The sequence below is a fragment of the Camarhynchus parvulus genome, chromosome 9 (assembly GCF_901933205.1).
Source record: "Camarhynchus parvulus chromosome 9, STF_HiC, whole genome shotgun sequence".
Classification (NCBI taxonomy): Eukaryota; Metazoa; Chordata; class Aves; order Passeriformes; family Thraupidae; genus Camarhynchus; species Camarhynchus parvulus.
Window position 1 is genome coordinate 8,311,971 of NC_044579.1, and position 60,948 is coordinate 8,372,918.

A 60,948-nucleotide genomic window follows, 5' to 3' on the forward strand; every position below is an offset into this window, starting at 1 on the left:
TTTAAATCAGCTGGAAGTGCAGGCGCTGAACCGTATCATTGCTGGGGCAGGAATCTTGCTCCCCAGGCCCTCCCCCATTCCCAGATGAGAGGGACCAACATGACAGCAGTGTCCCCAAGAGCACCCAGCACCTCTGGGTCTGAGAGGACTGTGGTGGTCGTGGCAGGGAGGTGGCCCCTGCACCCCGTTCATCCTGCTGGCTGGGAAAGCATTAACCAATTTACTGCTAATCGTGTTATCACCAGCACATCTGAGCAGCTGCTGGGGCAGCGCAGGCCAAAGCAAACACAGCCCAGTGCCCTGAGGACACGAGCAGTCAGAGGCAGCTGCGCCTACTCTCGGGTTTCCAGGTCCCACATCTCCCACCACAGTGGTCCAGTTGGCCTCTGGAAGGAAGGAGGCTGCACAGGACAAACCCAGAACTGCAGTGGGCAGCAGGGATGCTGCAGCAGGGAGGGTGGGAGCTGTCCTGGTCGAATTTTGGGCTGGTGCCCTGACACCAGTGCCTGGGTGACCTGGGGTGTGCCGCACAGTGGGTACCATGTCTGCAAAACATCTGCCTTCCTTCACCGAGAGGTCAGATGTAAGATGTGAAGGAGCAGGATGGGTGTCAGGCTGCACGTGGCACTGGGTCTGCCATGCCAACACACCATCTTCTCCATCCTCCCTCCCTGGGGACAGCCCTCTCCAGGGGAAGAAATTACAGGGCAGAGCAAGCAATGCCACTACAACACAGCTCCTCTCAGTTGCCCATCCATCCTCTGGGGAATCATCAGTCCTGAGTTGTTTTTAGTTCCTCAGCCCTGCACATGTCTTGGTTTCTCCGTCCTCCTCCACAGCACAGCACCCAGCAGACAGGGCATACATGTGTCCCTAGGTCAACAGCATCCTGTCATTGTGTTGTCCCAAAGTGATGGGCTGTGCCCACAGCAGAGTGTCTCTGGCATGTGTGGGTGCAGGTGCTGAAGCCTGGGGAAAGGTTTTCCCTGCTCTAAAGCAGGGGCTGCTCACCTGCCCGGCCTGGTGGTTTGACAGCCAGCTGCCAAGCAGCCGGGAATTGCCTTTGCCTTTGCTGGTGTGCTTAAAAATAACCCGCCAGCTTGTCAAGGTTATAAAGAGAGAGAGAACAAATTGCTTTCTGAGTTGATTAAACTGCTCAGCGTGGCTGCGCACGCGGCGCTCTCCGTACGGCTGGGACAGAGTCTGGCGCGTTAATTTGCGCTCGGCAGTTCCTGTGCTAATAAGGGCTTGATGAGCTGCCTCCTCATACCCTCATCACCGGCCCCTCTGAGCAATGAGCAATGCTTGACTGGGCCCCGAGGCAGTTGGGGCACTTTGTCTATTCAAAATGCCCTTTTTTTTGTTGCCTTTCTGTTGCTTTTGAGCAGTGCCATGTCCGGAGCTGCCCTGGAGCCACTGGACCAAATCTCCGGAGGATTTCAGCAGGTCCCTGCTTCATCCCAGGGCAGCTGAGGGAGTACAGGCAGAAGAAGAATCCAGCCCTCAGCTGCAAGGAGAAAACCCCACCTGTGGCCACAAATTGCTGCCAGATATTTCTCCATGCCAGTGCAACAGCCGCTCTCACCACCGCGCCGCTCAGCATCACCCCACGACGCTGCCGCCACAACGGGGTCTCCGTGCTTGAAAGAGGTTTCCAAATATAACCAGCCCCTCGCTACCCCCACCCTCCCCCTGCAACTTTCTGGGAAAATCCCTTTCTGCCTAAAATTATCCAGATGTGCTTTACAGCTCGAGGGGAGTTTGTGGGAAAAATACGAGGTTCAGTGGATGAGATGCTTCCTGAAGTGTGGGGCTGGGAGCTGGTTCCACTTTGGAGCAGACCCGCGCCGCTCACGCGCCGCCACTGCCAGAGCTTGGCTTAGTTAGTTAAACCAGATTGACTTTATCTCTTAATAAGAACTAGGGAATGAAAGCGCTTTTTCTTTTTTCTAACCTTTTTTTAATTCATGCTCCGTGTTGGGGAAAAGCAGAAAAGGATTTACTGAGCAGAGTAGTGCTTCTGAGCACTCTGGCTCTCGTGTTCTTCTGGGAGGTGTCCTTTGTGGTTTATGAAGTTCATCAGCTCTGTGGGCTCCTAGTGATGCCCTGCACCCCAAAGGGCATCCCAAGGAGCAGACATCAGGGATCCATCCAGGGCCCAAACTGGGGACCAAATTGTGCAAAGCAATCCAGGGGCTGCCTCCTTCAACTGATGAAGGAATTTTCAGTGACGACAAAGCAGCGGTGGGTGCAGACCCTGGGGTAGGGGCTTCACATAAATCGTAGCAATTTGCTGGCTCTGCCACTCTAAATCCTGTCTAATTATACCAAGTGCAGCATCTGACATTAATTTGTTACAGTGTGTGTGTATAGAGCACCAGACATTTTGGGGACGGATTTAAGAGCAGCCTTCAGATCTTTGCCCTTGCAATCCACTGCCAGTCACAAACGATTGCATTTGGCCTCCTAGTTACCTGCCTACACTGGAAAATTGGTTATTTTGAAGTCTCAAATATTATTATTACTTTCATCTACAATCGATTTAAAGATGCTAAATTCAAGGCTGCATTCAGGCATCTTGGGGGGGGAATAAAAAATAAAAATAAATATTGGCCCTCATTGCTCCTAGCTGCCCTTTTCAGTCTCTGAACTGTAAAATAAGATTGACAGTGACTTCGAGACACCAGCAGCAAAGCACAGCCCAGGTCACAAGCCTGCAGAGCACTCTGGAGGGGAGGATGCCTGGGAGCCAGGCTGAGGAGTAGCTGGTGTGGACTGAGCCGTGCGATGTCAGGTTTTTAACCAGCTTGCTGGAGCTCTTTGAGGATATTACTGCTTTGCTAGATAAGAGAAATTCAAGGGATGTGCTATACTTAGAGTTTCAAAACACACTTGGCATCAGTGCAGATCAAAGCCGAATGGTACAGGCAGGATCCCGGAATAGAAGGTGAAAGAGGGAAAAGATTTGGAATTTACTGGGAGGAAAAAAAAATATGCTGAAACGAACAGCACAAGGCTGCTGATCTAAAAATAGCAAAGAAGGTATTAGCAGTGGCTCCACACACAAACTGACACTCGGCTCCTCTTCCCAGCTTGGGAAGAAACCTTCCCTCCAGGTGGGAGATGCTCGAGGACAGCACAGCAGTCCCTGCAGAGTGCCCCAGCCCAGCTCCCAGCTGAAACCAGAGGGACCAGTAAGGTTTGGCATGCTCTGTGTCAGTCTGTCCCCTCAGCAGCCCATCATGTCCCTGCCATGTCAGGTTATCTGTGCCCCACCAGCAGCTGTTTCCAATCCCATAAACCGGAACAGTGCTGCTTTGTCAGCTCCCACGCTGGTGGCCAGCCATGGCCAGGGGCCTTTATACAACAACCCTGCCCTGCCCTGGCCTGTGGTGCTGCCACCACTGCAGCAGGGCTGGGGTGCTCATGCCCTCCCCACAACGTCACACACCGAGCACTTCTTCAGCCCTTCCTCTTCCTCACTGCCACTTGCTGCTCGTGGCAGCAGTGACAAGTCTGCCCCTTGCCACCCAGGCTGGCTAGGGGAGTCCAGGGAGAGCAAGGTGATCACATCCCCCACATCCCTGTGTGTTACCCCTGGTCAGGGCTGTGCCTCAAGACAAGCTTTCCCTACAATGTCCAGCCAGCAAGGGGGAATAACATTCTTCAAACCTACTCTTGAAGCACCACAGTTGCATCACAAACCTGCAGCAGAGCCAGGAGCACTGGGGGAATCCCTCTAAAGCATCAGCTGCTGGGTGACAGAGTTCAGCTGGGGGAGATCAGAGCCAGGGAAAGTCCCATGGAGGGACACCTGTGAGTGATGGATCGAGGGGCTCCTATAAACAGCCCACATGGCCCTGGCTGCGTGATGGGGTGTTCCTTGTAGAACAGAACGATTTGGGCTTTAAATTATGGAGGGATTTGTCTCCCGTGTGCTGTTCCTGCCCCTCTTCTGCTTGTGGATTCAAAGATGAAAGTCATTCTGCCCTCTCTGGGAGGGAGGAGTATTTCTGGAGCACCTCAAGCCATGGAGCCCCTCTTCTAGGTTAATGCAACTGGGCTAATTGCAGCTCTGCAGGAGGCAGGCAGTCCCTGCCCCACAGGACCCTCTAACTCCTGCTAGGCTGAAAGGGACAAGTTTGCTAGAGCAGAGGGGTCTGGGGCTGATGACACATTCCCCACGGGTCCTGGCAGCTCCTCTGGTGGCTGGGAAAGGACTTAATCCTGTACCCCTGCAGCAACATCTCCCCAAAAAGGGCAGAATCCCAGGGTGATGCTGTGTACCATTTCTGAGCATGGACATCCTTAATCCCAGGGCACCCCTGAGCCAGACCCCCCCCAGGGGTGACAGTTCACCCTGCCCCGTGCCTGGCACTGGGGCCTGGAGCTCAGGGGCAGCTCCCTGGGCTGGGGGTGGGTGCTGGAGCAGAGCCAGCCATCCCAGCCCCGCTGCGCTTCCTCTCAGCCGTGCCAGGCTCCTGCCAGCTGAGCCTGAGGTGAGGCATTCACACTGGTATCTCTGTTAATATTGCCATAAAGCAATAAAGGTAACTTGATTGCGGAAAGGCAGGGAGACCAGTGGGTTTGGAGCCGTTCCACAGCACCGCTATTAGAAAGCTCGAAATGAGAGTTATTAAATTACTGCCAGGTACTGCAGGTTTTTCCTAACAGGGAGACTTCGGCTTGGCTCGGAAACTTAAGCTCTGGCTTGTTCAGGTTAATTAAAAGAGAGCTGGACATCTTCCAGGGCCTTGCTTCTCATTCCTGATGGCCACCCCCTCCCCTCCAAGGCATGGGCAGAGTGTGCCACGAGCACCCATGAGCGTTAGCCCACTGCGGGAGCACTGGGCAGGGCTGACAGCCCAGGGAAGCCAGGCTGGATGTCCTGTAGGATGCTGACCTGAGTGTCACTTGCAGACCCCTGGTGCTTTTGTGCCATGTGTCCTGGGATGCTGCTTCTGGGCCCACGGAGCATGGCAGGTGCTGGGGCTGAGATCCCTGCCCTCTGTCCCAGGTAGGGGCCTCAGGAACCCAACACAAGTTGCAGCCAGAGGTGTCTGTGATGCTCTGCATTTGCCTGTTGCCCCTGGTCCCCAGCAAATTCCTGATTCCTTTATAGGGAAACAAGGGGCAAGCACAGTACAGTGAGAGAATGGCTGGTGGGAGGCAGGGGGCAGGCAGGTAAAAAATGCCCATGCTGTCCCTCTTCCCACTCTTTTCATTGCATTGCTCTTGGCATCTGACATGTTCGTGCTGCTGCACAACTGGCATTTAGGGATTCATGTGGCCTCTTATCACAGAGAGCAGGAAACACAGTGCAAACAGGAAAGAGAGGGCAATTTGGGCTAGGTTTGGAGAGGATTGCCTTCTCTGACCGGGAGCAATTTTCCTTTCACCTGCATTTAGTCATCCCCACTGCTGCTTTGACTCCTGCCTCAGCCTCTGCAGGTATTTTCCTGCTGCCTCATGGGGTGATGGAAAGTTTTCGGCAGCCCCCTCTCCTTCCCCTGGAGCAGATCACCTGCAGAGTGGCCTTTGTAGGGCTGGGGGTGCAGGCAGGTGGCTGTTCTGCCTGGCCCCCTCTGGCTGGGACTACAGACAGAGGGGATGGGGAATCAGGGCTGTGCTGACCCTCCCTCCCCCTGCCTGTCTTTGATTCCCTGGTGCTGGGGAGAGAGAAGAGGGTTTACCCAGCCATTCAGGCCCCAAAAAGCTCCCATTGTGTTCTTCCAGCATGGCTCTCCCTTGCTGTGCCTGACCTCCAAGCAGAGGGGGACAAAGGCAGTGGCACACCTGAGAGGGGCTGAGCTGGGTCCCTGCAGTTTGTCCTGCTGTCCCTGGGGAAATGAAAAGCAGCCAGGGATGCGTGGTGCAAGGAAGGTGCATCCCACTGCCAATCGAGCACTCCAGACAGGAGGGTGTGGGGTGACCCCAAAGTAAGGCTCCCATGGTGGGGAAGGATCCTGTCTCCATCTCCTCCCCAAAAACACCTTTGGAAGAGCAGGGAACACTCCCAACTCTGACTCCTCCACCCACCCCAAAATTTCCAGGTGACAGGGGGTGCCTGGACTTGGGACCAATACCCTGGAAGGGCTGGGGCCAGGTGCCCTGTGTGTGAGCACTCCCAGATCCCCAGAGGACAGCGGGAGGGGGGTGAAGAGGGGTGCTGTAGCTGCTTGCCACCCCCCAGCAGCCCCCACCCCTCTCCTGGCCTGGCCAGGCAGCCGGAGGTGAGGATAAATGCTGCTCACAGCTCCGTTAGTGACTCAAGCCCCCAAAACACTTCTTGGACTCATTTTCCCAGAGAGAGTTTAATGGGGTTTGTCGTGCCAAAACCCCAAGCTATGCCTCACTTTCATCCCCTAATGCAAGCCATATATCAAGAGACACTAACAGAGCAGGGAGGGTTTCTGACAAGGGGATCCTGGGAACAATCAGCCAATACCCCCCTCCCCAGCCCGCGCCCCCCTGTTTTGTGCATTCCTGGTAATGTAAATAGAGAGGCGAGCGCTCGCAGCTCTCTCGGACCCGAGGAGCCCGTCTGGGGACGGCGCCAGCAGCTCTGCTGTCAGTCTGCTCTCGGGGGCTTTGCCTGGTACCGTTTGAAGTGTCTCAAGTATCAGCGTCAGCGTTGTGTCCCTAGAGAGAGCATCCCCGGGGCCGGCAGTGCCCCCGCGCTTCCCCGCTGCAAACACTCCGCACTTAGGAGGTGGGAGGATCCAGCTCAGCCTAAATAGTCCCTTTTCCCCCCTGAAAAGCTGCCCATCCTGCCAAAATAGCCTTCCTGCTAGCAGGCCATGAGAGGAGGATGGAGGATGCAGCCCCAGCACTGAGAGCATCCTGAGGAGCCCCTGGGGCCCTGAGGCCCTTCAGGGTAGCAGCTGCTGGGTCTGCCTCCTTCCACGAGCACCCTGGGGTGCCTCCATGCCCTGGCTCTCGTGAAGGGAGAGATGCAGCTTCCTTGCTCCAGCGAGGTGGGGGTGGTTGATGCAGCAGGTCAGGGCTCTCACACCCCATTTAGCACAGCACTGGGTCCTGGGGAGCAGGTGGTGGTTTGACACTGGGCACCATCTCCAGGGTGGGTGGGTGCCCCCTGTGTGGTGTTTTATGAGGCATGAGAAAATCCAGAAGAATAATTTTCTTAATTTAAACACCCATGTGTTTAAATTGCTTGCTGTGCATGTCAGCAGTGTGGGATTAAGCTCTCCTGAAGGATGCTGGTCGTGTATGGCATTGTGTCACTTGGAGGGGACCTGCATGCCAGCCTGGACATGCATTTTTGTTCCCATAAACTTCACTCACCATCCCAGCAGAAACCCAAAGCTTCTTCAGGCAGGGCCAGGGAACCCAACCAGGCACACTTCATCCTTCTAAGGGAAAAAAAAATTCAAGCCAAAAAGCCTCCCCTGGGAGAGTTTCCAAAACAAATCTCAAGCCTTGGCTCACCACACAAAAGCAGGAAACCTCCTGAAGGTTTTCCTTCAGCTTGTCTGGATGAGAATCCCCAACAGCCTTGCAGCCAGGACAAGGGACATCGGACCCAAGGTGTCACCTTGACCCTGACCCTCAGGGCAGGAGGAGCAGACACAGCTGGGCGTATCAGGGTGCAGAGGAGGATCGTGTGCTCAGAGCAGGGTGGGCTCTGGCTGGGATACACTCACAAAGTCCCAGGCCAGCAGGAGAAATCCCTGAGCTGAGGGCCTTGGTGAGCACAGGCAGCCCATGGGACCATGTGTGCCTGGGAGAAGCTCCAAGGAGAGAAGGAGCTGGGTTGATGGCATGCAAGTGGGCTCACCACGAGGAGGAGAGACCCCAGCGGGGATAGGGATCCCTCAGGGCCACCTTCCTGTTCTCCAGCCTGCCAGGCAATGGGGACGGAGACTCAATGGAATGGAGCTGCTCCCCTCCACCATCCAGCAAGGAGCTCCCCTTGTCCCCAGCAAGGCTGCAAGGAGGTCTCCCAAAGCAGAGAAGTGACACCCCTGAGCTCCCTCCTGACTGTGTTGGGTGTCAGTAATTCAACCAAGGCTAGGGAGAACAGGAGGAGAAGGGCTGCAAACTCCTCATGCAGTGATTGCTCAGGAAACATAGGAGAGGTTGTCCCTGGCTGCAGTCGAAGCACTCGTGGGGCAGGAATGGCACTGTAGCAACTCATGGCTGAGCCAAAGGTGTTCTGAGGAGAGGCCACTCAGCTCCAAGCCATGAGGGGTGTCCCCATGTGGGTACCTTGTCTCTGAGGGACCCTTCCCCAGGTACCAGCCCCCAGATCAGAGCACCCCTGCCCTGGCTGTCCCTGGCCTTGCCCTCTCCCACGCACCACAGGGAATCCTGCCATGGGGCCGGTGATGCTGGGTGGCCCTGGGGGACCCCAGGGAGTGCAGGGGGGAGGGGATCTGTGAGGGGTTTATTTGGCAGGACCAGCCCTCGTCGGCCCCGAGCTTTACGAGGCAGCCGATGCGGCTGCTTCCTTGCGAGCTGCAGCAATAAAGCCTGCCGGGGGGTCAGAGGTGATACCGACTGCTCTTAAGTGGCCAAAACCGGTGGTCTGTGATGGAAACTGAACTTCTAGAGCCATAATCACAACCAGAGGGGTTAAATTCCGATGGCTAAATACCAAGGACTTAGCCTAAACATCTCTCCCATCTTGCTCAGTCTGTCCCAAACAGGATCCTGCAGCGTGCGGTTGTTTGGGCAAGGTCAGGCTGCTGGCAGGCGAGGTGTGTGTGCCACATCTCCCTGCTGCCTTGGGATCACACATCACCAGTTCCTCCATCTCGGTGTGCTGTTGCTCTGGGTAAACACCTCTGCAGTGCTTGGGAAATTTGGAGCGACCTGCAAATGGATGCAGAGTGAAGCATTTGCTGGTTTCAGAGGTCTCCAAAGCGCCAGGATGAGGCTGATGCTGGAAACCTGAGCCCTGTAATTGTATTGTTCTGCCTGAGTGATATCTGAAGGGCTGGCTGGTTTGTTTGTGTGTTTGTTTGTAGTGTAACTATCAAAGGAGGTCTCAGCCCTGATGAACGCTGCTTCTAAAAAAGGGCCTGCCCCGGAGCCAGCACCAGCCCTTCTCCAGTCGAGCCACTACATGTCCCCATAAGCATAACCCGTCCTACCAGTGGCTGCTCCAGAGGCATACCAGCATTCCTGTAGGAGTGGGGGATTGCCTGCCATGCCTGAAAACAGGTTCCAACATCGCTGAGCACTTCCAGGAGAACCCTGGGAAGGGCTCTCCATGGGGGCCAAGCAATGGGCGAGAAAGGATATTGCCAAAATGTGGCTGTGAAGCAGCAGAGGGAGTGGGGAAGTTGACAGAAGCAGGGCTGAGCAGATGCACCATTGTATTTGTTCACTTGTGGAAAGCTGACAGACACTTCCCTCCCCCATAGAAAAAAACCACCAAAGAAATGCAAACATGACCATACATCCCAAGGTCTATGTGCCAGCTAGGGCACAATCCTCAGAGGAGACCTGGCTGGACCTCTCATGGGCTGATTTTCCTGTTGGCCAACCCAGTGGGGAGGAGGGAAAGCCCTCAGCAGCATCCACTGCACAAAGTCACCCCCAACCCCAGCGCCTGTCCAGGAATCCAGGTACCTCCACCTCGGCAGGCCCTGGTTTCTACCCCCAGGCTGTGTGAACAGCCACTGCTCCCTGTGGCAGGAGGTGAGCAGAGGGCCAGGCAGGCTGCTGAGTGTTAGCATCAGTGTGGTTTATTACGCTCATTAATGATGTGGAGAAGGCAGCATGTTAGCAAAAACGTGACATATTTAGGTTAGTTAAGGCTGAAGGACTTTGCTGCTGTGGGAAAGGATTGCACGAAGATATACGACATTCACCATGGGCCTGTGCGAGATGATGCATCTTGGATAGACTAATCAAGATAATTCACATATATTGTCCTAAATTAATTATAGCCACTAAGTACAAGCCCAACATGTCAATGCAGACAGCTCAATTAACAGCTCTTATTCAATATATGCTGATGGTCAAAAGAGCAAAGAAAAGATTACAATGGGCAGAGAGCATGGAGCAAAGCACTGGAAATATTGCAGTACCACTGCTTAAATAAATGGCTTTGCCAGCACGTGAGGGAGCAGAGGGTGAGGGTGATGGGCACAGGGCAGTGTGGAGAGAGGCTAAAAGGGGACAACAAGGGACCTTCTTTAGCCCTCTCTTCCTGATAACCTCTTAAAAACAGAATAGATCAAGTATATGAAGCAGATTTTTAAACAGCAAGGGAGAGGGGTGGGAAGAAAAGAGCTATTTTAGAAAGCAAGTGCTGTTTGGGTGGAGCAGGAGCAGAGGTTCCCGTTCGTGCAGAGCAGTGACCCCAGGGCTCAGTGCCCGTGTGCTGGCCAGGGTGTGACTGTTCAAGGAGAAAAGGTGGAAAGAGGAAAAAGATGAGTCCAGCTCTGTGTAAGCGGGTGAGACAAGGACTGACTGCTGCATCCTGGCTTGATAAAGGACATGGAAAAGTTGGAGAGGGCTCAGAAATATGGGAAAATGCCTCTGAGTGGGAGGTTGAGGCAGGCCCCTGCCCATTTTTTTATCACAGCAGAGGTTAGGATGTGACTCCATTGCAGTCAGCACATGCTGAAGGGTAGGGATTTCTTTCAGTCAAAAACACATAATGAAACCCGGTGACAAGCATTGGTGCAGGTCTTGCACCACGGCAGGAGCTCACCAGGGCTGGGAGACCTCTCTGTCACCCAACCCATGCAGCTGAGGGGCTCCCTGCAGCCTCACTTCAGTCAGGCTCCCTTTCCCTGGATTCTCATCAGGAAACCCCAAACACCAGGTACCCTGTGCCAAGGCAAAGGGTTTCACGCCTGAGCCCAGCAGTGGCTGTGGGAAATCTTTGGGCTGATTTCCCTCCTACAAGACTCCAGCCAGCATCATGCAATCTCTTTTCATTCCTATTTCATGAGATGTGAATAATTAATGAGAACCACAATGCAGGGAGAATAAAATGAATATATAGATGTATACATATACTCATACACATGCATATATAGTGTTAGAAATAATCAAGGCTCAAATATATAGGGAATGTTGTGGTACAGCAGCCGTGAAAATGTGGGCTAAAGAGCAGGAGCACAACAGAGAGTCATAAAAGGCAGATGGAGGGGTTTGAGGGGCGTAGAGGATGGGATACAGGTGCTGTCTCCTATGGCAGCAGGAACCTCCAGCCTTCCCAAACAGCCCAGGAGCTCGTCACAGGCAGAGACATCTCTCCCAGCTCTTCCCCAGAGTTGTGCAGGGCTGTGCAATGCCACAGGGAGGGTGATGCCAAGGGCTACTCCTGCATTGCCCTGGGGAAGGGGTGAGATCTTGGTGGGTGCCTGTGCTGCAGTGGGAGGTGAAGCCCAAAGAAGGCTGAGAAGCAGCATCCCTGGGAGCTGGGATTCTGCATCCCTGACCAACCACCCTCCACAGCCTCTCGGCAGCCATCCAAGCCCTTTGCTGTTTCTGTGTGCAGTTGAGCCTCTCACCAGCCACAGCCAGCAAACAGGCAACTGAATTGTATGTGTGAAACCCAGAGACTCTCCCTTCAACTGCACAGAAAATCCCATCACCTGCTGCATCCGGCTCCCAGCCTCCAGCCAGCTCTGACCAGCGCTAATTGGCAGTCATTAATTAGCCTTCCTGCAGGCTCTCACCCTGTGGACTTGCTGACAGAGCCCATTGCAACCTGCTGATGCAAGAAGAGAGCTGGTGTCCCCCTGCCCCATATGGACTGCTGGAGCCTGCCCTGAGGAGGGGAGAACCCCCCAGCCTCCCCCCAGCCTGGGGGGTGGGGACAGGGAAAGGGATGGGGACAGGGAAAGGGATGGGGACAGGGAAAGGGATGGCTCCTGCTGCCCACCCACAGCCCCACTCTCTGGGGTTAGGCACCAGAGTCATGGAAAACCAGCTGCCTTCCATGAAGCTTCTCTGAGCTAACCTGGAATGATCCTGTGGTGCAGTTCCCTGGCTGCTGTTCCAGCTCGGAGTTGAGCCATGGCAGAATGGAGGTGGGGCAGACACAGGGGACAGGGAGAACTCAGAAATTGTATGATGGTGTAGCTGTGGGTGACAGATCCTGAACTCAGTCATCAGCATGGTCACAACTTCACTTGCCCAGGACATGGAGTGCTTGGGCCACCCCCGCAGCCCTGGCCCGTGTTGCACAAAGCAGATTTGTAGGGCCTTTGCACCCCAGGAATTGACCCTCATGGCCCCCCTAACCCAAGGCCCCTTGTAACAGGAGGGTCTATTGGCAGGGTGTGTGGATCCCCACACAGGGACAGCAGGGATGCATGGCCACATTGTCACTGTCACCTGCACCCCAGCCAGGCCTTGTGTCCTGGTGGCACTTGGAGCAATGGACACAGGGACTCCATAGCCCTCATGACTGCATATTCCCCAGGCAAAGCATATGGGGCCATGCCTCAGCCCCAGCCACGAGCTGGCTTCGTGGTGGGACACCAACTGCATTTGCTCCAGCCTGAGAGCTGAGTGTTTTCCTCTTTGTCCCTGCCCTGGATTTCCAGCTTTTGAATTTGCTTCACCCCAAAAATACCCTATTATAAATAAACCCCCAGGAGTCCTCCTCTGCACAGTGTCCTGCCCAGTGCCAGCTCTCTTTTCCACTAGCTCATGCTCCCACCACAACAGGGACAACATGTCAGGTCGGCATCACCAGCAGGACAAGGTTTGTCACCCTTGGGCTGGCCCCAGCCTGGCTGTACCTGCACCGGGGCTGGGGACAGGCAGGGGCAGCCCACGGCCAGTCCTGCCCATCCTGCCTTTTATCCACAATTGGTGGCTCCCATTTCCCAGGTCTAATTTATCACCCCACGTTTTATAAATGGGTCATTTCCCATCCCCAGCCCGAGAGACAATTGTGATGGGCCCTGGCACAGCGCCACAAGCTCCTTTCAACTTCATAGCGAGTTCATCAAAGGCCCGGGACACCATTTCCCCAAACAGTAAAAGTGTCAGGGAAAGAGGCGTGTTGGGAAGCCTCGGTGACAGCCAAGTGCTTAATTAGTGGTAATGCAGAGTTTACAGCCCCCCTCACCGCCCCCCCTGGCCCCTTGTTTCTGGGAAGGGTGTGAAGGGTTAGACAGGTCTCTCTGCTGCTCGGTGACCCGTGATGTCCCTGCAGCGATACGGCGCTGGCAGAGGGGATGGGGACATCCCAGCCTGGCTGCTGGGACAAGGAGGAAGACAGGGAGAGATTTGTTCATGTGGCACTCACTCAAGAGCATCCCCATCCCCTAGGTCCCACTTGTGCTACAGCCCACCCAGCACCCATGGGTGCCCTGCATCTGCAGGCATTCTCTTTTCCCTGGCTGCTGGGTGACTGGGGAATACGTGGGAAAGACCCACTGCAGGCTCAGCAGTGGAAACGCTGCGTCCCACCCAGCCATCCTCATCCCAGCCACAGTCTCCTGGCTCCTGTGATGCCTTGCAGTCCCATGAGACCCAGTGGCAGAGCACTGGGCTGGTGCAGGAGGCTGTGTACCACTGTCACATCCCTTTCATTCCTCTCTTTCCTCTCTTTTTTCCCAGAAATCACCTTCCTGCCTGTCACACTCCCTGCCTCTCTCTGGGCTGTTTTTAATGTATCCTTTTGGCAACAGAGCAGAGGGAGCTGAGCATGGTGACTGGCACTCAGAGCAGAGCATAAGTATTAACAGAGCTGAGGGCATTTCAGTGTTGGCACTCACTCTCTCACAGCTTCCCTAATAAAGCTAAACATCAGCCAGGACTTTTAGCCCTGATGGGGAATTTAGCAGGGACTAGTCTCTGACTCCCACAGCCACCAGACCCATCCTCTCATTGTTGATATTTCTGGGGGTCAAATTTTCCATCAGAAGTTGCCGAATACAGGTCAGGATCAGAAAGAAAACCAAGAGGTTTGGCAATACGAGGCTTTATCCATTCCATTACATGGGTGCCCAAGGCTCCCAGGGGAGTGGGTCACCATGGGGAGTGGGTCACCTGGGGAGCACTGCTATCACTGCAAAGCTGGTGGTACAGGGAGCGAGCAGAGAGGCCTCTATGGTCACTTGGTCAGCGAAGTGCCATGTCCTGCACTAGGATGAAGCTGGCCCCAGCCAAAGCAGCACCTCTGTGACTTGGTTTTGTGCCTGTGAAGGTGCCACATTACCCTCTGAGGACATGCATGTGGCCAATGGGGATGAACAAGGTGATGGGCTGTACCATGGCTGTACCATGGCACTGCTTGCTCTCCAGGTTCTTCATCGCCCCAGAGCTGGAGCAATGCTGTGCTGATATAAAGCAGATATAAAGCTGATTTTCATTAGGGAGGAGCACCAGGTTTCATGGTGGGGCCCTGCCTGCACCCAGCAGGATTCTGATGCCAGCAGCTCTGCCCACTCCCCAGGCATGTTCCCCATGCTGGGTGACAGTGGCATCTTCCCACCACCACCCACAGCACACAGCACCCAGATCCACGCTGGGATGGGATGAGATCTGGGATGGGATGAGATCTGTGCTGGACCTCATCCCCACACACAGGGCTGTACCACCCTCTGCACGGAACATTCCTGCCTGGATGAGCCCGCAAATGGAGCTGGTAGCACCCTGGCACATCCCACCAGGCCAGGGTTCCCTGCTTTGCCTCCCTGAGTTCCTGAGTGCTGGGCTCTCCCCCCACCACCCTCCTCGGCACGGCTGGGGCCTTGCAGCTACAACCAGGAAACTATAAAACTTTACAGAGTGCGGCTGGAGAGAAACAGGAATTGCTGCAGTGACTGCCAGAAGGGCCAGCGTTAGATTCACAAGATTTTCCAGGGCTTGGACTCGCCAGGAAGGGATTTATCCACCTAGGAGGAGCTGTAAAAACTAAAATTAAATTCTTCATCTTGGAAAGGGAGGGGGGAGAGAATGAAGAAATTGCTTGACCTCCCCCCAAAATGCTCTCCTGGAGGCCAGGAACCTGAGGGGATGTGGAGCACCCATGGCTGCACCTGCCCAGCCCCTGGCTGAGGGGTCCTGGCACCACAGGGGTCCCTGACACTGCTCTTCCTGGGGGCCACATTCAGCACCCCTCCAGTATGACCATCCTTTAGGGCACGATCTGGACGTCTGTGTGGGTGCCACAGGGGAGGGTTGAGGTCAGTGTCCCCTCCCTGGCCCCATTCCCCACTAGTCCACCCCATGTGCTGCCATACCTGCTGCAAGTGGGAATGGTGCTGGGCATGATGTGGGAGCAGTTTGGGACTCCAGCAAAGAGCAAGCAGGGATGTTCCACCTGGCGTCCCATCAACTTCACTGGGGTAGTTTTCCATGGTGTTCTGGCAGTCATTAAGCAGTTGGAAGGGAAAAAACCATACTGCCTGTGGACTAGAGAGATGTGCCACAGCATCATGGGTAGCCATTGCAGGGCACAAAGCAATACCTGGCTGGGTCAGGAACTGCTGCTTTCTGAGGTGGTGCAGCTGATTTGGGGACCTCATCTGGCCCCCTGCTGCCAAAGGACAGCAGATCCCTTCCTGTGCCAGAACCACCAGCTCTCAGCCTGGGGGTATTTTGGGACTCAGCACAGTCCCATCTGCACCTTTCTGCCTGTCAGCCTTCCCTGACTTCTCCTCCAGGCAGGTGTGGGATAGGCAGATCCTCCCTCAGCACCCTTCTCCTCCCCATCCCACCAGGCTCACATGGAGATGGTGGGTAGGGGCACACCAGGGTCACCCAGCCACAGGCCTGCTGAACAGGCCCTGTCACCCACGGGCTGCTGGAGCAACACAGCTCACATTCCTCCACACCTCCTCACTGGGTTTTCCCCAGTATAATGGTGCACACTAATGCTTTTAGGAAAAGCCCACACTGATGCAGGCTTTGAAGGCCATTTCCTATGTCAGGGGAGCCAGGATGGCCAGGACAGCACCCTGCTCAGTGTGCTGCAGAAAGGGCTGTGCTGTGACAGGCTCTTTTCAGGAATCTTGCACTCTTAGGTGATGAATCTTATGCCACTGATCTCTTTACAACCAGCTGAATCCTTGGAGCCTCACTGCTGAGCAGCATGGGAAAGCATCCCAACACAGGGAGAAGTCAGGCTGCTCCTCCAGACATGTGGAGGCAAAGATCAAACAAGGCTCACTTGGAAACCTCAGCAGAACTGTGCCAGAGGACACAAAGGATGTCCGGGTCATGCCAAAGCTGCAGCTCTGCCACTGCTGGCTCCCAGGGAGAGCCAGGCTGTGCTGGGGCCCCAGCAGGTCCATCTGCCTGGCTGGTGGAGTGAAGCATGGCATGCCAGCAATTTGTTTTGTACTCAATCTTTCAGGCTGGAAAGCCAAGGGAGCCCCGAAGATGTGAAGTTTATCTGCAAAATCCCATCAGCTGAGTGCCTGGCTGTTCACAGTGCCGCGTCCTGGCGTCCTGCCCCACTGGGACACCCAGGTGCTGTTCTGCAGATGGGCTTTGAGGCAATTTTCCTTTTATTCCAATTTTTTTGCCCAGAATAAATTTTACACCAAAAGCATGGAAGCACTGCTGAGAAAGTATGTATCAGGGAATGCTCTTTCATTGCTTATTCTGGTTTTCTTTCTATTTTCCGCTTGTCACTGCCAGTGCAGGCTCTTAAAATAACTGGCTACTTTAAACCATGCTCCTTTGTTCCCTGGCTGAGCACCGCTGGCTGCCAGCTGGAGAGAGAGGGAGGTGAAGTGTCAGGGCCCTGCAGAGAGTTTTAAAGGAGGTTTGTGATGATGGGGACAGTGTGTTACACCCCGAGTCCGAGCTGCTCTCTCTCTTGTTACCAGCAGGGCCCTGTGTTGTGGGATTTCCCACGGAAGCACTGAGTTTGCAGGTTCTCAGCTGGTCCCTTCTCTGCCACCACCCAAACTTCATCCAGGCTCCAAGGGGGCCACTGTAGGTCTGTACCCCAGCTTTGCAGCCTGCAGACACCCCCTGTGGACTCCTCACAGTGCTGCCCAGCTTCAGACCCCTGCCCTCAGGGCTGCCCCCTTCCCACCCTCGCACCGCCTGCTTTGCAGCAAATTGTTTAAACCATGAAAGCTCCTGAGCGCTGGAGGGAAGAGGTGGGATGGAGGCCACACAGCTCCCTTGACCCCAGTTAGTGTGGGAAAGGGCTACAGCAAAACTGGTTGGGAACTGGCAGCCAGCCCCAGGGGAAGCAACAGCTAAGCCTGGGCTTATCCCTCCCAAGCCAAGCGCCAGGGCAGAGGATGCAAATCCCAGGCAGGCCAGGAATTGCCTGGCACCTCTCCCAGGGTGTTTGCACCTTCATCCTCGGGCACCCCAGGAATGTGGTGTGACGGGGAGAGGGGATTCCTGCAGCCAGGGGGGAAACTGGGCTGGGGGTGCGGCCGGCCAGGGCGCTGCCAGCAGGCCGGGCTCCACCACCTGCAGGCACCAGGGCTGGGGCACAGCCCGGCTTGGAAGTGCTACGTCGGAGGCTTGTGCCATGCCTGGGCACGTCCCCACTTTGTTTATTCCTTTGACTTATTATTTTATTTGACTATTTTTTCCTGGCTGCCTTTTTCTCACGGTGGCTGTGTTTATTTAGCACGCCAGGCCCGGAGCCTGCCGGGCTCGTGCTGCTGCCAAGCTCAGCCATAACCCGGGCACAGCAAGTGCACGACAGCAACCCCGGGCTGAGGTTTCTCCCAAGGGCCTGGTGGGGTGTTTGCAATTGGTGGGACCATGTTTTGAGGGGACAGTGGGCAGTGGACAAGAGCATGATCACGCGTGCTTGCCACCGCTGATGTTGCCGGCACGCAGCCACACCAAAGGGCTCGAGCGCCTGTGTGCCTGCCCACCAACACAACCCCGGGGGCTGTGGCAGCTGCACCAAGCAGAGCAACTCTAGGTTGGAAGGAGGCAGGTTTGGAAAGTACCAGGCTGGTCAGCAAAGTGGTGCCATCCCCATGTCATCAGTGATTCTCCTTGGGGACCCTGTCCTCACCAGCCTCCCAAGGTCCCAGGTGGTCCCAGAGCCTGAACCTCAGTGTGATGCGGAGATGCCAGCAATCCATCAGCCCTCCTCCCTCCCAGGTCCTGTGTGGCATCTCCCACGGTGACAGCCCCCAAGGACCCAAATCACTGGGTCCTCTTGATGCCGAGGATGCGGCTGCAGCTGGGGGCCGGGGAGCCATGGCAACCCGGCAAGAATGGGGGTTGCCATGGCAATGAGAGGCGCAGCATCCGGAGCAGGCTTTGGGCAGGGGATGCTCCAGGTGGGATGGGAAGCAGGACCAGGCTACTGCCCCAAGGTCAGGGAAGGCCAAAGCCTCACATTACAGTCCAGGAAAGCAGCCCTGCTCTGAGGCTGCCCCTGGCCGACAGTGCTTGGTGGGGATGGGCAGGTGGAGGCTGCTGGGGCTCAGGCTCTGTGCTTGGCCCTGCTTTGGTCCCATTGTGCCCACTGCCACCATCACCTCTGGCTGTTCCCAGGCAGCCCCAGCAGGACACAGTGCTGGTTCCTGTTCAGTCCTGAGGAGCAACCATCTTTGCAGAGCTTGCAGGGCCAGGAGAGGCCTTGTGGATTTTTGCAGCCAAGAAGTCTGCCAGCATCTCTTGTTATGAGCATGAACCCCAAATATCTTGTCGCCCCATTTGGGGGTCACTACCCCCCACCTGGGAATGCCTCTCCAGGCTGTGGCACAATGCAAGTTTCAGCCCCCAAATCTCTGGGTTTGGAGATTATCTGCTTCCTGTGACTAAGGCAGGCACCCAGGTGACCCCAGCTTAGGGCTGAGCATGCAAAGGGCCTCTGCAGTGGCATTTCAGCTGCAGCCGCCTAAAATGTCCCTAATGGGGCCAGGCTGCTAATCGCCTGGTTAGCAAAGGTGCCTGAGAGAGCAGTGGGCTGGGTGAGGGCAATGCATCAGCAGCTGATGACCCTGCCTTTGTCCCCTCGGTCCCATGGCCACCCACTCACCAGCGCGCCCCCGTCCTGCCGCAGGGCTGGGAGGCAGCGAGGGGAAGGGGGCGATGGGAGGAGGAAACGGACCTCCCAGATGGGAAGCACGCAGGAGAGTGACATTTGCCAGACACTGATGCTGCTTTTGATAAAGAGCAGGGGGTAGTTTGCTGCCCACAGGCACCCATGTTTCCCACACCTCCCAGCAGCTGGGGGACAAACCTCGTCCCCCAGCGCTGGAGCCTTTGCCTCCCACAGAGCCGGAATCACGCGAGGCTGGATGCCTTCCTTTCCCTTTCAGCCCCATTGGACTGCAGAGCAGGGAGAGAACAGGCAAAAATCCTGATTTTTATTTATTTTTTGAGTGGCATTTGTCATCACCTGAGGACAAAGGACTGGTGCAGAACTGGACAGTGTCACCTGGACAGCATCAGCACGGTTGCAACATGCACCCTGCAGCATATGGACAGGGCTTGTTCTGCAAACACACAAGCCTCATCAGATTTTCCCAAGGGCACATCCCCAGTGCAGGAATGAGCCCAGAAGCCAGGATGGCAGCCACCCTTCCTTCTCATGCTGCCCTCCCGGGCTCGAGCACCAAGCAGGCCCTTTCTCCCTGCAGACATCGTGGCTGAGCTCTGCTGCAAGTGCGCGCCAGCAAAAGGGGCTGGTGGCCGCTGGCAGCCGCTTCCAGCGATTCCACCCTGGAGCTTGTGGCTGGGCTTTAGATCTGCTAAGCCTGCTTCAAACTTTGCACTGGGAGAAGTGATTTGTCTGCAAATGTTATGTGGTTAAAATAAATGCAGAGAATTTTAATCCTGGGAATTTGGAAAGTAGGAGATTTAAAATAACAAAACCCTTTCATATGGCACTTAATCCAAAATTAGCTGGGTTTTAAGTTTTACAGCAGTAGCTGATCATTCCTCGGCCACCTCCTGCTCGGCGTGGGAAGGGGGGGCTCCCCAGATTCCCGGAGCAGGGGGCAGTGGGGGCTGCAGGATGGGCTCTCCAGGCCCTGTGAGCCTCGCCGTGCCACGGCGGTGCCGGGATAGTGACGGCACTCTTTTTTTTGTTGACGTGGAATGGATCTCCCACAGCTACTTAAGGTTTTAATTGCCCTGTGATTAAAGTTTTCATTACTAAGCAATTAGCAGCTGAAATTTTAAGTGCTGAAGTGTTTAACTGCATCCTGAAGCTGCCAGAGGTGAGGGGTGGTGGATGTGGGTGGGATGGGAGAAGGTTTTGAAGTAGGGACCAGGAGCAGCAGAAGGTGGCTTCTCTGCTGGGCCCAACCGGGCTGGCACGGGTGCTGCGGCTGCCCCGACCCGCTGGCAGCGCCGAGCTCCTGGCAGCACAGGGAGGAGCTCCCGGAGGGGCAAGCACCCAGGAAGCCTGGGAAGGAGACAGGCTGGAGCCAGCGCTGGTCTGGCGAGGAACACACCGGCTGGGCAAGCTGGCACCCGGCAGAGCTCCCTGCCCTGAGAACGGGGACCCACGGGGCTCCTCTTGCACTGGGGGTGGCACAAGGGGACCCCCAGCAGCCGCATGGCTGACCCAGGTGCCTGCTCAGATATCGCCCCTCCAGTGCAGCCCTTTGGACAAAGGACTTGGAGATGTCACTGATGCCGTGATGGCCCCTACTACAATGGTATCCGGCCCAGAAATGTGGGGAAATCCCCACCCAGCTTCCCCCATCCCCAGCACAGCTGTGCTCCAGGTGAGCACAAAACGGAGGCCTCTTGCAGGGCTTTTTCTTGCATTCATCCAGTTCCACCCCTCAAACACACATCCCCATACTTACCTTGTGGCAATGAACTCCTGGGACTGGCTGCTTTGTGAAGAATATACTCCCTTCTGTTTGTTTTTAGACTCTTGCTGGGTAATTTCATTTGATGCCCCTTAGATCTTCTGAGAAAACAGGAATAATTGTTCCCTAATCACCTTTCCTTGTGGAACCACAGCTGAGGTTGCTGCATGCAGAGGAGGTGAGGGGCGGCGGCTGGCGGTGCGTGGGTGCCCCGTGTGCGGGGCCGTGTGTGACACACACCGTGCGTGTGCCCGTGTGACAGGGACCCGGCACCCGGGCACAGCAGGGCTGTGTTTGGAAATGGACACTGAGAGTCAGGCTTGCTCCAGCAGGATGGAGTCTCTGGGCGAGAAATTTCTTACAGAGAGAGGTCTGGGCTAGGAGATTTGTCCTCTGAACCTTCCATGGCCGTTGCTGCTTTCCGAGGTTTTCCTTTCATGTCTGCCGCTCCCTGTCTGCACAGGAATGCCTCTCAGGGACACCGTGGGCACCGCAGCTCTGCCGTGCAGGCTGGAGGCTATTCTAAGGCAGAGCATCACTAACTCAGGTCAGTGCTGCAGACAAGCTCCCTTGCCTATCCCACAGCCTCACGTTTCATCTCTCGGCCCATCCCTGTCCACGTCTTGCCAACGCTGTGCTCGTTGCAGCCCTATTGAGCTCCAGCCATCAGCCCAAGGTGCCAGGGATAGGAACAGGGCTGAGTGTATGTGCAGGGACATTGTGTGGCTGGGATCTGTCCGTGTTTACACAGGAATGCCTATCCCCAGCCACACCATCACCCTGTCCCTCGGGGGCCACAGCAGCGCCATCCTCAGCACGGAGTCCGTGCCTAAGCAGGCGGGCTGGCACCAAACACCCAGCCCGTGCCAGCAAATACCACGCAGTTACCACAGTTATTTGGTATTGTGCAGGCGCCGGAGCCCTGCCAGCGCTGCTCCCCAGGCTGCCCACCAGCTGCAGCACACAGGCAGCCACCAGGGCTCCCTGGCCGGCGAGCTGCCCTGAAATCCTGAGCCCCGCAGCCGCCGGCACCGGGGAGAGGCCGGCTGGCAGCACCAGCCCGGAGGGAGCGAGAGGGGGCTCATTAATTACAGCACGTGGGGAGCGACGCGATTGTATGGAGCATCCTCCCCCAGCCCGTGCACCCCTGCTGCCTGCTCCAATTTCTCATCCTATTCTGAAATAAATTCCTTTCGGGCTGAAATTTGCCAGGCATGGCTTGGCTCCAAGGGGAATTCTTGGAGAAAGTTTAAGTAAAATTGGTTCAGCCATTTTTGAGTTATTCAAGTGTGAATAAGCAATTTCCCCATGTGCTCCGTTCAGAAATTTTGTGCTTGGGTAACTCAGACCTCTGGAATTGCAGAATAAACGAGGTTTCTGCATCTCACTAAGCCGGCAGGGAGGGGATTTCCCGAGAGTGACTTAGCAGGGAGACAGCAAATCTTCCCACCCTAAGCCTGGCCTTTGGTTAAGATTCTCAGCATCTCCATCAGCCTCTAGCCCTCTCCTTCCCTACTGATGCTGGATTATACCCCCATGAATGTGTTAACGATGCCAGCTTCATCACTCGCATCTCTGCTGCTTTTCTGCTTGAGTGACAGCATGTCCAAACCAACAACTTCTTTGCTCAAACTTTGGCCTTTTCCACGAGTGCAATCCCCTTGCTGGTGCTTTGCTCCCCAGCCACTTCCCTTGACCTGGAGAGAGCAATGCCCCACTTGCTGCATCTCCTGTCCCTCACAGAGATTAATCACAGTCATATGTCCTGTCTTTAATCAGCACTCCGGCTCTCTTGGGCATGACATTTCCTTCAGGAACCGTGCCCAGTGGTGCTGGGGCACTGTGGCAATCCTCAGGGCACAGCATTCTGGTGAGACTCCCTGCAGCTCCCAGAGGATGCCAGCATTCCTGCAGTAGGAGTCAGTCATCTCCAAATTTTCAGCTGCCCAGGCAGAGCTCAGATCTGTGCCAGCCTCTCTGGCCAGGACTTGGGAAGCCAAATCCTTCCAGGATGTGGAAGGAAAATGCCAGTCCACAGCCCTGGTGGGAGTGTGCAGCAGAAGGCAGAGGGGATATGGAAGTGCTCTGTGTCTGTCCTCACAGAGGAGAGGTCAACCATAGCCAGCCCTGATAACCTCCCAGATTCCTGCTCCTGCCAGCAGCCACGGGGAGCGTGGCCAGGACTGTGGTCCTGCAGCCTCCCCGCTGTGCCAGCGTGGGGCCAGGGCTGGGGCTGCACGCAAGGGAGTTTCTGGGGCAGGTTTCTGGGGCAGGAGCACTGTGAGGAGGTGCCACTTGCAGATGGCAGGTGTCTGCAGGGACAGCCCAGATGGCTCTGCCAGGGAGACAAGGCTGCCCATGGTGAAGCAACCAACCATGCACCCCACTGCCTCTGGACCTGCTGGAGTTCCAGCCACTCCCAGGGACCAGGGCATCAGCATTCCCCAGCATTAGGGATTTTGCTAAACCCAAGTGAGCCTCCCCAGGTATCTGAGGGGCAGATGCAGCACAGAGGGCCAGGAAAGGTGGCAGCCCATGTCCCACACCCAACATGGCAGATATGTGTCTGTCCTGAAGAACATGGAAGTGCCAGCTCCAGCCACCAGGACAGTGTGTGTGGATACACCATCCCGAGGGAGCAGAGTTTGTCCCAGACAGGGCCCCAAAACCTTCCCATAGCAAAGTCAGGACAGAGGGGAAAGAAGACTGAGGGACCCCCAGGTTTGTAAGCTGTGCCTGCATGCATGGTAACCAGCACCTTCTCCCACCAGGAATAAGATGGGCAAGGCACCCTGTGGGTACGGGTAGGGGTCCTGGGAGAAGTCACTTCAGAGCGCTGTCTGTATGGTTTCAGCTTAGCCAGGATCACAGCATTCATCCCTCTTTGTGTGGTGGGAATCGTGGTGCGGATGAGGTAGGGAGGCCTATGGTACAATGAGATGGAATGAGTGAAGCAGGATGGGATGTATGGGATGAGCTGAGGGAGAATCGGGTGAGATGGGTTGGCCGAGGGTGGGATGCATGAGAGTGAGAGACGGGATGGGACAGTAGAGAGTGGAATGGCAGTGGGTGGCACAGGTAAACCAGGCTGCCAGTGGTGTGGCACAGAGCGGCCCACATTCCCCTCATCACACACTCTACCAGGCTCACGCACTCACCCGCACCCGGAGGGGCGAGGGACGGGGCAGCGCGGGCCGAGGCAGTGCGGGGCAGGCGGGAGCGCGGTCCCTTTAAGAGCCCAGTTCCGCGGGCGGCCGCTGGGTGGGGCGCGCTCCCCGCCCTGCGCCTCCCGCGCCAGGGGGCGGGGCCACGGGGGGCGCGCCGGGCAGTGCCCGCCCCCTCCGATTCATCTTTCCGCGGAGGCCCCGCCCCCCTCCGCAGCACGGCCCAATCGGCGCCGCGCTCGCCGTCGCCAGGGGCGCCGGGTTGCCAGGGGCGGGGTGATTGGCGGGCGGGCCCCGCCCCGCTCGGCTCAGCGGCGGCGGCGGCGGCGGCGGCGCCAGAGCGCGAGCGTGGCGCGGCGGCGGAGGAGCCGCGCGTGGCGCCGAGCTCGGGACTGCCCGGCGGGGCCGCCCGCACCGCCCCCGCTATGGCCGCGGCCCGCCCGGGGGCCCCCCCGCCGCCGCCGCCGCTGCTCCCCCTTCTGCTGCTCCTGCTGCTCCCCGGTGGCCGCCGCGCTCTGGAGGGTGAGTACCGGGCAGGCGTGCCCGTCCGCCGCACCGGGGCCCGAGCGACCGCGCACGGGTGCACGCATCCTCCGGGATGTCCCAGGCCCGTCGTGGCTCAGCGCGACTCGCCGTCGCGCCGCGGATGCCCGGTTGTAGCTGCGGAGCGCTCGCCGCCGCAGCCCCGCTCCCAGCGCTTAGCCGCCCTCAGTGGGTTTCAGAGTCAACGCCCCGTGGAACCGAGCCCGGCGCGGCAGAGCCGCGGCATCCGCGGCCGGCGGCTGCTGGCAGGGAACGGCGCCTCTTTGGATACTCGGTTCACGTTTCGAGGCTTTTCGCCACGACCGAGAGGGCTGGAAAATTAATATTTCTTTCAGTGGAAGCTCTTGGCGTGCCAGAACTGGTGGGGCCGCGGAAGGAGTGTCCGTGTGCCGTGTCCGGCTCCATCGCTTCCCCGGCAGGGCTCGCCGCGCCCGCTGCCTTAACCCCCGAGGCTCCAGCGTGGGATCTCCGGGGCGAGTGGCCACGCGTGCCGCATCTACCCCCGAGCGGGTCTGCGCTCCGCGGCTCGCCCACCCTCGAGCTCCAGTGGAGTTGGGAATAGAACGGGCAGTAATTCTCTCCCCCTTGGAAAGTGAACCCCGGTCCGCGGGGCAGCGCCGCTGCGCCCGCAGCTTTGAGCGAGGAAAGAGGCGTTTGGCCCCGCTGGGTACCGGGGGTTCCCGAGCGGGCAAGGCGAGTCGCACCGGAGAGAAGGAGGAGAAGAGGGCCCGGACGGGTTTTTGTCTCGGCACAAAGTGTGCGAGGCTCCAGCCGGAGTGCCGGGGCGGCGGCGTTCCGGTGTCCGGTAACCGAACCCGCTGCCGGAGCGGCGGGAGGGGGCTGGCGAGGGAGGGACGGAAGGGAAGGGAGATCCCCCGGTCGGAGCGGAGCTGTGGGTGCCCCCGCCCGGGCAGGGGGCGGCGGGGGCTGCTCGGAGGCGGTGTCGTGCTTCGGGCTCCCGCTGCCGTCGCCCGGCGTTGCGAGGTTCGGGCCGCGGCACCGGGGGTGGCCGTGGGCAGGAGCCCTCCCCCGCTGCGGTGGCTGGGGGATGTCTTTCCTCAAGCTTTGGGCTTTGTAGAAAGTTTGGGGGCTGCTTATTGTCCGCGTTCCTTTTGCTCCTCTCTCCGTGGGATTTTTTCGTTTTTTCTTTAAAAGGAAAAAAAATTTAAAACCCCTCGTCCTTTGTACGCTGTAGGAATCAGAGCTGTGGGCCTGCCGGGTCCGTGAGCTCCCGGCTAAGCGGGAACCCCGCGGCAGGAGGGGAAGGGAGAAGCCACCGGCACTCAGCCCTCGCGGGATGGGGAGCACCCGCCCGGGCATCCCTGCCTTCTGGAGAGGTGCCGGGGGATGAAGTTGTGGGCAGGGAGCCCGGCGGGGCCCCACGCTTGCAGCTAGCCTCTCGCAACCTGCTTCCCATCACCGGTTTAGGAATTTAGGAAGGATAGCTGGTGTGGGGGCTGGCAGCACCGGTGTGTATCACCTGGGGACAGTCCCTCCAGCCTCTCCCCCGCTGCCGTCTGGGGATGGAGCAGTGCAAAGAATTGGATGGAGAGAAAATAAACAGGCCCTGCTGAGGAGTCACTGGGTTTTTTCAGCTTCCCGAATGTGTGGAGGGGTCAGGGGCTGAACACACCGTCTGAGAGGTCAGGGCCCAGCTGGGTGCCAGCCTGGTGGGACCACTTCAGGGCTGGCTGGCAGCTGCCCAGCAGTTTTTGGGCTGGCCCCGATTCCCCGTGGGATTTTCTCTTTTTTTTTTTTTAATTAATTTTTTTTCCCTTTGCTCTTGTTCGAGCTGGAGGGAAAGTTGCAGCTGGCATGGAGAGGCTCCTGCCTCTGCAGCTTAGGGAAGCCGCTGCTCGCATCAGGGTCAGCGAGCTCCCGCTCCCGCTCTTCTGCTACGTTTGGCATTTCTGTCCACGCTCACCGCTGCTTCCTGATGGGGACTGGCGCGTTCCAGAGGTTACTGTAAATCTCATGTGCACGTTTGTTTGGATATTTTAGTGCTGATCATAAATCTGGCATGGCCATAAATCTGTACGCACGTCCTGCAGACAACAGCAGCGAGCAGTCCCCAGACCCAGCCACTTTACCGTCCCCTCCGAGGTGCAAAGGGCTGGGCTTGCGGCTGGTGCCGGGCTGGAAGGGCAGGGGGCTTTGGGGCTCAATGGCGCTCCCCATTCCCCAGGGGATGGCGGGGAGTTGGGTTTCTTTACAAGGCCCCACGGGGGTGGAGGAGAAAAGCCGCGCTCGGCAGCAGCTCAGTGAGGGCTTTGTGCTGCCGAGGAGAAAATGGTTTCTCTCCAGATCCTGTAAGTGCGCTGGGTCTGTTTGAAGCCACAATGTGTTTTTCTTCTCTGGTTCAGCAGTCCCCAGGCCGGCTGCAGATGGAATGCTCTATCCAGGGGCAACAGCGGATCCTTTCTCCAGCACAGGGGTTTGAGCCGAGAAGTTTGTCCCAGCGGGGCTGTGGGAGCAGAGGCCCTGTGGGGAGCGGACGCGGTGGAACAGCACAGGGAATGTGCCGCGTTCCGGGCCCTTGCCGACCATCCAGGGCTAAAACCCCAGGCTTCAAAACACCCTGGCCCAAGGGAGCATGGACAGCCACAGACTGGATCTGCCTGTCGCCCTGGGGCTGCGGGTAGGCTGGGACAGGGACCTGCTCTCCCTAGGAGCCACTCTCCCAGGCTGTTCCTGTTCTGAGCAGCCTCTCTGGATTCAGGACTCCATTTAAACTTGGAGTTTCCCACGTGCTTCCCTGTGAACTCCCATGCAGAAGCACTGTAGTTTGCTGCACGTAGTCCTGAGCAGATTTGGGCTCTAGTGAAATAGCCGAACCCCGCAAGGCAGCAAGATTTCTAGGGGGGATTTTCTTCACCAGCTCTGCCCAGTGACGCCCCCCAGACCCCAGCTGGGTGTCACACAGATTGACCACGCTCCTCTCTGCGCTGGCAAACTCCTGCCTAATTGACCGCTTTGCTGGAGCTCCCAGGTATTTTCTTGGCAGAGAGATTTGCTTTCTGTTTAATTACTTTTCACAGAAATGGCATGTTTCTTGGTGGGGCACTCGGTGAAGTTGGCCCTGCTGTTTTATGGGTGTTTGGGGTAGGGCTGTGAGGGAAAGCGGATCGTGGGGCTCTGCAACACTCGCTGGATTCATTAAATCTCCTGTTCCTCGGTAAAAGCTGCGCTCGAGGAAGCCTTTCCATCCGTGCTGCCGAGGAGGGGAGGAGAAGGGCTTTCCTTTGTGTCAGGCGGAGCATGCGGAGAGCTGGGAAGAGGGAAAACTTGGAGCACCAGGATCTGTTTGCAGCCCCACATTTCTCCCTCAGTGTACAGCAAGGCTGTGGCTGCCAGGCCATGCCTGCCCAGCCCTTGCAATTGGGAATAGCGGCCTCTGGTTTTTAAGGAATGAACCGAAACTCCTTGTTTTGTTATGATGACTTACTGCAAGAGATATTTGGGGAAACCAGTTTGTTGCATTTTCTTTCCGTGAGCCGTTTGCTGCTGCCGCTGGAGCAGAGGAGCTTGGCGTTTAATTAAAACAGCCCCAGCAATCTGAATCACAGACTTGCATGTTTTTAAAATTGTAGCTGTTCCTGTTGTGCTGAGTCAAACTGGTTTGTCGGGATTAAGCGTCTCCGCCTGGGAGCCGCTCTGGGGGAAGGGTGCTGGGGTGGCCCCGGGGTCGGAATCCCCATTCCCAGCTGGTGCAGACCACAGGGTGGGTGTCAGCCTCCCCCGGAGGAGAACCCTGGGAAAGGGGGACTCTACCCAAGGGCTGCGGTGGAGCTGGTGGTTGCCGTTGCCACAGGCTTCTCAGTGGTTGAAACCATAATGAGCTGCTGTTGTTTCTGGGTCCAGCATGTTCCCATGAAGCGTTTGGGGGATGGTGGTGCCCCTCCATGGGCAGGAATCTCCTTGCAGAGCCAGGCAGAGCCCCATGCCCCAAGGGATGGGCTGCCATCTTGAAGGCCGGGCAGCCTGTTGCAGTGACACTCCCACCCGACTGGGACCGTCCCATTTGAAGTCATGTTTTGGTTTTTTTTATTGCATTTTTGTTGTTGTTGTTGTTGCTCCAAACCCAGCCCTGTGCTCTGGCTGGGCGGTGCTGGCTGTGGGGCATGGGCTGTTCCCTCGCAGAGCTGAGCCTCAAGTGGGAGCCATTTTGTAGGGAAGGTGGGTGGGCATCCTGCCTGTGATGGGACAGGCTTGGCACTGTTGGTGAAGCCTCATCCTCCTGTGCTTGGGGACCATTATCACCCACTCTCAGCATCGCCACAGAGGAGGCATGGAGCTGAGCTTGGGAGTGGGGCAACATTCCCTTTCTGCAGGGCCACGTCCCTTTCCCACAGTGCCACCACCACTCCCAGAGGGGCTGCATCCCTCCCCTGGTGCCCACTTTCCCCTCGGCGCAGCTCAGCCCTCCAGCCTGTGCTGCCTGAGCTGGGAGGTAGCGAGCCCAGTGCTGTCTTCGCATGGCCGCCCCGCTGAAGAGGAGCGGGAGCCATCTTGAGAAGAGGCTGGAGCGCAGCGCAGGGCCGAGCACCGGCCCCATGGCCGCTCTCCACGCACGTGCCAGCGTGTGCTGGCTGAGGGTCCCCGGCTGGGACCAGGGGGAGGATTTTGCTGGGGGGTTTTCTTTATTTTATTTTTGCCCATTGCTAAGCCCCATTGCTGCGCTGCGGGGCCTGGCGTTTCTCATGCATGTGGCAGGAGCTGTTGACAAACACCTGTTTCTGGGCCCCCTCCCCAGGAATGCCCCGGGGGCCCTGCGGGGGCTGCAGGGGTGGGCAGCAGGGATGTCCCCTCCCAGGGGAGCCCTCCCCCAGGATTCTCCTGCCCAGCAGCAGCTGCAGGGGCATTTGAGCCTCCCTGTTCCTCTGTGAGGTGTGGCTGTTGCGCAGGGCTGCCGAAATCCATCCCTGTCCCAGGGAAAGGACACTGCTGTCCCCATGTCCCCTGCGCCCAGTCCTGCATCTCTCAGGTGCTCAGTGCCTGCCCAGCAAGGGCTGGGGCGCAGGGGGACCCCGCAGGGAGGGGGGGCACGCACACGCGGCGTGCTATCCAAGGCCTTTTTTTATTAATGAGAAAAATGTGCAGGGCTTGAACGATCGCCAGGAACAGATTTATTCTAGTTCCCCAGAAATTAAACCGAAATGAAGGAGCGAGTCAGCCCGGCCCGGCACCCCCTCCTGACTCTGTGCTTGTTTTAACTTTGGAAGAATCTGACTTTGGGGGTGGGGGAGGTGGAGGAGGGAGGGGGGGGCAGTATTTGGGTTTAAGCAGTTCCAGATGGGCTTGGTGCTCTCAGAGAGCTGAGGAAGTGAGCAGAGAGCAGCGCGGAGATTTGGGTAACTGCCCCAGGCAGTAGAGAGGAGGGAGATCTTGGCAGAAACTCCCACTCTGCGCTGCCGGGATGGGATGGAGCTTGGCAGCCAAGCTACCCGTCTGTGGGGCGAGCCTTTGGATGTGCACAGAGTAACCTTTTTTGGGGAAGGGGTGGTTGTTTTTTTTCTTTTAAATATCATTACTCTTTCTCTGGGCACTTTCCAAAAGTACAACCTGGAAAAAAAAATGGAACTGGAGGGAGAGAGGGGCCTTTTGGATCTCAGCCTGACGCAAGCAGTTGCCCTGTGGAGGCAGGTCTGCAGTACTGACTGCCTTTTCTTCCGTCCCCTGGGGACTTTGGGGCTCTTCACCCACCCGTACCAGCCCAGCTCAGCTTGGTGGCCCCGTGGGAACACCTGTCCCATGAAACCATGGCCACAGGGCAGTGGGGTCACAGAGAGAGGTGGCAGGAGTGTCCCCATCATAACATGTCCTGGAAACAAGGGTGGCTTTGCAGGCTGATTTGCTGCCCGAGTCCTAGTCAATGGCATTTGTGGCTCGAACAGGTCTGGCATCTCCTGATCAGATGAGTTATTTCTGTGGCAGCAGAGGACGGCGGCATGGCCATTCCTGCTGGGGACGACGACCTATAAATCTGTCCTGCCTGCTGGCCCTAGAGCTCCTGCCTGCCTGGCACAGCTGGTCACATTGTCTGTGTAGCAGAGAGCTGCAGAGGGCAGCCCCTTCCCCTGGGCCAGGCAGGGGCATTCCTGTCCCAGGTGAGCAGTCTGGCAGCAGACAAGAATGAGAGGCTGTCTGTGGGATCTGTCCATTCCCCTTTGCACACAGCCTGGCACAGCAAAACCATCTTTTCCCCCTAGGCGAGCTGAAGCAGCAAGTACCAGGGCACATCCACATCCACCACGTGGGCAGGGATGGCAGCTCTTCCTTGGCCAGGCTGACCCTGGCGTAGCACGCTGGGCTCTGACATCCGAAATCCCCGTGGTATTAATAGAACAGTAATTGCAGTGCAGGGCTGGGCTCGGGCAGCTGGCTCCCGTTTTCTCCCAGTGTTGGTACAGCCTTTCTGCAGGACCAGGGCCTGGCAGCGGGACCTGGCAGGCTTTGGGCAGCGGGCTGCACGTGTCCTTGGCGTGCAGCTGGAGGGCAGAAGCTGCCGTCCTGCAAAAGTCCGAGGCTCCAAGTGCTGTGGTTTAGAAGGGGATGCACACAGTGTGATGCTGGAGTGTGCTGGAGCCCAGCTTGGCATGGCTCTGCTCATAAAACAGCAGAAATCCGTTCTTCCTGCCTTGATCCAGTGCGTGACCATGTGGAAAGGAGCACCCATCCCTCCCTGCATCCCAGCCGCTGCCACTTGATCTGCCTTTTGCAGAGCTGGCACCTGTCCTCTCTCACATGCTTCAGTCTGTCTCGCAGCCATCAGGAAACAGATCCTGGTGAGGAGCACGTGGCCGGAAAACCCTCTCCAGCCAGTTAGCGGGTGGTGGGTTGGTGACAGGGCAGGGCTGGATGGAGGGAGCATTCCTGTCCCCCTCCACCCCATGTGCCAGGCAGCTCCCAGTCATATGGGGTCTGGATCTGGCCAATGCAGAAGATGCAGGACATTGGGATCGGATGGGGAGCACTGTGAGAGAGATGCAGTAGGCCAGTGGCTCAGAGCCATGGGACCGTCTCCTGGCTTGAGGTTAATACCCCAATGTAGGTGTGGGATTGGGAAATGAAGGATGCATCCTTGGAGCATTGTTGGAATTGGAGTCTTGGGCCCTGCTGTGAGTTTACCATGGTTCTGGCAGGGCTGGACCTGGCAGTGGTGAATGATGCCAGGACTGGCAGTGCTGCCCACCCCTGGCTGGGCTCTCTGGGCAGGAACTGCCTGGCTTGGTATGTGCATGTGCCCTGTGTGCGCAGAGGGCCCTTAATCTCAGTTTGGGCCTCTGGGCCCTGCCATAATGCAGAAATAATGAGTCTATTATTAAGTGCCCACAGTACTTCTTCACTCCGATGGCTCGCCTCCAGCAGCAGGCAGAACCTGCCCCGCTTGAAGTGGATGTGTCATCATTTGCCTCAGCAAATCCAATCCCCTTTGATGATGGGCCAAACGCCCTTGGCATGAAGGGCCACAGCTGTGATACAGGCCCCTTTTCTTCTTTCTTCCCCTTCTCTCTTCCCTTTGTTCCCAGCTCATTGACAAGTCGCTGGCTTGCCTTGGACCTGGGACAAGTGGACGTTGGTGGGCATGTGGGGTCAGAGCCCCTGTGGCCCCTGAAGAGGGCTGGGGTGGGGGGCCAGCTCCCACGGCAGCCTCGCGTCTTCCCCCTCGGCGCTGGGGAGCAGCAGGCGCCCTGCTTGTCATAAGGACAGGTTCCCAGCGTGGGCGGTGATAGGGAGTGCTCCAGCCCTTCCCTTGGGCTGAACCGCACTGCCTGGCCTGCCCGGCCTGACAGTCGGGGAGGGCAAGGGTGGGACCAGCACAGCCCCCTGGCCTTGCGCTGGGCACTAGGGGGGGTGCAGGGGGTCCCTGGAAGAGATGGGATTCCTGGGGGAGAATGAGGGCATGTGAGTCGTACAGCATGCTGGCAGTGCTGCCAGCCCCATTCCTGCAGAGACAACTAGCAAATAGTGCCTGCCAGAACCTTCCCCAGGCTCACAAACCCCATGCCTGGCACCTCCATCACGGGTACCCCCTGACCACTGAGGGTGCCTGCTGGTTCCCTGCCTGATGCCTCCCACGCTGGCTGCAGCCTTCCTCCCTGCTCTCCTGGCTCTTGACTGCATCAGCAAGAGCCTCTCCTCCCTGCAGTGCAGCTCAGGCACAAGGGGCTGCCAAGTGCCGAAACCTCCCAGCACGCCACCTCCTGTGCTCCAGAGCTGCTGTCTGTGCTGTGCTCCATCCACGGAGCACGTGGGCTGAGGGGCACTGGAGAGCTTCCCAAATGCAGGCAGCATGGGGAGTCCCCTGGCCTTGGAGCAGGGACATCCCCTGCCTGGGAGGAGGACGGCTACAGGGTTTAGCTGGGGTCAGAGGGGGAAGAGCCCTCCTGGAGGAGGAGGAGGAGGGATCTGGGTGAGCCACATGCTTCAAGAAAACGTGTTGCGGGGTCTCCCAGACCTGACGCGCTCACAGGGCGCTCCTGTGGCTCAGCTTTTGTGTACAGAACGCTTGTCAGCGGGAAAAGTGCAACCTCAGGTTCTCTCCCACAGGCAGCTCTTTGTTCCCAGATAAAGGACCTTACACCAAAGGGCCTTTGTGCCGCTGCTCAGAACAGTGCTGGGATTAATTGTACTGATAGGTGCTTGAATGGGGAGCACGCAAGGCCACTCACTCCTGGTGTAATTATCTTCAAAACTGAGAAAGAAATTAAAATATGCAGAGATGCCCCTTTTGGTGGCTTTTTGAATAGCAGGTAGTGTCGAGGATTAAAAGTGCATCTCTAAACAAGCTAGCTTTCCTTCCAGAGGAAAAAAGCTTGGCAGTGAGGGGGAAAAGAGGCACCTGGCACCACTGTTAGCAGCCACCATGGTGGAAGCCAAGCCATGTCCTGGGGCAAATGGCCCAGCCATTGGTGGTGTCTGCAGGAGCTCAGTGTGGGGCAAGGGGCCACATAAGGCTGGTCTGGGCCACTTGCCCCATGCTGAGCTCCTGCAGACATGGTGCCATGGTGTGCATAGCTCACAGAGAGCATGGGCACGTTGCAGAACAGGTTCCTCTGTTTGCAGCAAGGCTGCGTGGGTGTCTTTACTAACTCTTCTCCCTTGCCTTCTTCCAGGATGCTCTGGACTTGCATGAGCTGCCTTCTCCTCATCGGGCCAAAGAGCTGGCGTCCTATATTGCCGGTGTATCCTGATAAAAGCCATCAGTCCACGTATTCTAAGGGGAGAGCATTCAAAGTGGAGCTTATTGGTGGAGAGGATTGAGTCTTCCCCAGTGGCTTCATCTTGAAAGAATTTTGATATTTCCCCCCCTTTTCTGGCTCAGCCATCGCTGCCGCGCGCGTCTGCCGCTCAACAGCGCGAGACGGGCTCTCTGGGCCTCTTAAGGGGGGAGTTCAAACGTTTTCACTGGCCTCAGACCATGCATGCCGCATTCCTGAGCCTCAGCACCAGGAGAGAGAGGTCCCCGGCTCCAGATGGGTCCTTGCCAGGGCTTCAAACACCTAGTGAACTGCTGGGACTCTGTGGAGGTGATGGGAGGGCTGCTGGTAGGGGACCGTTCGTCTTTGCAGCTCAGGGTGTGCTTGGGAGGAGACGTGCAGGGCAGGGAGGAGGCAGCCAGAATGATGCTCACAGCCCTGTCCAAGGAGTAAGAATCTTTCCCTGTCTTGGGATCCCACTCTGCCATGGAACTTCTGCTTCTGTGTGGAGTCAAGCCTGGCTGGCTGCACTTGCTGAGCATAGTTGGGCTCCTGCTCCATGCCTTGATTTTGCCCAGATGAAGGTAAGGAGAGGACAACTCCCAGCACTGCAGACAGTGATAAAACAGGCCTTAGGGTGACTTCCCAAGCTGGCAAAATTGGGAGCCAATTTCCCGTTGACTAATGGGACCAGGCTCTTGCTGTGGTGTGCGGGATTGAAGTGGCTTTGACTCACTGTTCAGCCAGCCCTGACGCCATTCACGTCCCTCCACAGCACCTGCAAACCTGAACTGTGCTGGGAGATCACCGGTGACACCTCTCAACCCCCCTCTGGCACCATGGGCCAGAGGAGGAGAGCAGTTGCTTGATCCTGAACCTCTGAAGTCCAGTGCTTGGGCTCCCCAGCCCCAAGCGTGCTCTCTCACATGCCCTTTCAAGGGGGGCCAGTGCTTGGTGTGCCCCAGTGTTTTTGGGAGAGAGGACCAGGTTCAGGGCCAGGCCACTGTGAGAGCTCTGCAGCACCTTTAAGGGCTCAGAGCAGTTTCTGCAGCTCAGCTCAGCGTGTGCAACAGCCCCTGGACCATGCAGCACAGAAGCCTATAGGGCCTTCCACCCATGACCTTCACAATGGCGGGCTGCAGGGGTCTGAGAGGCTCCACTGACCCCACCTGGGTCACTCCTGTGGCTGCAGGAAACCCCCTCTGCCCTCTGTGCTCAGCCTGTTTCCTTTAGCTGAGTTGCTCAGTGAATTTTTTTTTTTTTTTTATTATTTCCCCTCCCCGCTCTCTCTGTGTGGTTTACGTGGCTCTCACACCAACAGCCGGCTTGGGTCTGTCAGTTTTTCTCTCCTCTGCTGGTCAGATGGCAGATGCTGCCAAATTAGGATGCAGGCAGCGAGCCTCCTGTCCAAGCTGAGGTTCAGCCCACGGCCAACACTCAAGGGGAAGGACGCTGCCGGAGGGGACAGCTGCCATGGCAAAGGCTTCCTACATGGGGCCTGCTGCTGTGCAGGAGAGTTCCCGCATCCCCTGGACAGGTTTGGGAAGCAAACACCCACCATGGTCTGGTCAGTCCATGCTATGCTGTGGCTTGCCACAGCATCCTTGTGTCACTCTATTTGTGGGCACACCCTGCCACCCAGATCCCCATCTCCCTGGCCTGACTCACCGCCACAGCCGCTCATCCATCAGCAGCCCCAGCCCTGAGAACACAGGGCATCCTTTCCCCACTCCTCCTGCAGAAACACCCCCAGCTGGCCCTGCACTGGCTGGACCCGCAGAGTCTCTGCCCCGGGAGTTGGCAGCCCCGCACTGTGAGCGCTGAGCACACGCTTGGCTCTGCTCACCGCCAGCGCGGCGTGTCTGGGCCCTCAGCACCGCTGTGCCCTTATTAGGGCAGCCAGCACAGGGCCTGTCCCTCACAGAGGTGTGGGCAGCCCCCTCCTGGAACCTGCTCCCCCATCATCTGGCACTGCCTGCCCGCCCTGGCAGCCGCCCCATGCAGGGGTCTGGGAAGCGCAGCAGTGTCTCCTGTGGTCTTGTGGTCGTGCAAAGCCACACTTGGGATCCTGCCGGGGTTCAGTAACTAATGGTGTGGGATATGGGAAGGGAGAGAGATGGTGCCTTGCTGTGTCCCCTGGGCAGGTAGTGCTTTGAGACTGAGCAGAAGCTGCCTTATTGGGTGCACAGAGCCATTCTGCCCATCCTGTGTCCCACCCTTCCTGCATTACCTGCTTGACAGAGGGCTTCTTCCTTCCCTCTGTTTTTGCCAGATGCCCCTAGTTTGTGTTCTTGAGAAACAGCAAATAACCCTGCCCAGCAACCGTCTCTGCATTGGAGTCTGATGTAGATGCTGCCCTTCTGCACCTCTGCCAGTGGGGAGTTGGCACCACAAAAGGTTTTCCTCCCTCTGTCCCCAGTGCCATGCCCACTGCTAGTGCCACCAGGCCACAATGGCACTGTGTTTGTGTTTGCTCTGGGCAAACAGCCTGGGCGAGAAGCAAGTTCGCTGGCCCAGCTGGGAACCTGGCAAACCACAAGGCAGGTCAGAGAGCCCACGTATCCCCAGACATGCTTGTTTATCTGTGCCGTGGTGGCACCCACAGCCTGTGCTCCCAGCCTGCCTGTGGGTGCTGGCCTGGGAGCTGCTGGCGGGTCTCGCTGGGGTGGGACACGGGAAGAAGGTGTTTACCTCCAGTCGGGCTTCATCCGAAACCCTGCGATGCGTGAATGCTTCCTTCCTCCTCCACACTTCCTCCCTGCCTAGGTCAGCCTGGGGTTTTCCTGGGCTGGAAGGAAAGAAGCTGAAACTGCCTCTTGCTGTGGGGCTGAGCCGTGGTGCTGGCACAGCTGAGCTGCCCTGGCATGTCCTTGTGCCCCAGCTGGCAAGAGTGAGCGGTTCCCAGCCCGCTGCTGGGTCTAGGACAGCCGTGGCTCCCTGCCCTTCCTCTCGAGCCCGGGTGGGCTGAGAAGTGGACAGATGGATGGGCAGCCCTTGGGGAGCTGCAGAGGGTTTCACATGGGGCCATGCTTGTGGCTGGGGAGGAGGATGCCCTTGTCAGGGAGGTGTTTTGGCCCTGGTCCTGGGTCCTGCTCGGTGCAAGCAGCAAAGCCCCCCTGAGCACACCAGGGTCTCCAGGCATTTGCACCCCCCTTCCACCAAACCCCCGCTAGGCAAAGGAAGGTCCAGAGGACCCCAGGGTGCCGGGGTGCCTGCTCCCCTCCAAACAGCCTAAGGGCCATCCCTGGAGCAGAACTCACAGGGCCAGCAGCTCACAGAGGGGCCGTTGGCCCCTGAGCATGCCAGTGTGCTCTCATGCTTGTGTTTCGCTGCTGGTTTTTGCGCGTGGTGCTCGCGCGGAGCCACGCGGCTCTGCCTGGGATTAGCGACAGCTGCCTGCAATTGCAGCTCTTCCCAGACAAGCGTCTCGCTCCCCCAAGGCTGGGGCTGGGGCTGTTTGGGGAATGCTGCCGGGGTGGTTTGTCTTGTAGTCTGCTCCAGGAATGTTGGCCAGACGGTCAAATTCTTCTCCCCTCTTGTAAAATGAGTGATGTGGGGCGTCTCTGGGAGAGCAGCCTGCCAGTCCCTCCTCCTCTGGATAAACCTGCCTGGCCCGCACCACCCTGTCATGGGAACAGGCCCTTTCAACCCCAGCCACATTAAATACGCGCCCTGCCAAAGCAGAGGGGGAGGGTGCGGACAGGGGCGCCCGGTCTTCCTCCTTTGGCACCCCTGCACTGCCTGGGGGACACGTTTGGCTGTGCTGGTGGCTGGGGATGGCAGCTTGTCCCCATCTCCCCCTTGCCACCTGGCCAGCTCCTCGTCCTGCCGCTTGCCTCCTCCAGCACAGCTCTCCAGGGACGCCTCGCTCTTCCTGTTCTCTTGACAGGAGAAGAGAAATCTGGAGTCTGTCTGCGCCACTCCCCCCTCCTCCCACCACGTCTCACCCCCCAAGTTGCTGTTTTCCACAGAAATGTCAGGCTCAGCTCTCCTCTCCCCCACTCCTCCTGGTTTTTTTCCCCTCTAATCTTGGCCTTCATCTCCAATTATTTCTTTTTCTCCTTCCTTTCTCTCCAGAGACCCTGATGGACACAAAGTGGGTGACCTCTGAGTTGGCATGGACAACTCATCCGGAGACAGGGGTAAGTTTAGAACCAGCCCTGGTCCTGACTTCCAAAGGGCAGAGCTGGCCCTGGCCCCATGGGAATCAAGGGCAGAGCTGGCCCTGGCCCCATGGGAATCGAGGGCAGAGCTGGCCCTGGCCCCATGGGAATCATGGTTGCTCACCACTGCCTTTGTGAAGCTGGCTGCACCTTTCTCCTTTCCTCCTGTGCATATCCTCGCCTTGTGAAACCATCTCCTCTTGACTCAGTGCCAGTGGAGTGGGAGTGTCATGGTCCCTGGCCTGGGTTGCTCTTAGTCAACTTGATGACCAAGAGGGTTGTGACAGGTGAAGGTGTAGCTGCTGCTCTTCCCTGTTGACTGTTGCCTGTTCCCCCCCACCCTGTGCCATTCACGATGTGTCTGTAGCACTGCTGTCCCTGGCTGGGGATCTAACCTTTTCCCTTTCAATCACAGTGGGAAGAAGTCAGTGGTTATGACGAGGCCATGAACCCTATCCGCACGTACCAGGTCTGCAACGTACGGGAGGCCAACCAGAACAACTGGCTTCGTACCAAATTCATCCAGCGCCAGGACGTCCAGCGCGTCTATGTGGAGCTGAAGTTCACTGTGCGGGACTGCAACAGCATCCCCAACATCCCTGGCTCCTGCAAAGAGACCTTCAACCTCTTCTATTATGAGTCAGATACGGATTCTGCCTCTGCAAACAGCCCTTTCTGGATGGAGAACCCCTATATCAAAGTGGATACAATTGCCCCAGATGAGAGCTTCTCCAAGCTGGAGTCTGGCCGCGTGAACACCAAGGTGCGCAGCTTTGGCCCTCTCTCCAAGAATGGTTTTTATCTTGCCTTCCAAGACCTGGGAGCCTGCATGTCCCTCATCTCCGTCCGGGCTTTCTACAAGAAATGCTCCAACACCATTGCGGGCTTTGCTATCTTCCCGGAGACTTTAACGGGGGCCGAGCCCACTTCCCTGGTCATCGCCCCGGGCACCTGCATCCCCAATGCAGTGGAGGTGTCTGTGCCCCTCAAGCTGTACTGCAACGGCGACGGCGAGTGGATGGTACCCGTGGGAGCATGTACGTGTGCTGCTGGATATGAGCCCACCATGAAGGATACCCAGTGCCAAGGTATGTGCATGGCAGAGTGATCATGGCTTTTGTCCTCATGAGTGCATTGGTGTGAAGGAGGTGATTTTGCATTGAGCTCAGTCTGGTCTTGGAGGCTTTTCCCTGATGAGGGAGCAGGGTGGTATCTCAGAGGACTGGTCTGCAGTTTGACTCCGAAGCCTTAAAACCTTTGTGGTCTGGACTCATGCAGTGTCTGCTGGGACACACTGGTGAGCAACCAGCAGTGCTACCCTCTGTGGGATGCATCTCCCTGCACAGAGCTGCAGCTCAAGGCATGGTCCTCAGCAGGGATCCAGCACATTTAAGCCCTTGAGCATTACCAAAACCTCTCTCTCATCGCTGCTGCCGTATCCAGCATCTTCTGTCTCTCCCTCCTGCAGTGCTCGTGGCTGGGGCGAGCGATTGTTCTTGGCAAGTGTGATTTCACACTGCTTGTGCGGAGGCTTGTTCAGAAGCCCTGGTGGTGAGCAGGGCTCCCCTGTGGGAGAAGCCATGCTGATGCCTGCTCCCCCTGCCAATGCTGAAAGCTTGCCGCAGGGATGGTAGGGACCAGCACGAAGGCAGGGGATCTGAAGCTCCTTGTTCTTGCTGGAAGGGAACATATCCTGCACGTGGAGATGTTGGGGATGGAGACCCGCCCCAGCAGCAGGATAGCTCTCTGTGGGTCCTGCAGCTGCCATGCTCTCCCACAGTAGCTTTGGTGTTGCTGTTTAAACCCAGTTGGGGTGTGTTGGTAAGAAAAAATCTGTCTGGATGAACGTTGCATTCCCTTGGGGTGATTTTTTTTCCTGTGAGCTGTCTCTGGCAGGGAGGACCCTGCCCTGGGGTGCCTGGGGTTTAGGGCAGAAAGGTTGCCATTCCCCTTGGCTGCAGGCATTGTACAGGGAGCGGGATGCTGGCGGGGCCCCCAGCCCTGGATGCCTTGTGCTGGCCGATGACGGGATGCTTGGCGCCAGCCCTTTGCTCTTGGCAGGGGCCGTGTGATTTGGGATGGCCTGTGACGTGGGGCTCGGGCCAGGCTGGCCTCCCCGCTGCCTTTGGGAGCAGTGTGGCTGACAGCTGTGCTGCTGTGGCTGGGTAGGGAGAGGTCAGCCTGCACAGGGCCACAGCTCTGCCGGGGATCCAGAGCCTCCAGCACCATCAGTGCCAGCACAGCTCTGACTTCAGAGCCACAGCCCCCTGCATCAGTCTTGTGAGCACCAGTCTGGCTCTCCTGAGCTGATGGACACCAGCGCCAGGCATCTGTCCACACTTTAAACTGCACTGAGGTCCATCCCCCTGGGTAGCTGCTTTCCTTCTTGCTTGGACTGGGAGATCTTAGACCATACACAGTGTTGGCTCTTTCCCAGCAGAGAGTGAGGTTTGGGCACAAGATGACAGTTTCCAGCCAGGACTGGGGATGTGCTGAGAGGGGCCATCCCAAGGCAGGACAGAGCTCCTCAGATTAGGCTCAGGAGCCTGGGGCAAGATCCCATCTCCGCATCCCCAAACTGGGCAGACCCCCATGTGGCAGCTTTCCCAGCGCCTTTGATTTCCCACCAAGCCCCAGCTTCTGCTGCAGCAGGCAGGGAAGCCACGCTGGGCCCCGGGCATGTCTCCATCCGGCAGCCTGCCTCCTCGCTGGGCAGCAGCGGCGCTGTCCTCACGTTTCTCTGGGAAAGTTGCACTGCGCTTGTAGGATCAGATTTTCCGCCATATGATCGCGTGTTTTAAGTGGAAACAGCTGAAGAGGGGCTGGGAGAAGCTGGAGCTGCAGCTCCTTTTCTCCTCTTGGCTGGATGTTCCCTTACCCCATTTCCACAGTCCAGCACCCCAAGAAGTCTCAGAGCCTGTGTTGTGGGCAGAGGTGTGGATGCAGCCCCCCAAAGCTGGGGTTTCATCACTCCTGCCCCAGGGAGCCCGGAGGGGCTTCACCGTGCAGGCGAGCAGCGCTCCAGAGTGCCAGATGGCATTTTAATAAATAACAATACCCAGTTACTGCTTAGATGGGATAAGCCCTGTTGTAAATCTCCCCCTTTTCCCAGACTTTCAGTGGCCTTTGAAGACCTCCTCCTCCTCCTCCTCCTCTTTATCTCCATCCAAGCCAAGATTAGAGCTCACATTCAGACCTGTTACAATGCAGCTTGTATCCCAGTCCCTCGGGAGCAGAGGGCTCATCGTGCCCGACTGAAGACAGTTTCTTTGGCATGCTTTGTAAGGCAATACGCCAGGCTGGTACCTGGCGCTCTACTCCTGAGTTGCCACAGCATTGATTTGGCATCTCATTCTCAGCCTCATTATCTTTATTTAATTAGCACACGGCCCTTCTGGGGGTTGTGCCGCTTCCCACACACTCCCTGCCACGCAGAGCTGCAGAGGCAGCTCTTGGAGGACAAGAAGGAGCTGCTGGCCGGGGAGGGGAGCAAAGGCTCCCACATGCCTCCATGGGCTGGGGGGCACTGCACTCACACCCCACGCCCTGCAGCCCCTGGGGTTTAGCTTTTCCCCCAGCCCCATCCCTTCTCCTTTTCATTAGGAGGCACCCAAACAGTTCAGGGGATTTGATGTCAAGGGACTCCCCAAAAATGCTCCTGGGCATGTGCTCCGTGATGGATTTGTTGGGATTTGCACCCCTTGTGTTGCTGGCTTCACGCAAAGGCAGAAAGGCTGCTGTGCCAGGTGGACAATGAGCCCCCTCCTTGCATGTCCCCTCTGCTTAGGAGGAGGACCACAGTGCCCCCAGAGCCTGCACCCCGCCTGGGAGGGGAATGGAGTCTGTGTGGTGCACTCCATGGATACCCAAACTGTAGGAGCACTGGGGGTGACGGTGTCCAGCATGACACCACACCTTCCTGAGACCCATTTCTCAGTCTTTTTGATGTTTCTTTTCTCATGGCACCTGGCACTGAACATTTGGGCACAATCAGTAGGTGAGCGCAGGTCAAGCTGGGGCCAAAATCAGAATTTTTGCAAAAATAAATTTCCCTTGCAATCAGTGACTAATGAAAACATCACCCTGAATTAAATAAAAAAAAATTGCCAAGCAAGCATTGCACTTGCCAACTGTTTGCAGCTTTGCATTGCAACATGGGCTTACTGCATGAAACCCAGGAAGTGAAACTGCCTGGGATTAATTGCCCGGGATTCCAGATCAAAGGCAGCAGCAGGGAAGGCAGGGAGAGCTGCCGGTTTACAGCCAGGCAGCTCCACAATGGGTTACTTGTAACACAGTCGAGGAAATCTGCCCCTGCCGTCCTGCCTGTGACCCACTGTGGTTCAAGAGGCAGCTTTGCTTATTGAATTTTTTCTCTTTTCTTAAAAAAAAAAAGAAAAAAATTGTTTTCCTGCCTGTTCCTTGGATGCCACTTCAAACCCCCAAAGGCTCTCTCCCTTCAGATTTACTCCATTCACTTTTGGACTGCGCTAGTGTGAAATATTTTCACCCAAAGGGTGATTATTTTACTTTATTTTAAATAACTGCCTTTTAAGAGAGACTTAAAAACAGAGTTACCGCCTCGGCTGTAGCCAGGCTGTTGCTTCCACAGCTCTGCTCCATCTGTAGCCACTTACGACAGCGAGAAGGGAGCGAGCTGTGCAGGTTCATAAAGCACAGATCGTCCCAAACAAACCTGACTGCTGCCTCTAAAGAAATTACAGGGTTGATGGGCAAAGGGATATGATCAGTTTAATTTATCTAGGCTCAGGCGAGGCGTCCTGCTTCAATCCTACAGGGAGAGAAATAGCTGGAAGGATGCTGGAATATTGTAGTGTGAATGGGAAGCAGTCGAAACATGAAACATGGTAGTTTAGGGCTGGTTTTTTTCCAGTGTGTCATGGATATCCCTGCCTTCCCCAGGGGAGGGGACCCCAGAGTTTTGGGGATGCACGTGTGGGTCACTGCTGCTTGCCTGCATCCCATGCAATAATGGAGGCTGCCTACGGGATGAGTCACTGCTCTCTGCTGCTGCCAGAAGGGTTTTATTTCGGTGGTTTTTTCAGCTCTCTTCCTTGAACTTTATTCGCCACGGTGGAGATTGTATTTGGGAGTAGTACCCTCCTCTTCCCCCAGCTCTGTGCTGCAGCTTTTTGAGACAGGATCAGGCCCTGGAGGAGGGTAGCTGATGAAAATCCTGGAGGGGCTGCCAGAACCGGATGGCCGCGTTTGCCATGCCGGGAGTGCGATGCCCCATAGGGGTGCAGGGGCAGCTTCACAGCAGGGCTCTGTTACTGTCCTTTTCCCTCCCACATCCCACACAAATCCCCTCTGTGGCTGATCTCCGCTGTCAGGCCAGACTGCCTCTCCCTGCCATCAAACCAGCGGCTCCTCTCTGCTTCGGTTCCCTGACCTGTTATCCTGTGGCTGTCACTGACTGTCATGTTCTCCCCAGAAGTGACCGCAGCACAGCACCAGGAGATGTGATCTGTGTGCAGAGGTTCAGAGTTGTTATTTTATTTGAGGACACTTCAGCAGGAAAAGTGCTTATGCAAAGCTCTCGGCAGGGAGAAGGGAGCCTGGCTTCCCAGCTCCGGCTGGATGGAGTCACGTTCCCACTCCAGAGCTCCCAGGCTCGTTCCGCAGCGTGCCGGCCAAGACAGTGGTTGTTGTACAGGCAGTTTCTCGCAGAGAAGAGATGACACAGCGGCTTATCCACCAGGGACCTGGGATCAGCTTTCAGCTCGGTTACAGCCTTCAAATGTGGCGGCTGAGAGCTGTCACACTGCCACCGAGGTCTTTATGCTCTGATTTATTAAGCAGAGTTGGAAATCTACACACTGGAGCGCATCTGGGCCTCAGTCCCTCTGCTGCTCTTCCCCTTCTTAAAAGGGCTGGTTCATGGCTCATCCCCATCCTGCCTGGATGGCATAAAGATGCAAAGAAAAGGCCTTCATCCCTTGTGCCTGCACTGGGCACTGCTCAGGGGTGGCAGGGAGCTGCTGAAGGACAGCTCTGCCTTTCCATTCCTCCTGTGTCTGGGAGGCCACTGTCACCTTCGTGCCCGTAACCCACTGGGCACCGGCTGGCACTTCATGTGCTGGAGACCAAATGTCCTCCTGCATCCTTTGCAAGCCCCTGGCTGTCCTTGGCTGCCATGCCATGCTTGGGCTGTCAGCTTCACACAAGCTCTGGTTGCTCCAGCTTCACTCTCCCCGCAACGAGCCTGTTCAGGGGGTTTTGTCCCTGATGGATCTGAGCTCCTCTCCATAACCAAAGCATGTTTGGCAGCTTTCTGAGCCCAGAGTGTTCCTGTCCAAGAGGTTTCAGTCATCTCTCATTCCTGAACAATCTGGTTCCTTATGTGTGAATCTGCATCCACCCAGTTTGAACCGCCCAGGACTCCAGCCGGGGTGCGTCTGCCTGTGCCAAGGCTTCTCTGCGACCTCTGGGCCTCTGCTGTCCACATAAAAACACATTTTCTGGTGGCCTGGCTGTCCCAGGCTGGGGAGACAGAAGCCCTGGACCTGCTGGCTTCCCATTGCTTGCCAAGGAGCAGATCTGTGCAAGGCTTTGCCTTCCAGCCTGCACAGTCGGGATGGGCAAAGCTTTCATTTCCAAAGGGAAGGCCCAGAGGCTGGGTGAACTCAGGTCAAGGAGCTGGAGTTAGTTGAGCCATGTAGTCAGTCCTGTTTTGACCAAAGAAGAGTCTCACTGCTGGAAGGCTCACACCCTGGGAGCAGGAAGCAGCTCCTGACACCCATCCAGGCAGAGGGGCGGGAGAGCAGGCAGTTGTCTCTGCAAGGGCTGCTCTCACATCCCCCTGGCCAGCAGCACTGCACAGGAGCAGGGCTTCTCCCTTGGGGCTGCTGCTGCTTGGTGCCTGGACAAACCAGGGACCCAGGACAGCACCTGGAACTGCGTGCAGGTCCCTGCGGGGCCGGCCTGGCAGCGTGTGACTTGCAGCACTCCACGCCCCATGTGGGGCTGCAGCCAGCCGGAAAACTTCCACAGAGGGTGTCAGGAGATGCCTCATAGCAGGAAACTTCCACTTGCCACAGCCTGGTGAAGCACCAGGAAACCTCCTCCTGTTTTCAGGATGATGTGTGGCAGGCGTGGGAGGGTTACCTGCCCTGGGAGCTTCCCTAACATGGTGGAGCGAGGAGGACGTGCCCTCCTTCGGGGCCATCGGTGCTGATGCTGCCCCAGCTGTGGCAAACAGGGTGATGCTGAAGCAGAGCCGGCGCCAGTGGGTCTCTCACCTCATCCGGCTGCAAACACAGAGCACAGAATCCGCTTCCTTGGGCAGCAGTGTGATAAATTGGGCTATTTTGAGGTGCAGGTCAGGTTCCTGAGGCCGCTCTGCTCCTCGGCTCAAGTGCTGTTAAACCTTTCACGTACCCCTCATTACAAATAAACACCTTGTGGTGCCAGTGGGGCCGTATCCTAGGACTCGTGGCTCCTTGAAGAACCGTGATCGGAAGCGGAGGAGGGAGGTGGCAGTGATGCTGAAGCAGCTCTTCAGCCAAGGACCTGCAGGAATGTTTTCATCTCGCTCAACACTCCACTTGAGCCGACCTCGTGAGGTGCCGCCACCCCGGGACTGAGAAGTGGCTCAAGAGCCTGAGGCGGAAGGTTTGGGGCTGAGTGGCTGATTTTGGGCGGTGGAGGCCTCTCGCAGGGACTGCTGCAGACAGGGCTGTAGAGGAATTCTTTCTTTTCCAGTCATATTTCCTCAGAGGATGGACCTGGCACTGTGAAGGTTGCCAGGTCTGGAAAACAGCATGGCCTTCCTCCATGGAAGGGGGCACAGTAAGACCCTTGGGAAGGGCAGTGAAGAAACAAAACTGAGGAATGGAGCTCTGGATAGACCTGCTCTGCCCCCCATACTGCTGGTGGTGACCAACTCTTCCCATCTCCAATTACCTTGAACCTGCTGCTGGAGCCCATCATCTCCTGGCAGAGCTGTGCCTGAGCCATCTGCTGCTTCCAGCAGCCCACTCTTCTCATCCTTCCCAGCCATGATTCCCTGGGCATGGCTGATGGCAGTGGAAAGGCTTGTAGAAGGCCTGAGGTCTTCAAGCCACTGAATAACGATTTGGGAGGGCAGCAAGGAAGAGGCTGCCCAGCTATGGTGGGAGCAGTGAATGTTTTCTGGGTTCACTTTATAACTCGGGTCTGGTTTTCTTTCCTCCAGCGTGTGGCCCAGGAACCTTCAAATCTAAGCAGGGGGAAGGTCCCTGCTCTCCCTGCCCTCCCAACAGCCGGACCACCTCTGGAGCAGCAATGGTCTGCACTTGTCGGAATGGCTTTTTCCGGGCAGACACGGACCCCGCAGACAGCGCCTGCACCAGTGAGTCCTGCTCTGGGCAGGGAGGGGAGCAAGGGAAGCTGTGGAGGTGATGGGGGTCTGTGTCTGGGATGGGGTATGTGCTGTGCCCATGCCAGGGCTGAGCTGGACATGAAGACACCCACATTTCCCTGCAGGTGTCCCCTCAGCCCCCCGCAATGTCATCTCCAACGTGAACGAGACGTCGCTGGTGCTGGAGTGGAGCGAGCCGCAGGACACGGGTGGGAGGGATGACCTGCTCTACAACGTCATCTGCAAGAAATGCAGCGTGGAGCGGCGCCTGTGCACCCGCTGCGATGACAACGTGGAGTTCGTGCCGCGCCAGCTCGGCCTCACTGAGCGACGCATCTACATCAGCAACCTGATGGCCCACACCCAGTACACCTTCGAGATCCAGGCCGTGAACGGCATCTCCAACAAGAGTCCCTACCCTCCGCATTTTGCCTCTGTCAACATCACCACCAACCAGGCAGGTCAGTGGAGCCACCAGGGAGCAGGAGCTGTATCTCCTCCACAGAGCAGAGTGGAGCAGAGATTTCCTTCTGACAGCCTGGGAGGTTGCAGTCCTTTGTGGTGCCGCCTAACTGGCTCTCTGGGCCTGCATCTAATCCCCTGGGTAAATCCTCCTCTCTGTTTAAAGCATGTCCCTAGAGGAGATGAGATCAAAATGCATGCAAGTGGAGAAGACTAGGGCTGGCAGATGCTCCAGAGAGCTCTGGATCTTCTAGACCTACCCCAGAGATGCTGTGCCTGCTGCGAGGGGAGGAGGAAGGAAATGAGATTTCTCTCCTGTGTGCCTGGGAAGGCTCAGCACCAGCCCAAGCCTTTGCAGGCAGCCAAGTGCTCTGCCATTCCCTCCTTCCTCCCGCTCTGGCCCCGCTCCAGCGTGCTGGTAATCTCCAGCCACTGCGCACTGATCTGATTTCACGGGTCTTGCTGCTGGGGTGGAGCACAGAGCTTCTGGCAAATGGAGGAGGGGAGGGAGCCCCAGTTTGTGTTGGCAGGGCCCTTCCCCAGACCAGTCTGCAGCTAGGCATGGGGTGAAGCATGACTTCAGTGCTATTTCTGAGGCTCCCCTTAGTGTTGAGATCACACCTCCTTATGGAGACTTGGGGGAGGCCATGAGTCTCAAAGCTTTTCCATGCCTTTCCACCAAGATTATCCAAGCAGGTCACAGGCATTCCCTACATTGTGTGGGATGGTGGAGGGGGAAACCTGGTGCAGGTGGCTCATTCCTTCCCTGCCCTCCTTCCTAGCCCCATCTGCCGTACCGACAATGCACCTGCACAGCAGCACCGGGAACAGCATGACGCTGTCATGGACTCCCCCAGAGAGACCCAACGGCATCATTCTGGACTATGAGATCAAGTACTCGGAGAAGGTAAAGCAGGAACAGCGTTTTCCCTCCTTCCACCCTTCTAGTTGGCCATCAGCACCATGGCATAGGGGGTCCCTGCAAACCCGGCTCCTGGGGGATGTGGTAGCCAGCAAAGGGAGGGTGGCTTCACAGAGGTGACACCCACGTCTCCCCTACAGCAGGGCCAGAGTGATGGCATCGCCAACACAGTCACCAGCCAGAAGAACTCGGTGCGGCTGGACGGGCTGAAGGCCAACGCCCGGTACATGGTGCAGGTGCGGGCGCGCACCGTGGCGGGATACGGCCGCTACAGCCTCCCCACGGAGTTCCAGACCACTGCCGAGGGCGGTAGGTACCAGCACTGGGCTGCCTCCATCGCCCAGTCCTCCCATGCCTGCTCCTTTCCCAGCTTGACTTCGATTCCTGCCTGTCCCTCCATCAGGTTCCACCAGCAAGACTTTCCAGGAGCTGCCTCTGATCGTGGGTTCGGCCACTGCAGGGCTGGTGTTCGTCATCGTGGTGGTGGTGATTGCCATCGTCTGCTTCAGGTACTGGCTTTTCAGGGAAGAGGGCTTCACATCTGGGTTTGGGGGTTGCTCATGTCTGCCACAGAGCTTTCCCCCCTTTCACCTGTGGGCACAGCTCTGGCAGCTCCAGTCACAGAGTGAAGCACTGGACCAGCCACACATGGGTCCCAGAGCAGGGGTCCTGTGGGAGGATTGTGCCTCTGCTTCCCCAGCATGAGCTGGACTCTGCCCAGGCTCCTGCCATGCACTCAGCACAACTAGGCCATCTCCTCCCATCGCACCTCGGGTGGAGGGATAGCTCTGTGCACAGCCTGCCAGAGGGAGGGCTCTCTGGCAGAGGCTGTCTGTGCTGGGATTTGGAAGTTGGCAGTGAATGTCTTTGCCCCATCAGGAAAGGGATGGTTACTGAACACCTCCTCTCGTCTCCTTTGGGCAGGAAGCAGCGCAACAACACCGACCCTGAGTACACGGAGAAGCTGCAGCAATATGGTGAGTGTGAGAGCCCAGCAAATGGACTCCGGCTGCCCTCTCCCAATTCCTGTCCCATGCAAAAGGACAGCCTTTTCTAACAAGGGGTGGGCTGACAGCCAGACAAGTGCCTTGACATCTGTCACCCTTGCTGTGTCCCTCCTGGTGATGGCTTCTGTCCTTGCAGTTACCCCTGGGATGAAGGTGTACATTGACCCTTTCACCTACGAGGACCCAAATGAAGCTGTCCGGGAATTCGCCAAAGAGATTGACATATCCTGTGTGAAAATTGAGGAGGTCATTGGAGCAGGCAAGTCCTGGGGCTGGGCACAGCAGGTGCTGAGACTGCTGCCTCTCACCCTGTCCTGTGGCTCACCCTGCTGCTCCCCTCTCTCCTTCCCACTACAGGGGAGTTTGGTGAGGTGTGCCGTGGGCGCCTGAAGCTACCTGGCCGCCGCGAGATCTTCGTGGCCATCAAGACACTGAAGGTGGGCTACACGGAGCGGCAGCGGCGGGACTTCCTGAGCGAGGCCAGCATCATGGGCCAGTTCGACCACCCCAACATCATCCACCTGGAGGGCGTGGTGACCAAGAGCCGCCCCGTCATGATCATCACGGAATTCATGGAGAACTGTGCGCTTGACTCCTTCCTCCGGGTGAGCATCCATCCCCTCCTGCCCTGGGCTGGGGAGTGCAGTGCATGGTGGGGGCAGCAGCTCTGAGCCGTTCTCCATCTCTCTGCATTGTCATGTTGGTGTCCCAGGGTTAAGCTGTGAGTGGGAGGAGTGGCTCTAGGGAGGAGGAAGGTGATGGTGATAGTACATTGGGATCCTTCCTCAGTCTGTTCAGGGTGTTGCAAACCCCTCTGATCTCTCCTGGCAGCTGAATGATGGGCAGTTCACAGTCATCCAGCTGGTGGGAATGATGCGAGGCATCGCTGCTGGCATGAAGTACCTTTCGGAGATGAACTATGTGCATCGGGATCTGGCTGCCCGCAACATCCTGGTCAACAGCAACTTGGTCTGCAAAGTGTCTGACTTCGGGCTCTCTCGCTTCCTGGAGGATGACCCAGCTGACCCCACCTACACCAGCTCCCTGGTATGGGACACTCACAAGGGATCTGGGATCTGGGTGTGGGGGGAGACACCTCAGGGATGCCCTAATCATGGAGCTGTGTATCCATGCAGGGAGGCAAGATCCCAATCAGATGGACAGCTCCTGAGGCCATCGCCTACCGCAAATTCACTTCAGCCAGCGACGTGTGGAGCTACGGCATTGTCATGTGGGAAGTGATGTCCTACGGGGAGCGACCTTACTGGGACATGTCCAACCAGGATGTAAGTGCTCTCTGGGGAGTAGGGAACCGGGAGCTGTAGGCTGCCTGTGCGAGCCCAGGTGGCTCACAACCTGCCTCTGCCTATCTTTCTGCAGGTGATCAATGCTGTGGAGCAGGATTACCGCCTGCCACCCCCCATGGACTGCCCCACTGCACTGCACCAGCTGATGCTGGACTGCTGGGTGCGGGACCGCAACCTGAGGCCCAAATTTGCACAGATTGTCAACACGCTGGACAAGCTCATCCGCAATGCTGCCAGCCTGAAGGTCATCGCCAGCGTCCAGTCTGGGTCAGACATCCTTGTTTCCAGCCAGCACTTACCCAATTCCAGGGAACACTGGAGTGGTTGGGAATAGAGCTGTGGGAGGGAGGGGATAAGAATGGGGATCCCTTGCTTCCAGTTACACCTCTCTCTGCCCTGCTCCTTGTGACCTGTGGCTCTCTTGCCCTTTAGCATCTCCCAGCCGCTCTTGGACCGCACTGTCCCAGATTACACCACCTTCACCACCGTGGGAGACTGGCTGGATGCCATCAAAATGGGACGGTACAAGGAGAACTTTGTCAATGCTGGGTTTGCCTCCTTCGACCTGGTGGCACAGATGACTGCGGAGTAAGTCCCTGCTTGGAGGGGAGGAGGGAGAAAACTGGGACTGGGGCTGCTGCACACTCTCCCTTGCCTATCTGAAAGCCACTTGCTCCCACCTGGGTGTGTGGTGAGCTGAATTAAGGACTGGGATTCAGCATCCAATCCCAAGGGAGTTCAGGTTTAGGATTCAGCATCCAGTCCCCTCTGGTGTTAGAGGGAGCACTGGAGTTTGGCAGAGGGCTGTAATGATGGATAGATCCATTGCCCCAGTAGGGCAGGGACACTTGTTTATGTTGCTGGTGGCTGGGGGCTGAGTTGTCACCTTTTCCTTGCAGGGACCTGCTGAGGATAGGGGTGACGCTAGCAGGGCACCAGAAGAAGATCCTGAGCAGCATTCAGGACATGAGGCTGCAGATGAACCAGACGCTCCCAGTGCAGGTTTGACCACAGGGGACTCTGCATTGGAACGGACCAAGGGAACCTGCCATAAAGGTTCAGTTTGCGGTGCAGCCCAGCTTCCTGTTTTCCCCTCCACACGGCGCTCCTCTGCCTCGGACGGTCGCCTGGGACGGGATGGGACGGGACGCCCTTCCCTGGATCGAAGGCACTCATGCTGAGGGAGCCCAGCTTTTCGTCCCTTGTCCTGGAATGGCGAGGCAGCAACACATCTTCATATTGAAGATGGATTATGGGACAGAGATGGCACATCCCACTTCCCACCCTGTCTTGGTGCTCATCGGTTTGAAGAGTTGTTCTGCTTCTTGGATTTCTTTTCACCCTGTTTTCTCCCAAATCCTCACTTCCCTCACCTCCCCGAGGCCACAGACTGTTGACCCGTCCGCCGAGTCCGTCAGACATGTCCGAAGCCTTCCCTAACTCCGTTCCCCACATGGAAGCAGCCAGGGGAGGCCAAGCCAGCGACAGGGCTGGGGCCACCAGCCCCAGACAATCACTCCTCTTCTCCAGCCCTGGCAAGCCCTCCGTCCAAGGGTCTGCACTGGAACGTGTCCGAAGGGAAGGCTTCTCTCCCTTTCTTGGCTTTGCCCGCCAGAACCCGAACCCGATTTACTATGCAGGGAGTTAGGCAAAAAAAAAAAAAGAAAATAAAAAAGAAAAAAAAAAGAGATATATAAAAAAAAGATAAGAGGGAGCAGAAAGGGGAGGGAGGGGGACCAGGTGCCCGGCTCCTCATCTCTTACCCTCTTGGTTCTCCTGGCCGGCTCTGGACTGCAGAGCGAGGCCATCAGCACGTTTGCACAGGGACCCTCCGCCCCCGGACCGACGGACGGCAGCCGCGCTCCCCCGAGGGCCGGAGAGCGGGGCTGGGGCGGGGGCTGCGCCGGGGGCCGCGCCTCCCCCAGCCTCCTCTTTTATGCAGAAGGAGCAGGCGCCGCCCGCTCCTGACACACGCTGTGATTGCTGCCAAAAGACTCACTCACCTTTCCCTGAGGATTCACTGCAGCCCGGTTCCTCCGAGCCGAGGGAGAGACTCCCAGCGTGCCTGAGTGTGCGTGAGTGTGTGCATGCGTGCGTGGGTGTGTGCTGGCCGCAGGACTGTGGGAGGCAATGGGCAGAATAAAGGCAATAAGAATTTTACCCGAGTTTCCTTTGCTCGATCGCGCTCTCATTGGATGGGCCCGGCTGCCTGCAGCTTCGCTGCCCACCAGGGTCATCCTTCTCCTCCTCCTGGCCGACCCCAAGCTGGCTGTGTGCCCCTTTCTGCTCTCCCCTTCTCTTGCTGTCATGTTTTCAGGTTGTCCGACAGGGACCGGACAGTGATCCTGTACCAACCCTGTGGTGCTGGGAGACACAGCACGCTCCCTGTGAGGCACACAGGGTGGAGGCTCCGAGTCCCAGGTCAGAGCCGGTCAGGAAACTCTAATGTACTAGAAATACTCAGCATTTTTTCCCCCATACCCTCCTCAAGTCAAGCTGGAACTGTGGGAAGCAAACAGGGAATGTGAAAGCCAAGCAGGGAACAGCCATGCCCGCTGCTCATCCAATGCCAGAGGATCCCCACAGCTCCGGGGCTTCTCCATAGGGCACTGCTCCCCCCCTGCCTCCCTCTGGGCAGCCTGCCCTCAGCAGCAGGGTTGCAGCAGCCCCTGGCACCCCTGGATTACTGGCCTCACTCCTCCTCTACAAAGTGGCTCTTGAGCAGGGGGAGCTCAGCAGGGTGAAAGGACCAGCTGCAGGTGGCAAGGTGACCCCCTGGGAGAGCAGTCTGGGGGGGCATGCCCTCATTCTAGGGGAGATTTGTCCACAGTAGCCAAGTGGAACCCCAGATCCTCATCCTGGGTTTCTCAGGTCCTCCTTGGCTGCACTACCTTGATAACTGGCTTTTGGGGTGCTTTGCTGCCAGCCCAGAGGGGCAAGTGGTCTCTCCCCAAAATGAGGGGGTGCACCCCTATGCTCCCCAGTGCTTGGCCCCAATCCCCTCCTCCCTGGCTGACACGGCAGGTGCTGTTTTATCCCCTCCCTTGGAACAGGCCTGCCCTTGGGTTTCTCATTAACCCTGTCCTCCTCCACAGGGTAAACAAGTCCAGGAGGACAGGTGGCAGCAAGAATGGTCTCCCCACATCCCAGCATCTCCTCTGTGAGGTGTATCTGGGATGCTGGCTGACAGGGACACCACAGCCCCATTTTGCTGGGGTTTCCCATCCTGGCTTGCTCCCTACCCTGGCTGCTCCCCAGCCCCACCATGGTGGGACCCCAAACAGCAGCACTGGGCAGACCTCACCCCTCTCCCAGATCAGGAGAAGAAACCTGGCATTGAAAGGCTTTTAAGAGCAAGTGGCTGAAGAGACATGACAGCCTGTTTGGGGCTTGCTACCCACCCACAGCCCCCCCTGGAGAAGCACAATGGGGCACAGGGGCTGCCCCTGCCTCCCTTGCCCCCCAGCCCCTGCTGCTGCAAAGTTTGGGGTCCCACCAGCCCTGGTGCATCTCAAACATCCCCATCTCAGTCCTCCATCCTGGCCTGGCTTTGCTTTGAGGAGGGGTTGTTCTCATTTTGAACAAGAAACCCCTTCTCCCACCCTTCTCTATGCACACCCTGCTCCCACGGGGCAGGACACACCATCCCTGCAGCCAGCCCCGGGCCTCGCCCCAGCCACCGGGGTGCACCCAGCAGCTCTCCACATCCTCTACCTGCCTCCTCCCTTTCCACACAGATCTGGGGGAAAGCTCTGTTCCATGGTGAAAGAAAAGCAACAGCGAAAAACAGCAGCCAGGGAAATCAATGCGAGCGTGCGTTTGTAAAAATATTTTTTAACGGAAAGACTTTTTTTCAATTAAATTATTTAAGGAATTTTATGGAGGTCTATGGTGCCTGCGTGGTTCTTGGGGGGCTCTGGGTGGCAGGGAGCGCTGTGCTGGGCAGGTGAGGGTGTATTTGGGCACTGTGTGTGTAAAAGTGGGTCCGTGGCAGTGAGCAGGAGCCACCTGGCCCCACGGGGGTGCAAGCCCAGTCCAATTCCCTCCCAAAAGATGCTCCCTGCCTCCTCCTGGAACAGCCAGTGGGTGAGGATGTTTTGAGGGGCTGAGTGGACCAGATGATGCTCCCAGGGCCGCCAGCCCTGGGGTGCCACTGCGGGAACATGCTGAGGCCAGGGGAGCAGCGTGGGGTGGCCCTTGGGGACCGTGGTGGCCTTTGGGGACGGCGGTGGCCAGGCCAGGCTGGGCTGGGGGCACGGCAAGCCCTGCCTGCACCCTGCCTGGGCTCTGCCTGCGCCCTGCGCTTCCCCCCTCCCAGCCCATGCAAAAGAGCCTTTTGTGCTGCTGGGTTTTTTCCCCCCTTTTAATTCCTAACCAGGAGATTAAGGGAAGACAAAGGCTGCGATTGTTCCCGCTCTGCAGAGAGCTGGAAAGTTCGGGGAGGGGGGATCGTCCCTTTCCAGACAGACCCAGAGGAGGGGGACATATGCCCCAGGTGGAGGGGCCGGGATGGGGGGAACACCCTGGGAGCGGCGGCGGAGGGTCCCGGGGCACAGCTGGGATGAGGGCACGCCGAGTGCTAAGGGGGATCCCTGCCGGGGTGGCCCGGAGGCTCCAGCGGGAGGCTGGGAGGCTCTCTGCAGCAGAGGAGGAAGAGGAAGGCTGAGGAGGATGGCTTGGCCGGCTCGCCGGCTGCTTGGCGTTTTCCCTGCTAACTCTTGGCTGACACCTCAACAACTTGGCAGGGAGAGGATCCCGCAGCCCCGTCAGCCGCCTGGGGCCGGCACAGCTGGAAGGGATCACGGCTCGGCACGGCTCGGCACGGCTTGGCACAGCCTCTGTGACCCGGCAGGCCAGCGCGAGGCACGAGGCAGGGAGGGCACAGGCGTTCTCCACGCCCTCCACCATGCCTTGTCCCCACTGCCACCGTGTGCCCAAGGGAAAGGCCGAGCCCAGCCGTGCCGGGGCCACATCCTGAGCGCACTGAGCCAAGGATGGCCCGACGCCGGCCAGGCGGGTCATTGCCTCAGGCTGGAGCCAAGGACACACATGACCCGGGAGGGGGCTGTCCCCACAGCACAAGGGACAGGACCCGGCACATTTTCCCATGCTCACAAGAAGCCACGAAACACCCACGAACACCCCAGTTCTGGTCCTTCTGTTTCCCGTTAAGATTATTTATTGGTAATTTTTAAGACCACTTACAGACTCTGTTCACGTGCCAGGACCCTACACGGCTTTTTCCCAGGGCTTTTTTTTTAATTATGAAAAAAAAACCCACCAAATTGTTTTAATCATTTTCTTTCCATTCCTTCCTTCCAGTCTCCTTTGGTTGCTAGCAGAAGACTTGCACATGGTGCAGCATCCGTCCTCGTCTGCCACCACCACAGCCCATCCTCCCTGCCCGCTGCTGCTGGAGCCCCAATCAGGGCTGAGTGTCCCCACAGGGGGACAAGACCCCCAGAAGGCGCCAGCCAGTTCTGGAAAAGGGGATCTGAGGGCCGGGGGGCTGCCTTGGGGAGCAGGAGGCGGCTCTCTGGCAGATGCCTGGGAGCTGACATCGTCTTTGGCAGCACAGCCAGCGAGCAAATGCACCCACATCAATCACCCCACGCCTGCCTGCCGTGTTTGGGGAGCAGAATCTGACCCAACACTGGACCGGGAGGCAAAAAGCAGCTTTGGGTTATTAAACAAGACCAGGTCAATGCCTTGACTCAGTGTGGTCTGGGAAAGGCTGGATCTTCAGGGGAAATCCAATGGAAAGCAACGGTGGCCTTGCTGGTAGGGCTGGGGCTGGTTCCAGGGGCTGCACTGCTCCCACCAAGCGCTGCCCTGGCTGGGAACGCTGGCTCCTTTGGGAATGAGAGGAGCAAAGGACTGCTTCATGGCTGGAAGTGAGAGGTAGAGATGCCCCCATCCCTGCTAGCTCGCCTTACCCAGGTTTCACTGGCCAACACCCCTGCCCAGTCCTGAAGCATCACAGATATTGATGCCTATGCCCCATACGGCAGATTACCCATGCCACTGCTCACCCAGCCCTTCATGCCACCTAAATCTGGCATTTTCAGCTGAGGAGGCCCTCCACTCTGCCCCGGTCCCCCAGCAAGCCCAGCCCAGCTGCTGCTGAGCCCCCTCGCTGCCCCTCTCCCGCTTTGATCTCCCCGGAGCCGGGGCCGGTATCGCCGCCGGGGCTGGGGGCCGCCCCGGGTGTCAGACTGGTTCAGCCACACATTTCTGGCTAATGAGAAATTTCCTCTCCCCGGCGCTCGGCCAGGTTTTTTTTTAGCTCCGGTATCGCTACCCCACCTCTGCCTCGGCCACGGCAGGCTGAGTCACGGGGGGCCCGGCCGCTCCCGCACCGGCACCGAGCCTGCCAGCCCCGCTGCCCGTGCCTTCCCGGGAGCCCGGCACAACAAAAACTCCCATGACCCATCGTGTTGCGAGAGCCAAACACCCCGGAGTGATGCCCGAACGCGGGCGCTGCTCTGGAGCCGGGGCGGGTGGGCTGAGCGTGGGGAGGGCTCGGTGCAGCAGCCGGGGGGTTCGGCTGCCGCAGCCTGCTGTGCCCTGTTGCAGCGTGTTTTTATTTTGCAGGTTATTGTTTGATTTGTTGTTTGGTAGTTTTATGGGGTTTTTCCCCCCTGCTTTTGCCTCCACCGGTAGCTGGGATTCTGCGGAGCCCCGAAAGAGGGGGACTATCGCCCCCCACTGTCACCATCTAGCCGGGACGTGCGACAGTGCCCCATGGTCCCAGCTGCCCCGGTCCGTGCTCGGGGAACCACAGCTCGGGGCAGCTGGGGAAGTTCAAAGGAAGAGGAAAAGCAGCAGCCCCACTGTGTGTGAGGGTTTGGGCTCGGATCCCCAGTCCCCATGTCACAGCCTGAAGTCATTTCGTGCCATTAACGGGTTTTCTCGCTCTGAACTCGCTAATGAGCCTGCGTGGGAAGCAGCAGGGACCGAGGGCCTCCAAACTGGGGCAGTGGTGGGAGCGAGTGGCTCCTAGCAGAGCATATTTGGGGGGAGAGACAACCATCATCCACCCTTAACTCTCTGCCTCAAGTCTTGCTTGCTCTTTGTGCTCCCCAGCCAGCCCCACTAACCCCCAGCACATCCCTGACACCCCAGCAGCCCCAAACCGGTGCCTGGAAAGAAGGGTGGCTCATGTCACCACCTCACAGGGTGGCTCAGATTCTGCCACCTCCCTGGTGTAGTTTCCCCCCATCCCACTGTCCCCATTGTCACCCAGGCAGAGAACCAGGACTGCACCCCGGGAGGATGAAGCTGAAACCATGACCCATCCCCAGGGCGGTGAGTCAGGCTGTGCCAGGTGACTTCTGCTGGAAAGCACCTTTCAGCACCACCCCCATTCCTGTCCCTGTCCCAATCCCTGTTCCCGTGTCCCTGTGCCTGACCCTATCCCCATCCCACATCGGCACAGAAGGACCCCACAGGAGGCATTGATAGAGAGGAGTGAGGTAAAAGCTCCATGGAGGTGTTGGATGTTTCTGTCCACAGCCCAGCCTTGCAGGAAGCAGAGCAGGAGGATGAGCCAAGCCTGGGGCAGGAGCACAGGAGCAGGAGTGCCGAGGTGTGTGAGGCAGCGTCATCAGAGCTGTGCAAACAAACAGGCAGGACAGCAGGGATGGGGAGAGCCGGGCAGAGGAGTGGGGAGGGCCCATCCCAGAGCACCCTCAGCTCTGGGGCTCGGGGGGTCGAGGACCCAGGGCATGGAGCCATAGCACAGCACGTCTGGGGGCTGGAATGAGGCAGGAGCTGCCCCGACAGTGTGATGGCAGCCGTGCTGTGGTCCCAGCCATTGTCCCGCTGCCCCTTGGGCCCAGGAGGCAGGCAGGGACAGGGACAGGGACAGGGACAGGGACAGGGACAGGGACAGGGTGCTCAGCACCAGGGCTGTGGGCTCCCGTTCACACGCCCTGGCGGGTGGGCAGAGGGTGATGGACAAGGCCTCCATGCCGAGATAATCCCGTCCCTGCGGCCCGCGGCCGGCATTTATCTCGCGCCAGGACTGACGTCACCCTCCAAGACCCCAGCCAAGGAGGCCTCACTGCTCTTCCTGGCTTTTCCCAGAGACAAGGGGCCTTGGGCCCCTCGCCCCAGGCTGCAAGCAGGTGGATTTATGACCACAGCCATGCTCCAGCATCCAGGGGACAGGAGAGGCAACGAGACCTTTATAGCTTTAATACACCTTTCTGACAGTGAAGTTTAAATGGCCTCGTAAACCCCCTTGTCACCCACCCCCAGCAGAAGGCAGCAGTTTATTAGGGCTGTAATTCTTCTCCTGGCATTCCATCAGTGTCCTTTTAATCTGCACTTGGGGGTTTTTTATTTCTGCTTAATACCAGCAGCTGTAAATGCTGTTAGGGATCATCTTGTGCAGGGACCCTCCAGGGGGGACACTGGGCACCGGGGCACAGATACGATGGAGCAGGGGGGGCTGGAGGCTGGGACAGCCCAGTTCCAACTGAGGGGTCAAAGCGGTGAAGAGGAGCCAAATTTTCCTGCTCTGAGCACATGCCTCCTCTGCAAAGCAGGCCCAGGCAGGAATGCATCCATGATGCAAGGAAAGCCTTTCCAGGGAACCTTGGGATTTCAGCAGCAGAGCCGGGCCGGGAGCTAATCCTTTGTGCCAGGCTTTCCATTTTCATCTCATTAACTCGCGCTCTCTGTGCCGCTGCCCTCTCGGTGTTTCTGGCGGGGAGATAAGTCTGCGTGCTCGCTGCGGTGAATCCTCCGCGCCTGCTCGCCCGCGCTGACGCTGGCAGGCAGCTTCCATCCAATTACAGCGGGGTGAAGCTCATTTTAATTGCATAGAGCAACTGGGATTACGCAGACTTTATCTCCTAATTCCCTCTTTATCTCTTAACTTCACACTCTCTGCTTGCATTGAAGGCAGGACAGCTTGTGCCGGGGTTTGCCGTTTCTGAAGTACCTTTTCCCCCTGCTCCAACCCCTTGCCCAGATGGGGTTGGCCCCAAAGTGCCCCTAAATGCTGATACTGGGGAACCCTCTGTGTCCCGTGGAGCCACAGCCTCCAGATATCCCCACAGCACCTGGGGGTCAAGCCAGGGGATGGCACCAGCTGTTTGGGAGGAGGGCTCGTCCTCGAGCTGGTGTCACACGTCACCTGGAGGCAGAGACTCCTTAGGAGAGGCTCGGGTGGGCACAGCATGAGTAAAGGGCTTTTCCTCTTTACAGCCCATGGTAGTGGGTGCCCAGCACCACTGCTGAGGCTGCTGCAGAGCTCAGGGGGTCCCTGTGAGGGAGGGACAGGTTGCTTGCCACCAAAAATGCACACTGAGGACAGCAAGCATCTCAGACAGCTCCTTGGGGACTCTTGAGGACCCTTTATCTGCTCTGTGCACTTAACCAGGATGAAAGTTTCTGCAGGGCTCTGGGGCCTTGTTAGTGGAGTCAAAAGATGTTTCTTAATCTCTCCAGGTATGAATAGCACCCATGGGTCCCTGACTGCTCCCACAAAGGGCAGCCCCCACCATTCCTCTCTGCAGCAGGAGCAGACAGAACCGTGGTACTCTGCTCTTCCCACCTCTATTTATTCACCCCCTGAGACATGCCTGGGTTCCCCCCAGCCACCCTGGCCTGGGCATCCAGCAACACCCTCTTGGTGTGTGGACACGTCCACCCCGACCCAGAGCGAGCTCTTGAGATAGTGAGATAGCCAGAGGCTGCCCCGGATGGGGCACTTGGCAGGGCTGGCCCGATAACAAACCAGCAGCTGGTTCCCTCTCCCTGCAACATTTCCCTGTTGGTTTGATGCCCCTTGGCTTCATGGAGCACCAGGTGCCAGGCTCACCCTGCTGCAGGTGGGTAAACTGAGGCAGCAGGGCAGGGGTCAGGTGTCTGGCTTAGCAAGCTCTGCATCAGCACAGCTGGGTGTTAATTAGATACCATTAGCACACGCTAATTAATGTAATTCCAATGACCCACAATTCTGGAGCGTGAGAGCTGCTCCTCGCCCTGCGCCATTGCTGTGAGCAGCTGCGCCCCTGCCACGACTGGTGGCAGCAGGAAGGGGAACAACCGATGCCAGTGCCAGTGTCACGCCACCAAGGCCCTGCCAGGGCTCCTTCCTGCAGGCTGGCACGCTCCTGGCCCCACTCCCCAGGCACTGCCAGCACGAGCCAGACCCAGCAGATCAGGCACTTGGGGCGCTGGCAGAGCCGCACTAAACCTGTCAGTTTTGACTGCAGGAGTGCCCCGGTGACCATCTCCTTGGCGTCCTGTTGGCTGCCCCCCATGGCTGGGGGCTGAGCACATGGGGGGCAGGGCTTTGGCGCGGGGCTGTGGCAGCCAAAGGGTGACTCTTAATCCGGCGGCAGCTGCGGGGCCCAGGCTTGCTTGCTCAAGGGATACGGCAGCTCGGTCAACAATCCCTGGCCCATTTCGGGGGGATTAGCAGCCCCCCGGGGAGGGAAGGGGCCCACATGAATATGGGGCGGGTGGGAACACAGCCCAGTGGGAACAAAGCCAGACAGGGAGGCAGCAGGGAGCAGGACCCGCCATCCCACGGCGTCCCCAAGGTGGGGGACAGGGGCTTGGGGACTGTCCCTGTCCCCATCCTACTTTCACACTGCAGAGTGCTGACAGGAGGGAGCTCTGGTTATCATCCCCCACCACCCCAGCATGATAACCCTGCTCCAGCGTCCAGCCGCCCCCTGACCTCGTGTCCATCCTCATGTCCCACTATGGCAAGCCCCAGAGGGAAGTGGCACAGGAAGTACCCGAGCTCTGGTACTTGGGAGCTCCTGGCAAGCTAGGGCAAGAGAGTAAACTAGTCCTTGTTTGCCACAGGTTGGCCAGCTGGGGATAACCCAGGCTGGAGGAGGCCATAGGGTATAAGGCCAGCCAGGAGGGGAGCTGAGCTGTCTGGGGACCTGCAGTGGTCATGGGAGCCTCCCACACATCCAGGGGCAGTCTCAGACCACTAAAACACCTGTAGATTCAAACTGGGAGGCTCCAGCTCCTGCGCAAGCAGCAGGTAGGACCCATGAGAGAGGAAGAGCACAGTTTGCCTTGGTGATATCCAGCCCTGTTTCCCATGTGCTCAGCACCCCTCCATTCCCTCTGC

General features: G+C 57.7%; 1 protein-coding gene across 4 annotated transcripts; it reads left to right on the forward strand.

The window, feature by feature from the left end:
• The first annotated feature begins 24,251 nt into the window (after positions 1-24,251).
• EPHB3 (EPH receptor B3) lies at positions 24,252-53,679 on the forward strand. Of its 4 annotated transcripts, none has more exons than XM_030954102.1 (16): positions 24,252-24,397; positions 37,696-37,760; positions 38,197-38,869; positions 45,979-46,134; positions 46,269-46,604; positions 47,388-47,512; positions 47,671-47,836; positions 47,931-48,036; positions 48,407-48,504; positions 48,671-48,793; positions 48,892-49,139; positions 49,366-49,581; positions 49,671-49,820; positions 49,915-50,108; positions 50,274-50,429; positions 50,741-53,679. In XM_030954102.1, the coding sequence occupies exons 1-16, from the start codon at positions 24,301-24,303 to the stop codon at positions 50,847-50,849; spliced, it is 3,018 nt and encodes a 1,005-aa protein (XP_030809962.1). In that variant the 5' UTR covers positions 24,252-24,300; the 3' UTR covers positions 50,850-53,679. The 4 variants fall into 4 exon arrangements, with proteins under 4 accessions (XP_030809962.1, XP_030809964.1, XP_030809961.1 ...); XM_030954104.1 differs by having other exon boundaries at positions 48,452-48,504; XM_030954101.1 differs by having other exon boundaries at positions 24,255-24,397; positions 47,668-47,836.
• Positions 53,680-60,948: the final 7,269 nt, after the last annotated feature.

What these genes read in the sequence shown, in the direction of transcription:
- EPHB3 (XM_030954101.1), top strand. Translation starts at nt 24,301, where the DNA reads ATGGCCGCGGCCCGCCCGGGGGCCCCCCCGCCGCCGCCGCCGCTGCTC. An exon ending in CGCAGACAGCGCCTGCACCA is followed by an intron (nt 46,135 to 46,268) that starts GTGAGTCCTGCT and finishes ATTTCCCTGCAG; the next exon opens with GTGTCCCCTCAGCCCCCCGC. An exon ending in ATCGCCAGCGTCCAGTCTGG is followed by an intron (nt 50,109 to 50,273) that starts GTCAGACATCCT and finishes CTTGCCCTTTAG; the next exon opens with CATCTCCCAGCCGCTCTTGG.